General features: G+C 40.8%; 3 protein-coding genes across 9 annotated transcripts; 1 reads left to right on the top strand and 2 right to left on the bottom strand.

Moving 5' to 3' along the window:
- Positions 1–6,918: 6,918 nt before the first annotated feature.
- Positions 6,919–17,534, bottom strand: LOC104303534 (glutathione S-transferase 3). The gene is made up of 7 exons (XM_009904168.2): positions 17,452–17,534; positions 15,059–15,174; positions 13,203–13,254; positions 11,898–12,030; positions 9,718–9,859; positions 8,476–8,607; positions 6,919–7,809 (listed from the first exon to the last, which is right to left on the bottom strand). The coding sequence occupies exons 2-7, from the start codon at positions 15,143–15,145 to the stop codon at positions 7,666–7,668; spliced, it is 690 nt and encodes a 229-aa protein (XP_009902470.2). The 5' UTR covers positions 15,146–15,174; positions 17,452–17,534; the 3' UTR covers positions 6,919–7,665.
- A 3,665-nt stretch (positions 17,535–21,199) lies between these two features.
- CILK1 (ciliogenesis associated kinase 1) lies at positions 21,200–42,769 on the bottom strand. 6 transcript variants are annotated; one of them, XM_054179959.1, is made up of 15 exons: positions 42,536–42,769; positions 42,002–42,087; positions 39,825–40,077; positions 37,419–37,473; positions 35,241–35,362; positions 32,927–33,006; positions 32,277–32,409; positions 31,662–31,833; positions 30,962–31,129; positions 27,983–28,279; positions 26,608–26,792; positions 25,821–25,978; positions 24,314–24,442; positions 22,872–22,985; positions 21,200–22,454 (listed from the first exon to the last, which is right to left on the bottom strand). In XM_054179959.1, the coding sequence occupies exons 3-15, from the start codon at positions 39,923–39,925 to the stop codon at positions 22,300–22,302; spliced, it is 1,869 nt and encodes a 622-aa protein (XP_054035934.1). In that variant the 5' UTR covers positions 39,926–40,077; positions 42,002–42,087; positions 42,536–42,769; the 3' UTR covers positions 21,200–22,299. The 6 variants fall into 6 exon arrangements, with proteins under 6 accessions (XP_054035934.1, XP_054035936.1, XP_054035933.1 ...); XM_054179961.1 differs by having other exon boundaries at positions 39,825–40,004; XM_054179958.1 differs by lacking the exon at positions 42,002–42,087.
- A 2,641-nt stretch (positions 42,770–45,410) lies between these two features.
- FBXO9 (F-box protein 9) lies at positions 45,411–65,459 on the top strand. Of its 2 annotated transcripts, none has more exons than XM_054179953.1 (13): positions 45,411–45,639; positions 49,538–49,611; positions 50,931–51,089; positions 51,488–51,545; positions 54,391–54,490; positions 56,098–56,228; positions 58,922–59,036; positions 59,877–59,995; positions 60,290–60,380; positions 61,400–61,495; positions 62,219–62,312; positions 62,987–63,141; positions 64,806–65,459. In XM_054179953.1, the coding sequence occupies exons 3-13, from the start codon at positions 50,943–50,945 to the stop codon at positions 64,912–64,914; spliced, it is 1,215 nt and encodes a 404-aa protein (XP_054035928.1). In that variant the 5' UTR covers positions 45,411–45,639; positions 49,538–49,611; positions 50,931–50,942; the 3' UTR covers positions 64,915–65,459. The 2 variants fall into 2 exon arrangements, with proteins under 2 accessions (XP_054035928.1, XP_054035927.1); XM_054179952.1 differs by having other exon boundaries at positions 49,534–49,611.
- The last annotated feature ends 1,302 nt before the right edge of the window (positions 65,460–66,761 follow it).

The following is a 66,761-nucleotide window of genomic DNA, read 5'->3' as shown; positions in this document are numbered from 1 at the left end:
AGGCCTTGATGTGTCCTTCAAAGCCAGGTCTGGAACCTAGCTCAAATGGCTTCAGGCACCCCCAGAAATATTCCCCAGGATTCTGGGAACCTGCATGCCCATTGGACTGGCACATCAGAGGCTGCCTGTAGCTTGCTGCAGAAGCACCAATTTCTGCATCATTAGCAAAAGAGTCTGTGGCAGAGACTTAACATATATATTGAGCTATTTCATACATAGAGGTAACAAGCTGGATTATTTCTGCTGGCCCTTGAGTATAAGTATTTGTATACGGTGATACTGTGAAATCCAGGCCTTCATTTCTCTGTGATTTGTTACCCCGATTACAGAAAACCAACCAACCAAACTACCAACAAACTAAAAATAATGGGACTAGCATTCCCTCTTCACAATAATGTTATTGTCACACATTAATGACTGGGAGGGGGAAAAGCTTAAGAATTAGTACGCTATACATATCCAACTGAGAAACAAAAGTAAAATGCATCATTTTAAAATAAAATTACAAAAAGCTCAGGTTTTCTCAGTGCTACAAACCAAAGCTAACAAAAGCTAGCTTCTGTCACACCCATGTGACATTTCCCACTCAAATCAGGTTCAGAACACTCTAGTGATGTGTTTTCCTTCAAGTCACAGTGCTTGGTAAGTGTACTCAAAGTGCATATGGAGCGATTAGCCAAAACTCGACTTTCAGGGACAACCACATTGAGAGCTCTCCCTTGACTAATTCTAGTAAGAGCCAATTCATGTTACTGCAATAACTGGGGATATTTTGGGTAATTTATACAATGTACACCAAATCATAAAGGAAAAAATTATCACCTCCAGGTCTGAAGTGTGAATAGCTGTTACTAATGACAATGTTTTGCCTCTAAAATAGTGGGTTTACTGGATTCTGCATGTTGTGTGGCTAACTTTCACTACAGAGCAGTACAGCTTATCTGTGTGGCTCACAACAGCTTGCAGTGCCTCTCATTATCGGGTTTCTCCAATACATTGCACCCATTATCATTTCAACACACATTCATTCAAACTGCTATGTACAGAAACATACATTAAATAAGACTTTCCCTTGAATTAGTGAGCACACAAGCAGCCAAATTAATTGCATTAACAAAGGTCAATCAGCTAGCCATAGGAAAACTTGTAAATATTTATGCTGATTCTCAATATACATCTGGAGTGTGCCATGCTACTGAGCAGTTATGGAAGCTGTGTGGGTTTGTAACTTCTAGGGAAAGTAAGATATCAAAATGATCCACAAATTACTGACCTGTTAAAGTTATACAATTGCCAGAGAAAGCTGCTATCATTTAACAGCCATACCATACCAGCAGAAGGATAAAAGAAGAGTCAAGAAATAGCCTTAGCAGATAGTGCCACTAAAAACCACAGCACAGCAGTCCTATGAACCACCAGTCCAATGGTCTGACCTGGTGTTGCTCACCCGTGGAAAGATGTTTGACTGCTCCTGCTGAACAAATTGACTCTTGCATAAAGGTACAAGTGACCAAAGGTTCCCAGAGAATTTAGAGAGCAAATATAATTACATAAGCAATAGCCAATTCCTGTAGCAAAAATGTATCATCAACCAAGGCATTTTGGGACACTGCTGAAGGATTGGTTTACACCAGGAGCTTATACAACAGCCAAATAAGCAACTGCATCTTGCATGTGCTACCTTTAGCCTTAACTAGTATTTTGCAAAGGCTTCAATACAAAATTTGCCTATGTGCAAATGTTTTTACTACTTTTGTCTAAATCTTGTTTCCTAGTGAGCTTTATACATGTTTGTCTTGAATGTCTCAGAGGATGCTTCTCAGCAATGTAAGACTCATTCAGAATCAGCATTATCTGCATCCAGTGTGAAGTGCCCTTTAGCCCTGGAGCAGAGCCCAGTGTACAAAAGAGGCCAGCAGCATTCCTGCTCAAACACAGAAGAACTAACCACAGGCACCTTTACCCCCACACACTTTATCCCCTCCGTGATTTTATGGCTGCCTTGCTCAACTCTGAACTGCACAACAGGGTTAATTTCCTGGTTTTAAAACACCACCTTTCTCTTCCTTTCACTTCCAGCTGGTGGGTTAACTACTGCGCGCTGCTCAGCCTAGCTAGCACACAAAGTAAAGAGAGCAGAGAATTCACATTACCCCAGGAGATGCCCAAATAAATTTGGAAGCAGCTTCACTATAAATGGGCACTCAAACACTTCAATAAATAGGAATTTTAAAGTTAATACCTACCTTCTAAACTTAACTCAAACTCCACCCAGCAGAGGCAGGTTCCTCGAGGGTATTAAAACTTTAGACCGCTGGGGGAGTTTCCAGCCACACCCAATTAGAAGCAAAATCTCCCACTGCTGTTAAACTGGCACCACCCAGCTTAAAGACACATGTCTGTGAAAGTTGCCATCCAAGTCAGAAACTGTCTTTCTTTCACAGTTTGTTGATTTGGCTATAGAATGTGGGTAGCCTCATAGTTTGTCATCTAGCCATACTATTATCTTGGAATTAGTGATATGTTTTATGAAAATATAAAGGTGAGACACTTCAAAACACTGAGAGAATTATAGTTTATTCTGGGTCATATTTAGGGTAAAAGTAACCATTTAAGGACTAGCCACTGAAGTTTCTAGGCTTATTTCTCTGTTTATCAGCAACCCAATTTCAGTGTTGTACAACGCACAAAAGATAGCAATGGGATAACAATGTTCAATGACTTTGAAACACAACTCGACAGTATCAAAATTACTTAGTGATAACTTGGTATAAAAAAATAGATAAGCAGTTTATGTCACAACTCACCTGTGCCTTATGGCAATAGCATTAATTTGGTAAATTTGCGTGCTCATGGCTTATATTCAGTCAGAGGTGAAACAAACTATGGTTTTCCTACTCTTTCCTTGAAAAGTAACTGCTTCATCTTTGCTATCTACACTGCAGGGGAAAATGCCAAAACTGAAAGTGGGTATGAATAGACACAAGGATGGCATAGCAAACGGGAAATGGGATTTGGGTGCCAAAGACTGGGGGTTTCACCTCTAGCACAGACTCACTTTACACCCTTGCGACAGAGGTTAGTGCAGCTAATCTGAAGATCAGTTCACAGAACCCACACTATTACCAAGATTGTGTTTATCACTCTAAAGTCATGGCTGAGACACCTCAAGATAGGGAATCTTAAGACAAAAGTCTGTAGATTACTGTCTTGAGGAAATTCTCCCAAGCTGAAACTTTTTTTTTTTTTTTTTTTTTTTCTTTTTCCTTAGGAAAATAAAAGACCTCCAGGTCCTCCTGGAATTTGGTTATGGTTTCTCTGCCTGCCAGTTGCTAGAAGCTATTTCTAGAGGATGCAGTCCTGCTAGAGGCTTCTTGCAAATTTGAAATACATGTGCTGCAGAGGTGGATGGTGTCAGCAAAAAACAGCCATATGATGATTCTTTACACCTTGCCTAATTCCAACTCGCTCTCCCAGGTTCATCTTTTAATGAGTAAAACACAGCATTAAATAAACGGTTCTGTATTTTTTTCAACCTGGTTATCACCTCCCAGAAAATTCCCAGGTATGGGTTGGAAGTTCAGACCCAGAACTGTTCCCAGCAGGAAGCATGGGCACTGCACCAGATTTTTGTGTAAATAAATTCTGTATCACGCTATCTGGCACACAGGGCCAGACAGTGGTCCCCAGATGCCTAAACTACTAATGCAAGTGTGACTACAGCAGGAGCGTGGCACATGCAGGAAAGGATAGCTAAGAAAGGAGTATTTATTCATTCCTGTCCATGATGGTAGAACTGATTAACCTGCTCCTGGCTTTCAAGTCTTTGATAGCAGCAAGTACCTGAGTGCAAGAGTTGTTTCAGGAACAGTGCCCACAGAAGAATATACAGGTAACTATTGTGTCCTTGTCCTCTCTGCAGTCTCAAATGTTGCCAATGGTAGAAATAGGCATTATGGTAAAGAAGAAGGGCTCAGGGATGGGTGGTCAAGCAAAGTATTCTAATGCTTTTTGGATTTGCTAAACATGATGATGTCCAGCTTTGACTGTTGTTCCCCTCCCACACATTATTTGCCAGAAGGACTTTTCCCCTTGTTCTCTCTTTATTTTGCTTCCAGCACAGTCTCTCATAATGTAAGTAAAAAGCTCTTTTAACAACTAAAGAAAGTAAGTTTCTTTACATAATTTGTTAAGCCACACCTGTGATTATTCAGGTATCTGGCATGAAGCCCAGGTACAAATTAAGTAATCCTGGGTTAGGCATTGGCAGATTTTCAATAGTGTATATACCATGTCCTGGCATGTCAAGTTCCCAGGGTGCTCTTCTGGAGACACTTCATTGTGCTGTAGGTTAGATAAGACTAAAGTCTTTTCAAAACATATCTGCCTGCAATCCTTGGCTAGCTTGGGGGACCATGCCAGAGTCCAGCTTCCAGCAGCATTATCTCAGAAGCAGGGATGTGGTATATAATTAGGGAGTGAAACAGGGTGGGATTAGAACTATTCTCTCCATGCTGCTTATCAAGCTCCTGAACTGAAGCACACCACAACTGTGTTAAAAATTTACAGTCCACGTGAATAGGTTAGAAGTCATGCATCACTCAAACCTAGACTTGTTGCAAACCCTCAGCAAATGCTCTAGCTCTTGTCCTGAAGCTTTGCTGACCACCTGAAGACAAGGTTAAGTCAGTCTGTATTCCCCCTCACATATAGTTCTGTAAACTGTTGGGCAGTTTTCCAGACCACCAGCAGAGAAAAGTCTATAAACAGTAATCCTAATTCTGTTTTACACCCATTGTGCTGCTGGTGAGGAAAGATTAAATGAAAAGCTAGTTTACAGAATTTATTATCTGGATTGTTTAGTATTTATTGATCTAAGTATCATGGTAAAAAGTTGCCTTCCAAGATGAGAATTAGAAGGCTAACCTCTGCAAGAGCCTGCATGTCTATGGAGGATTCTCTTGCATCCCTCCAGGGAAGCCTGTATGCTTGATTACCCCTCCAAAATGCCTGCACACCAACACACGTGGTACAGGGAATGAATAGGAAGAACTAGAGATGTGTGTGCAGTTGCAAGGTCACCATCTCATTGCAGTTACAGAGCCATGGTGGCATGGCTCATGTCTGAAATGCTGTCATGGACTGCTTTGTACTTTTTAGGAAAGATAGAACAGGAAGCTGAGGTGGTGGAGTTGCTCTTTATGCGAGAGGGCAGCTGGAATATATTGAGCTCTGCCTAGAGCGGGGTGAAGACGTGAGAGCTGATGGGTAAAAATGGACAGGCTAATACAGGTGGCAGTGATGTGAGCATTTACTACAGGCCACCTGTCAGGGAGAGGAAGTTGAGGACGCCTTCTACAGACATCTAAAAGCAGCCTCACAAGCACAGGCCCTGGTTCTCCTGGGGGACTTTAAACACCCTGATATTTGTTGGAAAGACTACACAGCTGGGCACACACAGTCCAGGAGGTTTCTGCTGAGCACTGATGATAACTTTTTGACGCAGGCAGTGGAGGAGCCAACAAGGAGTGGTGTGCTGCTAGACCTTGTACTAACAAACATTCTGTAACAGTGCAAGAAACTGCCAAGCGTTTTAACTTATCTTCTTCAAATGAATATGGGTGGTTTACAATTGATTTAATTATCTGCAGAGAACCTTGGAAAGAACAGAGGGTATTTTCTCTTCTACCATCAGGATAGCTTTGATCAGTTGCTGGATTCTGCCCACAGACTTTTGACAGACATGAAAAATTGTAAATTTTTTTATTCAAGATGAAAAGGGTTTCCAGAAATGAAAGAACTAATGACTTTTCCCAGTTTTGTTCCACTACAGAGTTGATGCCCATGACCTAAACCTACGTTTCAGGCTTATTGCTGCATGCCTGGACAGTTTCAGAAATTGCACATATACAACACTTGCAACATTTCCATAAAAAGCACAAATAAAAATTTATCAGAAGAAAATGTAAGTATGGTATAAGATGTATTAGAAGTGGGGAGGGAGTATGTTAAGTGGTAGTCATATGTGCCCCACATTGGGTACAAAACTCCATTCCCTTGTTCTCGAGGAAAGATTGTCAATGTAAGTTTGATAATAGAATAGAATGTGGCTCATCTTGCCCAGCTAATTAGCAGTTCTATAGACCTCACTGCTCAGTTTACAAGAGCAACATGTCACACATACACAAACCTCTTTTCATCAGCCTGCACAATGGGAAGTTAAACTGAATGTATGTATACAACAGAACTGAACTACCCTTGGCCCAGCAGGAATATCAGTAGAGGGCTCTGATGTGCAGGCGAACTACACTGAAACTGTGCAGGATCTTCATGTACAAGGTAATAAAGTTTTAATAGGTAAAAAGTAGTCATAGATCAAAAGCAGGTATCTAGTGCTTAGAAATTTAGAGTTACTGCATCAGGCTCTGTCCTTCAGATCCTTCCCCTAGAAACTGTATTTTTTGGGCTGTATGTCTGAGGATAGCTCTGGTTTGTATGGTAGTACAAAAGGTAACAAAATCAAACACAAATAATCCAAGACTGCCAAATGTCTTACATTTCACTGCTACCCTATTTACTAAAAGGCATGACCATCAGCTATTAGGCTTATCACTGTGAATACTAGCAGACAGGCACCTTGTATCTTCAGCATCTTTGCATATGGAACATTTGTCTGAGCAGTTTTACACCATAGATTTCCTCATATTCTGGCAAAAAAAACCTAGCAAAGCATCAACAACTGGCAATGAGGGAAAAGTATTCACAGTGTTGAGAATTTCAGCTGTGCTGAAGCTGAGGAGATTGATGAGCTCCCAAGTGGAGAACTCATTCATCAAGTATCAGATGAGTGTAGTCACTGCATTTCAAGGTCAAGCAGCATCTTATTTCTCAACCCATAGCTAACACCAGAATTAAACAGGAAGAAAAATAACATTGAGTTTGGCAGATGTGAGACCTTAAATAGGAACTACACCAGGTTTGTGTGATGGGTTACTACCTCTAAATCTCATATATGTAGTTTTAAATGCAAACAAAATGCCTTTGCAGGAGGCAGATGAAGAGGATCCTTGATAACCCATATCAAGTATAAAGAATTTATCCTCCAAGAAAAGTAAACATGTTTGCAAGCTGCAACTTTCATTCATGATAAAGCGTGACACAACCACATAAAAATACAGTTTATTTGATTAAAACAGATTCTCCAGTTACACCAAAAATGTTATTCTTGAATTAGGAAACAAATTAAAGTGCAGTTTAAAGTCACAATGCTGACATTTCAGAAAAGTTACTGATGAACTGAAGAGAAATGCCTCTCTCCTTTTTATTAAAGCCCACTTGTTTCATTTGCCTGAAGCAATATTCAAAACAATGAAGGCCTGATTTCAAGGTAATCATACAAAAAACCCTAATCAGGAAGACATCATGCTTGTTGTCATTTCACTTGCTTCAAATTACCTGTAAGATCTCAAGAAGAATGAATTAAAAAAATAGATTAGTAATAAAGTGTTAGAAAAGACACCTGCCTACAGTATTTTGTACGAGAGGAGATGAGATACTGCCATGAAACTCCTTTTGAAGACCTTTTCACCACGTGTCTGCAGTATAATTGTAGAAGTGCCATCTGGTAGCTCTCCCAACAGCTGCTGTTGTAGCTGGCCAGGCATGTTAATTCGCCTTTATGTCATAGTACATGCGGAGAACTCTCCTCACAGTCTCCACATATTTATCATCAGGAACAGGTTTTCTCTGGCTCCCTGGCTCTAGAAACTTCTTGATTGTAGGGATGCTGCTTATCCTTTTTTTAAAAGCCTAAAAGGGAAACAGTAAGTACAAAGTGTTTAAAGAACAGAAAGTAGCACATGAAAAAACTATTTTAGTGATTTGTGAAACACCCTTTGAAAAGTTGTGTGTGGAGGCAATACAGGAAATATAATTTTAGCCATGGATGAATTTTACTCCCCCTCACTCTAAACCTTTATATTTTTAAACAGTAATAAACCAGCCCTCTGTTGGGTATTGATATGGGATGAAAGTCCCCATCCCTGGAGGTGTTCAGGAGGGGATTGGATGTGGCACTTGGTGCCATGGTTTAGTCATGAGGTCTGTGGTGCCAGGTTGGACTCAATGATCTTTGAGGTCTCTACCAACTTCGGTGGTACTGTGAGACTGTGAAATGGAAACAGCTATCTGTGGTTTCAAACCTGTGTTTTACTCAAATCACTTCTCATGATACAGAAAACATCTCCTGCTTTAAGAAGTAAAAAACAATAAGAGTGAATTTCTTCAGTTCTGTGCAGGGATTATGCCAGAAATTAATAGATTCTTCACATAAAATGTATGATAAGGTTCTTCTTAAAGCAAGAAAGGCAAAAAGAGTGACAAATGCTCTTTTGTGGAATTATCAATGCACCAACAGACTTTGAAATATTCTTTATCACATTCCAGCCACATAAGTGTCTTGTTAATGTAAGGTACCTGTAACTGAGGAAAGCCTGAGAGCACATCTGACTTCTTTTCTTCTACCATTAAAATGGCTTCAAGAAGATGAATGTCCGCCCAGCTAAAATTGTTGCCAACCAGAAAATTCTGCCCATGGTCTTTCAAAACCTAGAAGTGTCATAAATGAAAATATTTAGATGTGGGTAGTCAGCTGGAGTTGATGTTTCCAAAACACACAGACACACCTTCTTTGACAGTACTCCCTGCCTCTTGTTTTCTTTTTACCCTTCTTTCCCATGCAGCTAGGGATACTTCTAGTGAAGGGATGTCAGACCAGTGCCTGCAGTAACTCATCATTTTACAGGATACTCATGAGCAGTCCTCACAGTGGCAATTTAGAATCTCAGGGTTTGTCTTACCTATCCTTCCTTCCTATAGCCCTAGGTAACACTATGTACTGGGCTACAGGGTTAGATACCTCCTCAGTGTTCACTCCTTTCCAGCCTAATAAATCTTGAATTTTTTCAATGGCAAAATAGAGAATATAAAAGAGAGTTGATCAGCCTAAAGCACTGGAACTAAATGAAATGACAGCCATCTATCTACAGGACAGCTGATATTTAAGTGGGAAAATGTATTCCCTTTAGTCTTTAAAACAGAAAATTAGTTATTTCTGACAGAGTATTCTGTTTATGTATATTAATTTCCACTGAGACCATCTCTTGGGTCACATCTCTCCAAGGATCAGTTAGAGAAACACCAAGATTCCAGTATGGGTTAAGCAGAAGACCACTCACACTAGAAGACAGCAGTGACAGCTGTGTATTGCTGTGGTTAGAAAAACCATGTAGATGTATTTGAAATATTAAATAAGGGTGACTGTTAGCTATTCTAAGATTACATTGCTTTTGCAATGCAAGTTATGCATTTTCATGTTTCCTAAAATTAGGAAGCAGCTATTTTAACTGTACAATATAGCGATGTTTTCACATTCATTGGATTGTAACAGTTTTGAGCCAAAGGGAATAGTTGGACCCTTCAGTCTGAATGTTGATGCCCATTAGATCCTATTTAGGAGTTTCTGCATTTTACCCACCCCAGCTTGTCTCATACTGCTCTGACCTCTCTCTCATTTCTCCAACCTGCAGACCAAGTATGATGTCCTCATTTATAGCACTGCACCAAGGTCTTCCTGTTTCGTCTGCTTCTGGTAAAAATATTCAGTGTTCCCATTGTTATCCTTTGAGAACAATGTTAGGAAACAGTCCTCCTACATACCTTTTCATATACTGGGAAGTACCTGCTTGTTGCCCTTTGAACTATAACAGCAAGTTGTTTCTCTTTATCTTCAGCCGATAAAAATGGGAAGACCAAAATGAGCATCATAAGATCATCAGTTCCTCCAACATACATATCAATCCTTAAAACCAAAGCAAACAAAAACCTTAAATAAGAAAGCACCTTCATAAGCAGGGTTTTCTTAGGTTTATGCTGTGATAGTAAAAGTTTAATTCCCCCCTGCCCAAATGAAAATTATTTTTGCAGTTAAAAAAAAAGAGTCACAGGAGTTTCACTCATAGTTGTGGTGGTGTTGGTATTCACCTCCCTGTGCACGATCAAACAGGATTGTACAGAGTTAGCAAGAGTTTAACTTTAGTGTTACAAATTGCTGCAGATTCACTAAAGGAAAACACAGCACCACAAAAAGTAATGCCCAGCTGCCTTAGCCTTCTGGATATATCCCACCTTCAAGGTTTCATCCACAGTTCAAGTGGTGACAAACAGATTAATAATGGGGTTGGAAACCTGAACTATACCAGGTTCCACACCTAGCTGATGATCAGTACAGCAGTCCTTCAAGTAGTCCCTTTTTCCCCATTTTCCCAGAGCTCTGACAGCAGGTTTGGTACTGTAGACATAATCAAATTCAAATTTTCCTCATGAAGATGAGTAAAATACTCTAACAGTATTCTAACCAACCACCATATAAGAGACTTGAATTCCTGCTCTGTAATAAGACTAACTGCAGTTTTTGTTGTCAGTCAACAGTTTCCTTTGTAAGGATTAACCACATTATGTGCAATAAGAAGCTATCAGATATTCCTGCAAGGCTTACTGTATGTCAGCTTCTCTCCTGCAGCTATCCAGTCTAAAAATGTACCTCTACACTGTAAAGACCAGCTATCCATAGTACTTAAATCTGGACCTAATTGAAGCATGGATGCTTCCTTCCCCCTAGTACAAAAAAATCAAATCAACAAATAAATTTCCTTTATGTTTGCTCTAAGACAGCAGGAACAGACTCCAGCCTAGATCTAAAACTCAGAAGAGAATGCTGTTTGAAAGAAGAGATATGCAAGGAATGAAAACTACAGGCAGGAAATGAACATTTATTAACAAAGCAGCTATGACTGAGGCTCCTGTCCATTCTTTTTGTTACTTCCCTGAACCTGTCTCAGGTAATTCTTTAAACCATTTGCACTGCTTCATGACAGATTACTGTAAAGTATCAATTAAAGTCAGATGCTTTACTAGTTACTTGACCTTTACTTCTCCTTCTTTTGAAAACCAGTAGGAAATGGAAATTTGAAGACTATGTATTTGGATAGGCCAATCACATTTTTTTCCTCCACAGACATCATTGTTCAGCCTGGAGAAGAAAAAGCTCAGAGGAGGCCTTATGGCAGCTTTCCAAGGGTATTGGAAAGCTGGGAAGGGCTTGTTTACAAAGGCATGTAGCATTAGGACAAGGGGCAATGGTTTTAAATTGGAGAAGGGTAGATTTTGATTGGACATTAATAAGTTCCTTACTGTGAGGGTTGCCCAGGAAGGTGGTGGAAGCCCCACCTGCAGAGACGTTCAAGGTCAGTCTTTATGGGGCTCTGAGTTGGGGATGTCCCTGCAGGGGGACTGGACTAGATGACTTCTAGACGTCACTTCCAACCCAGTGCATTCTATGATCAAGACTTGGATTTAACTTCACACAAACCCACCAACTCCTAATACCAAACCTATGTACTTTTTACAGTGCTGTGGAACACCACACAATCAGAGAGGACATCAAGGATTGAGCTCATTTTGCAATTGAAAGTCAAAAACTAACCATTTCTTTCCAGGAAGTTTTCTGTTTACAGAAGTAGTTCAACACTCACATGTCAGTCACCTCTTTGAATACCTGCATCAAGCTGTAGTAAAGCACAATAAAACCCTGTTGTAGCTTAAGGATTAACCACAGAGATACAAGTCCTCTGGGACTTTCCAGCCCCTATTTTTATGTAAAAATAATTTAATTAGGACAAATCAATTGGCTTGCATTTAGCTGTGGCCAGTCAGACTCACTACAAGTTGGGTGTCACTGAGGCACACAGGTGATTCTCTGAGTGTGCAAGCATGCAATTAATTCTAGATGTATCTAAGCTACTATAACAAATTTAAGAAGAGTAATACTGTCACAGTACAGGGCTCTCTCCTTTAGGTCCTTTCCATAGAGGTTGTACTTTGCTGCTAGGTAGCTGAGAATGGCTTTGGTCTGCACCATCTTCATCCCATCAATTTCCACCATGGGCACTTGCTGAAACATCAGGGATCCACCTAAGGGGAAAGTCACACATTGTTCTACTGGATAGTAACACTGCACCCATTTTTAAGAAAGACAGAAAGGAGGACCCTGGGCACTACTGACCTGTCAGCCTCACCTCTATGCCTGAGATGATCATGGAACACATCCTCCTAGAAGCTATGCTAAGGCACATGGAACACAGGAAATTTATTCCAGATAGCCAGGATGGCTTTATCAGGGGCAAGTTCAGCCTGACCATCCCAGTGGCTTTCTACAGTGGAGTGACTACATCAGTGAACACAGGAAGAGCTATGGATGTTGTCTATGTGGACTTCTGTAAGGTCTTTGACCTGGTCCCCCACAACACCCTTCACTCTAAATTGGAGAGAGATGAATCTGATGGACGGAATGTTTGATATATAATTAACTGGTTGGATGGCTGCATCCAAAGGGCAGCAGTCAATGACTCAATGTCCAGATGAAGATGAGCGACAAGTGGTGTCCCTCAGGGGTCCACAGTGGGACAAGTACTGTTTCATATCTTCATCAATGACATAGTGAAATGAAGTGCCCCCTCAGAAAGTTTGCAGATGGCCCCAAGCTGAGTGGTGCAATTGCTGTGCTAGACAGTCAGGAAGTCAGACAAATTAAACTGCTGAGCACAATTATTGTGGATTAACATCCTTGCTGTAAAAAAATTCACTGAAGCTGCAGTCAGGATGGTGTACAGCACCTTTTATGCTAAAATTGAAATACAGTGGAAATAATCACACTAAACATATCAACTGAGTAAAAAGTGTCTAATTCTAAATACATGAAAAAAATTGTATTCAAATATTTAAACACCGTTGAAGCAAATGTCAGACTTTCACCTCTCTCTCTTATAACCAGTATCTTAAGGTAAATAAGGACATTCAATAAGTTTTAGTACATGTTTTTTCAAGTAGCTGAAGCCCAGGGTAAGTTTATGAGACTAGGTGGGACAGAGAAATTGAAAACACAACAACCCAGAGGCCTGGGAAACTCTCCAGATGGAAACACATTCAATTGCACCTGTCCACATAGGGGAAAACAAAAATATTCAATCTCTGCAACTGTTCTCAGTTCTGTTTTATTCCTCTTGTCAAAGTCTTTTCTTCACATGCCTTCTCTGAGACTAAGGAAAGTCTGGTCACACTTTCCTTGAGGTTTCATGTGGACTCACCCTGCAGAAGCTTCTCATATTGCTCTCGAGTTTCCAAGAAAACTTCTTCAAACTAACAAAAAAGAATGAGAAGAGAAAGTGAGTGTCTTTGCACATTTCTGGAACAGATAAGCTTTTAAAGCACCATAAAATGACAAGAACATACATCATGGGTCCTTCAGTTTCAGATATGCCTCTAAGGGAGAGCATACCAAGGGCAGAAGGACTGGCAAAATCTCTGTCATATTTGTCAAATGCTGCTAAAGGCAACCCTAGCAGAAAAACAGGCAATAAAAACTGGAGTGAGGACAGTTTATTTGATACTGAGCTGGCAATTTAATGTGGAACAGTCAACAGCACAGGCTAGGCCATCCTTAGAATGCTTTCTGGACTATGGAAAAAAAGCTGTGCTGTGGGGTATTTTCATTTGGGAGCTGGTCAAGAATGAATTCTTAGAAAGTTAAACCAAAACTTTTATAAAATAATGTAAAAATACTATGCCCAGCAGCAAGTTTGGTATAGAGACATGCTTAGGACACCTAGCGACAATTTATTCACTAGATGAGAAAAAAATACCAGATTGGCTGTGGTCAGAGTGCTGTAGATATATTCAGTATGGTTGAGGTTGACTGGTCCAATCACTGCTACTTACAGAGAAATTCAGTTCAAGATTAAAGACACCAAAGCAGGAGGTCTACAATTTTGCATGTGCCATACATGTCTATAGTCAGTGTAGACCATGGAGACTAGGAAACAATTGAGCTTACAAGTCCCTAGATGCCTAGCAATGGGCTCTCAAGTCAATCAGTTCCTCAATCTCTCTCAGAACATCTGTGTAACTTATGCTAATAATTAAGACTTGGTGTATTAGGGAAATCCCAGAAGATTCAGCATACTAATACAGTGTCAGTGTTGAACCACTGTAACTGTGATCACAGAGCCTGATATTCAGAACCCAGGTTTCTGCTGATGAAAAGCTGGGAAAAGAATATCCCAAAGAAAAATGTAATAATTAGTACCTGTCAGCAGGGGGTGTGGGGGGTTGTTAATTAAAAAGAAAGAAAGAGAGGGAAAGAATTAAAACACAGGAACAAATGATACAAGAAGCAGCCACTTGGGTCTTCTATAAGGTTTTCAGATGAAGACTGGTGGTCTTTTTGAAAAATGGGTAACCACATGAAGTGTAACAGCCTACCATAAAAAGAGGACACTCAGAGAAGCTACTAGTCCTTTCTGTCCTCAAACTGACTCACCAAGGTATCAGGGTAAATAGCAAATGAATAAGTAAATTATAATCCATTTTAAAAATTAAATATTTAAAGTGGTGTTTTTCTCCTTGGTTTATCCAAGTATTTTTCTTCCTGCTCTGAGATTTCTAATTTCCATACACATAGGGGTAGGTTTGTTCACTTCACCCTGTTAAGCCTCCACTAAATGATGCAAATAAGACCAAACATATTTTGAGCTATAGCTTATTGTGGAGGATACAGCCAGTGGAGTGAAAAATAAAACTGGTGGGTGAGCATCCAACTGAAAACAAAAAGGCTAGAGAAGGTAAATTCAGCACTGTTTTGTTTGGCACAGATAGTAGTTGTTATGCCATGAACACATCTATCGTTCAGTTCAACAGCTCCTGGGTCAGTAACTGAATGCTTAATTAAGCATTATGAAGTCTGGCATTAAGCAAGAAACTGGTTTACAGTGTCACTGCTCAGAATACATGCAACTGAAGCCAAACTTTTGTGTGCCTGAAGAGTTTTCAATTATGCTGAATAGCCAAAGCTCTTTTCTTACTTCATCTTGGGATGCCTTTTTCTGTTGTTAATAACTTGTGGTCTACCTCAAAGCAGCTTAAAGTTAAAAACATTAAAACAAACCTCAACCCCAGCTGCAGCTAACAACCAGCGAATTGACTCCATCCTGCCTCTTCCATTAAAGTAGTAAAGTTTGGGTTTTCCAGCCATGACTTCAGACTTCCTGTTACCTAAAACAGCTGTAAAAGATACTAAGTTAATAATGACACAACCCAATGGCAGCTGGCTGACAGGTCACTCACATGAAAATGTAAGTTCATTTTTGACAAAACATTTCAATAAAGTTTCAGTCTAAACTGATTTGGTTTTATGCTGTACAGGTGAGTCAGTGTTTCATAGTCTTGTTTCCCTGAAATTCATGAAAAGCAAGCATCAAGTTGCTAAGTTGGAGATAACTGAAAAAAAGTAAGTCACGACTAAGGAAATCCTTAAAACATTTCAGAAGATGTAAGTTTTAGCACCAGAGTTACTCAATCACCACTGAAAGCCAAGTTTCAGTCAAAGGGGAGAAGAGGCACTAGGCCTTTTTTTTTTTTCCAAATCTGTCAGTCCTTATATTAAAGAATGCCCAAAGTATCTAAACATCAATTCTATGCATACTTAAGCGCAGTATGGGAATATATTTTCAAGGCCTCTCATTTTTCTTTTTAGCTGTGGTGATCCAGGGTAAGCAAGTGATCTGGAATTGGTGGAAACATCAAAAGAATAACCATTTTCTTCTGTAAAACCCAAATTAAAATACAAAGATTCAGACTTCTACACTACTTCTGCTTCTACGAGTCATATTTCTCTCTATTAATAAGCCCTGTTGCAAAGGAAAGCGTTCTGAACCATCATGGTGATAAAATACACCATGCTTTGCAACCAGCAATTTAGTTCTTGACTAGCTTAACAAACCAACCTATTGTTATTTTTTTAATAGACTTGTGCTTAGGTCTCAGCAGGAACTACATTCTACTGAACAGCTATAAGCCAAAGGAGCATCAAATTTCATCATACTGGCATTTTATGCACAGTACTCTGCAACAGCAGCTCCTTGCTGCAGCTAAGAGCTGTTTTCCCTCTGTAGGAAGATTTCTTGTCACTCCAGTCCACGATCCAAAGAATTCTGGAAAAGAGGCTGTTGGCACACAAACAATAACCTCTAGTTCCCAATGTTTCAAGAGCTGTTTCGTAAGAGGAGGGCAGAAAATGAACCTTTGAAAGCCCTTAACCACATAAAAGGCAAGCTATCTGCTTGTTAGCCAATAGGCATGAAAACAGAACACAAATTACAAGACTGCATCTACCACGAGAATTCAAATCAAGCCAGGCTATTCAGCCCTTCATGCCTCTCCTTAGGGGCCTCCATCTCTTCATAGGAACTAAACTATCGCTGAGTTGTATCTGTAGTGCTAACAGAAGAAAAAGAAGCCAAAACCAATTTTTAACTTGAAGGTCAGAAAATTAAAGCAGCATAAAGGACACTTTTTCTTCAGTGCATCTTCCTAAGATATGCTTCCAGCAGGCTAAGTGATGTCACAGGAGATAAGCAAGCCACTGTTGCTAAGCACACATCAGTGAAGCAAAGGCAAATGGAAGGTAAAGACAGGATGGATGCTTGTCTTGTAAAACAAGCTTTAGACTGAGCCTGACATACAATATTTGAAGAGAAAGCCCAACTTGTGAACTGAGAAAAGAGCACCCTAGAGATTGGCAAAGATCTTCTCCCCTCCCCACTGTTATCAGCAGAAGGAAAAACAGCAATTTGCAATAAGGAGCTGCAGTTGCAGGAAGGTTGTTGGCCATTCCCCTCAGCCTCGTATCTTAAGCACAAAAGGGACTTTAGGAAAAAGAGATCTGAATTTACTCTCTTATTGTGATTTATGAAGGCCACCTGGACTAACAGGGAGAAAAAGGGAACATCAGTATCTGTGCAAAAAGTCATCATTCCCATGCTGGCCACATACACCAGAACGCTGGTGGAGAAGGACTACCAGACCACCTGTGCTCAGCATGTCTTGCAGATCCAGGACTTCAGGACCCAATGCTCGCTGCTTGCATTCTGCAACTTTCAGCTCAACAGCAACTGCTCTTTCCTACTCTGCATCATGTAACAACCAACCTGGAAGGGAAGCCCCCTGCTCAGTGTCTGACAGCAAGTAGCCTCCTGGGCAACAAGTTCTTCACAAACTGACCATGAGGAGTGGTTTACGTTATCAAATAGGAACAGCTGGCCGTGGGGATAAGTCTTGAAGGCAGAGCGGCACAGAGCAAGCCCTTACCTAAGAAATGAGAAATGCTGGAGTGCACGCTTCTTGTAGAAGCGTTCCTTAAGCCCAGGGTGACCAGCCTGCGCCCAGGGAAGTCATCTGATCAGACGCCCGAATGCTGGCACTGTCCCCCATACCGCGAGAGCCAAGCAAGCCAAAAGACAGCGGAATGATGATGGGAAGAGAAAAATCACAGAAACTCACGCTAGCCACACGAATTAGGTGGGGAAGTGGAGCAGAAATCACAACAAACAGAACCCAGCCGTAAGCCCACTTAGCCCACTCCGGCTGCAGCCGCCGCGGCCCGTCCCAGCCACAGCGCTATGCAGGCGGCAGCCACCAATGGGAAGCCGCCAGTCTGCTAGGAGGCGGTGATAAGCGGGGAAGTCGCCAATACTAAGCCACTACTCTGCATATTTCGCAAAGGCTTCAGGGAGTTTTTAAAAAATATCAGGAAAATAAACAACTAAACTGCCGAGCTATTGTATTCTAAACAGCATCCTTTACTGAGAGATAATTTCTTAGCGTGTGGCACCGAATTTTACTATTGATAGCATCGCTATAACGTTGAGAGAATTGAGTTCTTGTTCCTTATATACCGCAGCGAATGCTTCTAAGTTCTGGATGTGAGGGCGATCTGGCTGCGACATCTGTCACCCCATTGATCGCCAGGGTTGATTCGGCTGATCTGGCTGGCTAGGCGGGTGTCCCCTTCCTCCCTCACCGCTCCATGTGCGTCCCTCCCGAAGCTGCGCGCTCGGTCGAAGAGGACGACCTTCCCCGATAGAGACGGTACCGTTCATCGGTCAAGGGTATACGGTAGCTGCGCTCCCCTGAAAGCTCAAGGTCCATTGTGGGAGAGAGAACGTAGGGTAGTCAAGCTTCCAAGACTCCAGACACATCCAAGTGAGGCACTGCATGGGGCAGTCTGCCATTGTTTTGTGCTTTATGTGCAGCACTGATTTAAATAACCAATGTTACAGATTCACTTTATTTCTATCTCTGTAGATGGCAATGCTCAGTTTATAATTTCTCCCACTTCCACCCCCCCAGTCACCTGCACTCTTCTCTAGCCTGAATAACCCCAGCTCCCTCAGCCATTCCTTGTAGGTTGTGTGTTCCACGACCTTCACAAGCCTTGCTGCCCTCCTCTGGACATGCTCCAGCACCTCAATATCCTCCCTACAGTGAGGGGCCCAGAACTGAACACAGTATTTGAGATATGGCCTCACCAGCGCTGAGTACAGGGGGATGATCACCTCCCTGTTCCTGCTGGCCACAGCATTTCCAATACAAGCCCGGATGCCATTGGCTTCCTTGGCCACCTGGCCACACTGACAAACACTGAGGCAAAGTAGCTGTTCAGCAGCTCAGCCTTTTCCTTGTCTTTGGTCACCAGGTTTCCTTCTGCATCCAGTAGTGGGTGGACATCCTCCCCAGCTCTTTTACTACTACTATACTTATAAAAGCACTTTTTATTGTCTTCAGCGACACTGGCAACACACATGCCAGTTACAATCAGGCATCCCTGCATGTGTAAATGCATTGTTCGTCTAGGCCATCACCTCCACAATTAATTTTAAGCCACCTGAACAGTTAGCAAAAGAGGTGGGATGGGTAAGGAAGAGGGGAGGGGCTTTTATTAAAGCCAAAAAAATATATCAAAAGACTCTAGTCAGTCAATAGTTCTTCAGGAGTACTTTTATTCTGGGCAGGAGACACAGAAGGCATGAAAGAAACATTTATGGTATTTTGGAACAAAACTACTGAATAAACAAGAACTGTTATTTCTTTACTGACAATTCTACTCCCTCCTTCCATCTCAGTTCAAAAATCTCCTTTCAATATGAAATATCCTGCTCATATCAGCAGCCTTATTAGACAGAGAAATACCATGGAAGTGGGTTTTCTGGCTTGGGAATATTCTTTTGCTAACATCATGGCACTTACACAATACTTTTAGGAAAATCTGGATGACAGAAGTGAATGAGTCCACGGTCAGGCTCCTTTCTTTCCAGCAGTCATTACTACATGTTATGCATAAGCCTGAGAAAATGTAAACAGTAGAATGCTAAAAACCATTTTGCATAAAGATGCTGCTAAATATTAAACCACATAATAGTAGGTTACATAGGATAAATTCTCAGATATGCTACTCATCCAGACTGCAGTACAATAAAGGCCTACATCTCTTCCACATCTGTACTGCACACTGTGACAGCACAGTAAAATGCACAGCTCAGTCAACTCAGTCCATACTCAGAAAGAACTTTCCCCAACTTCAGTAGGAATTTATTTTAGCAAAGGCTGCAAGTGCTGCCATTACACTTTGCTGATTTTCCATAGCACTGAATTAAAACTAGCAAAAGTGATTCTGCTTATCAAGATTATTAACTTCTTTCCAAAACAGAGGCTTTAACCTGGGAAAGGGGGAGATATGCAAAACCAAATATTACATATTTTCCTTTTTGCTGGACTGACTAAAACCTGAATGCTAGTGAAAAAGTACACTGCAGGGCTGGTAAATTCACAGAGGTTACAGGCCAAGTTCAGATTCATCCTGTATTACTTTAAATATCTGGAGCAGTCTCTACCTTTAGTGGAGAGACACAGGCATCTCCAGAAGGCTATGAAGTTCACAGGTGAGCCAAATTTCTCTGGAGATGATTCTCACTCACCAGTGGTTTAACAAGTCAGGTCAAAACAAAGCAGCTCACACTTAGGTGCCTGTGGTTAAGTAGAATGAATCCAAGTCTCAGCAGCCTGGTCTTGTGACTTGTTAATCTCGTTTCCACTAGTAGGAATTAAACATATGGAACAGGTTGGTTAATTATCTATTTAGGTCCAGGCATACATGGGATAGGTTCAGAGTGTTCCCTCTTGAGCCCAATTATCCAGTGACAAATTAAATTATATCCAGATGTAAATACAGTTCTTTTTTTCCCTCATGAGATACAACTGTCATTCCATTTCTAATACAAATATACATATTTCCCTTTCCCCTCACCCAAAGACATCACCAGTGTGTGCTTCAGAAATCCAATGGCTGCTTTATTTTACTGCTCTGAACTAGCACCACTGCTTTGGAAGCATTTAGGTATGGTTTGGAGTTAGTATCTGCCATGAACAGAGTAGCTGGACACATAATGTGTCCTTGGCATGTGTAAGTCTTACATGTATGTTTTTTTTCAATGCATAGACACTTTTGCTCCTTTTTTGTCTCACTGTGAACTGAACCCATAAAAGCAAACAGTGGCCAGTGCTCCTCACAGCACTGAGCCAGCAGCCAGCTCTAGGGTACAGTTTCCTTGAAGTCCCATGTTCTTCATGGGAAGTGCTGCAAAGACCAGTGTGTGTTATCAGCCTCCAGTCCACAGTGCCAGCAAATCCCACAGAAGGAGTCACCCTGACACACTACCCATTCAATTCCTTCAAAATACCTGCTCTGATCTGTTTAGAGTGGATTTAAGTCTCACAAATACACAATCTGCCTGATCAGTTCATGAATGAGCTCAGAAAGGTGAGCATTTCTGTACACTTCTGCAGGAAAATGCATTTTCACAGCACACTTCAGCTTTGGTGGTGCTGCTATAAAAGGTGTTCTCCAGAGTACTGTTTTCTCTTGCTTTTGTAGAAGGAGGTGCAGCCAAATGCTGACTGTGATCTGAATGAATCTTTTGCTAATGGCTAGACTGGCATTCCTTTCCAGCACAGATTTAAACTGGATTATAGGGCTATTTTCTCTAAAACTTGGTACTTCATTTTATCTTATAAACAGAGTTTAACTGGTCTTCAAAAAGCTACATCAGCTCCTTTGAAATCAACCCAATTTTAGAACGTTTTTGTCAAGAGGATCAGGCAAGGTCCCATTTTTTTCCCAGTAGTACATGGGGGCCAAATCTACAGAAGCTGACATATTCTTTACATTGTAAGTGAAGATCTATTGAAGTGAAGATCTATTGAAGTGAAGAAGAATAAAGGCAGTCTTAAACTGACTCATTTCCTCTGCATTGTTTTTTTTCCAGAAGTGATTTAAAACAGTTGTGAAAAGTAAGTCAACTTCATAGATACTGTCTCCTTCCAACTCTGCTGTTGGTGTATCAGTATTTTGTTACTGTGAAACCAGCTTTATAATTGTTAATACCATCTTAAGTATTTCTTCAGATCTATATTCACAACAACAAAATAAGAAATAGAATCTGATTCTCTTTAGAACATTTAAAAGAATTTAACAGAGGTAGGTCCTCACTCTTTGTCATAACAAACAACGCCAAGAAACAACTTTGAAGCAGGACAAAAAAGCAATGTCAGAGAACAGATGTATGGAAGGGTATTTACCCTGCACTAAACAAGAAGATTCCCCAAATTTGGTGAAAGCAAAAGAACGAAGCTGAAAAGCTGGATAATGGTCCAACAAAAACCTTTTAAAGGCAAAAATAAATAATGAAAAAAAGCCTGTCACTGACTTCCAGCAGGCTCTCAATGACTGCAAAGTAGAGTTTAGGCTGTTAGTCACTCATTCCTTTGATGTCAGTACAAAGCAAATGAGTACAGGACAACCAAAGCACGGCATGAAGATGCGGCATCGCCGATATTACACAGCCTCATTTAGCACATAACCATCAGAAAATCTCTAATGAATGCCCCTTCCTTAGCACTTCCATTGCAATATTGCACCATTTTGCCTTTTTTTTATTATTCACTTTTATAAAAAAGTTGAATCTGATAAACAAAAAGTTAGATTTTTAAAAAGGCTCATTATAAAAATTTCTGATATAAAAATGCCGAACTCCCTAAGCCATATATACAAAAGGTATCAGATCTATGAAAATAACTGGACCAAATTATATAACAAAACCACTTTATACAAAAAGGTACAAGACTGCATTCAAATTAATACAAATAAAAGTACAACCCCCCCTCAAAATCTCTCATTCATAGAAGATCTCCCTCTTTTAAATGTACAGGTATATAAAATAGTATCAAATTGTCTCCTTAGTTAGCCACCACTTCCTGGGGAAACCACACTGGTTCGGAGAGTGCTTCCACGTGTCACCGGTGAGCACCGTACTTTGCGGACCAGTCAACACGCCCATGGACTGGCTGAGCTGGTGGTGGGAAAGACATTAACCTTGGTGTGCTTTTTGTAGGTGAACTGAAAGATGGCTGTCCAAGATGAGGTCTTACTGACTTCAGAGAAGCATAATCTAAATGACAAAAGAAAAGTGTCATGACATAAAGGTTCTGTGAGTAGCTGACCACACTGAACAGCAAGTGGATGCAGTCCAGATCCTCAATTCTTCAGGAAATAAGGCTCCTTTTTTAACAGATTTGCTGATGTGAAACAGTGGGTCAGACAAGGGAGTATTTATGTCATTGATCTGATAAGTGTGATTTCTGTGCCAGCTCTTGTGCCATTCTCCAGTCCCAGTGAATTATGTTGTTGATAAAAACATGTATTCATAAACTTCTCCCTAGGAAGTTCTGCAAGGTTGCAAACTGTGCTTCCAGTAAGCCAAATATTTCCAAGTAAGTAACGCAAAGGCAAGTACTCAGTGCTGCATATACACAGCATTACCAGAGTAATGAGCGAGGGACCAAGACAATTTTAGTACTATACTTACTAGAAGATGGATCCACAACTGGTGCTAACTGAACCCTCTGCCCAGCAGAGCCTACTTCCTTCTTCAGAAATGAAGGGATATAACCACCAGTTAGATTGCTTGATCCTATGGGCCCTGAAAGAAACAGCAAGGAACACTTGAGCTCAACACAATGGGTCTCCCTTACTATGAAGAGATGACTAAGATTTGCACTGATGGGTCATATTCAAGGTCGAGCTGTGTCCCTAAGATGAGCAGGAACAGAAGTGAATGACCTGTAGGATAAGCTGTGGAAACAGGAACTAGAAATAACACAGTCTAGTGTAGATGGACACTAAAGTTAGCATGTGCAGATCAGAACCATCACACATAAGTCTCTAATATTCTAGAGTAGCAGAAAAAGCACACTGTGGGAAAATGGGTAGTAAGTAGAAAGACAAAAATCTAATGATACCCTCTGCTGCTGCAAAAGAAGGAAAAACACTATAGTAAAGCCAGGAAAGAGACATGTCCTACATATATAAAGGTTCTCGTGTAGCTTAGCCATTTACAACATCCTGCATCTGGACTCTTTAAAGAAGAGTGTTCTGATTAAATTACATCCAAAATGCTAAGGGTTTTTATTTTTTAAACCAGAGTTTATAATGGCCCAAAACATTTCTTTAGGCTGTAACTCAACACAAGTTTTCTCAATCAAACATTTTCGTAACAACAAATGCAAAACAAGTACTGCACTGCGGAAGTGTAGCATGAAAACCTGAAGCCAAGGCAGACTTAGAGAGGAAATACATAGATATGATCTAGAAACACCAACCTGTTTATGTGTATCTGGTAAAACTTCATGTAAAAATCTACAAATAAATTACTTCAAATAATAGGGATTAGATACTTGAAACACCAAACACCCTCAAAACCTGAAGCAGAAAAACTGCAGAGTTGTGCTTTTTGTCTGGATTCTTTAAAGCTACAATTATTTCACTATTTAAACATCATCAGTTAATAGGCATGATGACAACTGATAGTTTTTATTTGCTTTACTCACATAACAAGTGTGGTGTGTACAGCTAGTTCAACTCAGAGCTGCTGCCTCCTCTAGGACAGGCACTCTTTGCACCAGGCTGGGCTAATGGGAAACCTGAAAGCACGACTTACAGAAAACTGGTGTGGGAAACTGAAGGCAAGATGAAGTACCTCAGGTTGAACAGACTTAAATTGTTCAACCTTCTATGCATGTGGTACTTCAAAACAGACTTTCAGGGATTCATTAGAAGAAAGTACTGTGCTTCAGTTTAAGGCAGTCTCCAAATCCAAGGAACCCAACTGATTTGGACAGAAAGAACACTGGAACCACTCTTTTTGGAGCTGGCAATGTATTAGAAATGGGTAAGCCCAAAATACAGCTGCCAGAAACTGTGGAGACATCACCTGTTATCTTTTCTTGAGTGTAAAACACAGCTTCTTACCTGAATTCATCCTGTTAATATCTCCTTCCAAACCGGAAGCTTTCCCAGGCAAACCAGAACTGGGCCAGGAGTTAGAGGGAACAGACTCTTTGTTTGAAGCAGGGACCGTGCTGTTCCTTGTGCTTAGTCCTATTACAAAAATGCAAAAATTGCCACGCTTCAAATCTCTGTTGGTCCACAGGCCTGCATTTGTTCCACCTGAAGCACAGTCTCAGAGCAGGTGTCTGGTTCAGGGAATGTCACTGAAACCTTTTCACTCTTGACATGCTTCTGGGTTACCTCCCATCCTCTCATACAGGAATGCTACAATAAATCATAGTCCCTAATCCTGCAAGATGTGAGTGGTTCCTCTAGTATCAATGGCTCCTTATGGACAGGAGTCTTACCTCAAGGCTGCAAATATTCTCAACTCATAGAAGGGTACAGAACTGTGCTAAGTAAATTAAGGCCATGCTTCATATGAAACAACATTTTACAACTTGTAGCCAAGCAGTGACAAGATAATCTGAGAGTACATAATGGGAGATTACGTTTCTCATAGCATTGTACTCTTCTTTGGTCTCTCTACTGAAACCACAGTTTGCAAACAGTTTGCAGTAGAGTCCATGTGTCACACATTACTTGTATTTCATATACATCCTATATTTAAGCAGAGTATGTAGCACGAAGGTTGTGTTCACAATCAGCAAAAGCAGGCTTGGGAGCAATGTGTCTCACAACCTGCTCCAGTAACACAACTCCTATCTACCAAAACTCTACTTCAGTGATCCAATTTGAAAGTCATTTAAATTAATGGTTTCAGGAAAAAAAGACTTGAGTCACAATACCTTCCAGTTTACATACATAATTTTTAAGTATTAGTACTACAAGTGAACAGCTAACACTGCTTTTGTGAACAGAAATTATGGAAGAGGATACATTAATATTCAGCTCATTTTAAACAAAGGCAGACATGCTGTTCACCTTCTGTATTTCACTCTGCTCCAGTGCTGGTCTCTGTATAGCAGAGGTTAACATGAAGACAGGCATGCTTCCTCCATAGAGACATGGATTTGCATTCTATTTAACTCCAATCTACAGCAAAAGATATTACCACTAATACTTAGTTTCTGTTGTTCATGATACTACATAGTCACAAGATAAACCTAGGGCACTTTCTTTTCCAGTCTGGAGAACCAGTCTTACCTTTAGGGAAACAGGGAACAGCTTGGCATATTAACAGACATCTTCTAACACACTTCTAAGTATAAAAGAGTATCCCTCAGGATGAAGAGGTACTGACAATCTTGTCCTTTCTTATAAGCAGTGTTTATCTCAATGGCTAGATTCCAAGAACATAGTTTGTATCATGGCCATCTACACTAGCAGAGCTCTTGCTCTTCTCATGTTCTTTAAGCAGTAGGCTTCTCCTCCACAAGCTCAAAGGATAAAGCCTTATGCACCAATTACTATTTCATACTGCCATTGGAATTACAGGAAGAAAAAGAAAGAAGTACTTTTTACTCACCAGGTAGGTATCTGGAATGCCTCAAGTAGTGCTGCTTTGCTGCAGAAACTCGCAGTGTGGGAGTGTCCTGCCGTGGAAAGGGTGCGTGGGAAGGTGCACTGTTGCCAGAGCCTATGGCATCCAAAGGCCTCAGGTCCAAAATGCTTTCAAATCTACAACCCCAAAATTGCTACATTTAGTCCAATTCTTATAGCATGTGTTTATCCACAGTTAGCCTTCTCATGTCCATCCCATCTCCAGGAATCATTTCCTCATACTGTGTTTGCTACAGTGTAAACATACAGACAACAGGGAATGTTTTCAGCCTGAGGCCATGCAAGCGCCCCTGAAAATCAGATCTGCACTTCTGGTTCCCTTAACTACTACTTTTAAAGTATTTGTAAATTGTTCAGTTAACTTCTTCTCTGCTGTGTATGATCCATGGAAACTTCAGCTTAGAATCACCCAAAAGAGTTTATTTTATGTATAGAATATGTCAAAATGATTTGTATGTCAAAGCACATTTTCCAAAAGTAGCTTGGAAAGACTTCAGCAAAGCATCATTTTCAGTGGACAAAAATGAACGAGGAATTGTATTGAAGAGTGCACTATCTATCACAATATGTGTTGCAATTCAAAGGTCAACATTCAACATGCAGCCAAGGCAAAGAGGAGAGAAACAAGCTGCATGTCCTTTCATCAGCCTGCATATACCTTTATGTTTCTAGATCCACAGAAAGCATAAAGAGCAACATTATGAAAAAGGAGGTGAAGCACATGGACATAAAAGAAAACAACTTTCCTACAAAGAGTTTCATCACTCTGCCTCTTCTTGTTTTTCAAGTCCACCCTTGTGACAGAAGAGTTAAAATCAAGGTCATCCACATCATTCCAGTCTTCAGAATTCTTTGCTGTTCTAGCAAGATGTCCCCATCTTCGCCTAGTCTTTGGTTTAAGTTCACCATTTATATTCTCAGTCCCAGCAGACGTTTTCTGTTATAAAGATTGGTAAGAAAACTTGGTGACGGTAACAAAGAGGACGTTTTTTTGCTGTTTCAGAGAGTAGTAGTTGTAAGTAGAGCTTTAACAGCAGAATCCTGAATCTTTCATCAAACATGGTAAGAACACATTCTTAAGCCTATGTAGATGTTATTATGTATCTTTTACATTTCATAGACTCATATAATCATAGAAGGCACTGGATTGAAAGGGACCTCTAGTCATCTAGTCCAAACCCCATGCAGTAAACATCTCCAACTTGATCAAGTCGTTCAGAGCTCCATCAAGCATGACCCTGAATGTCTCCAGGGATGAAGCCTCATCATGTAAGAAATTTCATTTTGTAATAAGGTCACTTGAACTGAGAGCAAATTTCTTAGCTCTCAAAACCATTTCATTATAAACCTTTTAAGCAATTATCTTACACTCCATTTTTATTTCTTGGCCAATCTTGAGGGTACAGAACTGCATGCACATTGATGTTTCCAGAAGCCTGTGCCTAGACATTTTTTAAAATGCCCTTTTTTTTTTTTGCAGGACTGCAGAGGTACAAATTTGTCTTTTCAGCCATTTAGGCTCATCAGTACATTTCAACCTTGTGTGACTGTGCATGGCCAGTATGGACCCTATTTGAGATTGATCTCATGGCAGCAGCATTCACACAGTCTCACTGTCTGTCCTCTTGTATCATCAATAGAAATGGTAAGTTCTTAATGCTGCAAGAATTTGTTGTTTCCCATGGCTAGTACAGAACCTCAAAGGGACTCTCAGTCATATCAACCTCCTTAAATGGATGAAAGCAATAGCCCTCCTCCCCCTCATTTCTATACTATTTAGCTTAATACTTTTCTCTCTGGCATCAATCCCATTAATATTCTGACCACTGTACATTCTTTTTACTCCTATGAAATCACAATGTCATTCTTTAAGTGTTGCTTTACAACAACAGAAACCCTAAAATGTCTCTGAAATGAGTAAATGACCTGCTTGTTTTACAGCGGTTTGATTTAGATTTCAACAGAGTAACATCCAGTTTCTACCAGAAAGTTCTAACTACTCCCATTTCTTGTCCTTTCAGTAAATTACAAGAACCTTGAATGAGAACAAGAAAAAGAAGCAAAATTAGTGGAAAAAAAATAAGGCAATCTATCAGGAAGCATATCCTATGCTAGATGGACTTTTACCTGCTGAGGAATCTTATTGTGAATTGCTGGCAAAAGAACCTGTTTAGACTTGTCCTCCTGTAGGTAGTTACTGTGCTCGACCCCCGAGTTGTCTGTCTTGTGCAGGTACACCAAGTGCTGAGAGGGCTGGCTTTGTTGAAAAGGCCTTGATGAAATGCGAGCGTGAGGTTTTGGAGGAGGTTGGGCTGGAGGGACAGGCTTAATATGCGAAGACGATTTATTATGCAGTTCCTTTTGTTTCCCCAGTTCCTGAATGCCCAGGGCATGCCCGACCTGGAAGTATGGATACCGAAGTGCCTAGAACATAATGAAGATGTTAGGACCCAACTTAGGAAACCAAAGTTTTTAACTTATCTGAGCCCTAAGAGACAGTACAAATTTGATTTCCTTTTTTCTGGGGCAAGAAACAGCAGAAGACCCATCTCTCAACACTAGATTCGAATGAGCACAATTCACTTCAGAACAATGCCGCAACAGCAGCAAAGTTTCAACAGATAGCAAGTTATCAAATCCCCTGTGGACTTGTACAAAAGGAAAAGGTTCTGCAGAAGCAAGGTACTTAATCATGTATATGACATCTAGAGGCATGTTTCATTATTGTAGGAGAAGGGCTGTTTTCAGATAGCTTTGGAAGACTATAGGGAAGATTTGCCTTTGCTCGAATTAGAGAGGGCTATGTTTTGTCTTTGACTCTGAGGGTAATGTAAACAACTTGTAACTGAAGGAGAGAAGCTGGGCAGAATCTGGTTGGATGTGTTAAAATATTGTTTTGTTATTTTGACCTATTGTATGCCTTAATTACACACATGCCAGTAGAAAATGACCAATTGAGATGTGACATGTGCCTTCTGATAGACTATATAACCTTGCTGTATAACATAATAAATGCCTTCACCTGCTTACATCTTGTCCTGAAAGCACGCTCGAGGTAATAGAAACATCTGTACTATTACACATTATGTGCCATCTCTGTGTCTGTGTGCACATCTGTCCTCAAAGATTCAGCCAACAAGACTTGAATGACCCCACAAACATCCTGTCTCTTCTATGCTCCAATTCCAAGACTGAATCAAGTGAAAGTACATCCCTTACAAAAATTAACCTCTTTTTTTGGAAGACATTGTGGTAAAAATACCTTTGTCTTATCTTACATGTAATTAAGGAGTTGTCAGTAAAGAAAATAATTAATCTTGCTGTTTCAAGAGTACTCAACTTCCCTTCCCAAAAATCTTTCACTGAAAAAAGCTTCCAAAAGCTCAGATTCATCATCATATTTGTACCTTACTGTAAAACATTTGTTAATAGCTCCTGACACCAAGTTGTAGCCAGTATTTTTTGCTTTTCATTAACTTTGAGAATTCTTTTATCTATTTTAAACTGCTTTAGAGCTTCAACAGCTTTTAAGCTTTTTGCTGCAACTTGTACTGGAGGTCTGATATAATCACAAAGACTCAGCTATGGCCATATTGAAGATGAGTCAGATTTGAACCCACAATCACACATTTTTCAAAAAGTGTCCTGTTCATTTCATTAGCTGGGTACTGCCACTACAGCATAGGTACCTGAAATAAGTGGCTACCAACAACAACTGGACCATGAGATGTCCAATACTGGTGGCTTGTGCTATGCTTCTGTACAGGATGTTTGGACATATCTACAGTGCAGCTGAGCTGAGACTGCTCCTGCAAACTGCTCTGTATAAATGAGTTTATCCAGGCAACACTGGGCTGGATGAGCAGACAGTGAAGTGGACTGAAAGCTGGCTGAATAGCCAGACCCAAAGGGTGGCTGCCAGTGGAACGAAGTCTGGTTGTAGGCCAGTAGGTATTGGTGTATGCCAGAGGTCAATACTGGTGCAAATACTGCTCAACATGACAGTGGTGCACAGTGCATCCTCGATAAGATTGCTGATGACACAAAACTGGTAGGAGTGGCTAATAAACCCAAGGATCATGTTGCCATCCAGAGGGACCTCATCCAGCTGGAGAAATGGGCTGATGGGAACCCCATCAAGTTCAACAAGGGGAAATATCAAGTCCTGCATCTGAGAAGGAACAACTCCATGCTGGAGTCAATCACATGGAAAGAAACTTTAAAGAAAAGAACTTGGTAGGCACCAAGTTGAACATGAGCTGCCAATATGCCCTTGCTGAAAGTAAGGCTAATGGTATCCTGAGCTTCATGAGCACAAGGGCCGCCAGTAGGTTGAGGGCACTCTACTCAGCACTGGTGAGACTACCTCTGGAGTGCTGTGTTCAGCTCTGGCTTCCCCAGAAGGAGACAGACATAATGGAGAGTCCAACAAAGGCCACAAAGATGATTAAGGGACTGGGGCATCTGACACATGAGAAAAGACTAAGTGAGCTGGGAGTGTTCAGCCTGCATAACAGAATGGCCAGGGGAATCCTACTGAAGTATGCAAATACTTGAAGAGAAGGCGTAAAGAAAATGGAGCCAGGCTCTTCAGTGGTGCCCAGTGACAGGACTCGAGGCAATAGGCACAAACTGAAACACAGGAGGTTCCCTCTGAACATATGGAAACACTTTTTTATTATGAGTGACTAAGCACTGGCAGAGTGGCTGGACCAGATAGCCTCCAGAAACTCTAATCTCAGCCATGCTGTGATTCAGTGATATCAATAGCAGGGAACAAACAGCAACACAGCCTTCAGCTGCACATCCTACCTGCGCTCTGCTGCTATTCACAGTGACTGGATTGTACTTCATTCAGATTTACTTATACACACTACAGTCACACATTTGATCGCTGAGCACACATTCCATGTAGCTGATGCCTGCAAAAGACTGACTACTCTCTTTGAATTAATCTCCTTTGTCTTGCAAGTTGGTCTTGGCTTTTGCTCTTCTCCCTTCTAAGGACTGCACACTGAGCAACTGCAAACAACTGTCTACAAAAGGTGGCTTGCAGTGACAGGAAGCATCACATGCAGACGTGAGAAAAAGAAAACAAAACCAAACCTGACTAGCTGTCGGCCGCTTTTTGGGGTCCCACTGCAGCATGTCCCTCATGAGCTGCACCGCTTCACTGCTAGCATTAGGTATGAGGGTTTTTAGGTTGTTAGGTACACATTGAGGCCAGTGAAAATTCATGGAGGCTGAAAGTTGGTAGCCTTCAGGCCAGTCGTTCTGGAAGAATGAGATTTCCAATCACAAAGAAAGTTCAGCTGTAAAATATAGTGACCAAAGCATACTGACATATACTCTCCTATCAGAAACAGAGGGTGTCCACTCAACTCTATATTAAAGATATTATCTATATTAAAGATTTCAATTGAAATTTTCAGGTCAGACCTCTGGTGAGAGGCAAGTCTTGCTTTATGTCACATTAAGTCAAAATCACAAATGACATCAAGAGATAGGAGTCTTTCCACGATTCCAGTTTCTAGCCACTTAAACCACACATTCACATGCAATATGCAAGAGGAATTTCTGCCCAGTGAAATCACAGACTAATGACTTTGTTTGAAGTTCAGGGGTCTATTTTTCCTCCTCTAAATGCAAGAGTTTATAGCATAATTACATACTGCTTATTTCAGAGAAAGGAAGTTTTAATTTAGTTTACTCTGAGATCAATTCCATACTTATGCTTACTGCTACTGTGCCATTCTGTACTGTAGAGCAGCTCTAGTGTTGCAATGTGGATTGTCACTTTAGCTACCTTCTTTGGTGTCCCCAAAACTTGGCAAATTTTGAATATAGTATCAATTTCACTGGCGCCTGGGAAGAGAGGCCTTAGTGTGTAAACTTCTGCCATAATACAGCCAACAGCCCAAATATCTATTGGGGAACTATAGCTGGTGGATCTCAGAAGAACTTCAGGAGCCCTGTACCTGCATGGGGAAAAAAAAAAGAAACAAATCCCAATAATCAACACATTCAAGTAGACATATACAAAACTGTTTAGCTACTCCCTCATTGCTGTTAGGAGCAAGCATCCCTTAAAAAACTCCTATCCCATACATCAGACTTCATTTGTTTCCCCTAGAATGAAGAATTAAAATCTACTTTATCTTTTGTAAGCTCTCTTATGCCTTCCTGACATGCAGCAATTCCAGCATGTCCCACCTGCCTTATCAGGTTCCCTCTTTGGTCCTGTGTTGAGGCTGTCTGTAAACTGTCCTTCACTAACTGAAGTGTTACAAGTTATGCCAAGCTTAAATAAAAGTTTCATAAAGAGGAGGCATCAAAAGTAGTATTAGATTCAGCACAAATTTACTACTTCTTTAAAGGCATGATGGTAATTTTCCCACAATGCAGCGATGTTAGCACTTACCATCTTGTGGATACATAATCAGTGTAAGGTGGTCTAGATCGGATTTCTCGGGCTAAGCCAAAGTCTGCTATTTTCACAAGTTCTGGTCCCATGCAAAGGAGATTTTCAGGTTTCAAGTCTCTGTGAAAGAACCCTAAAATTCAAATGAAATACTGATTTATATTGCAATGCCATCACCAGCTGTAGCCTTTATTTTCTACCTGGATTGTTTTGCTTTAGTTCTTACTGTTGAAGCTTGACTAGCAGAATACAGAGTTCAAAGACTTATGTGACTGACAGAGCTGGTCAGTGCAACTGTTTTCAGTCAGGCTGCGAACAGCAGTATGTGAGCTGACCATCATGTGACAACTCAGAGCATTTGGTTAGCTCCCTTTCAAGTGACACTTCTTTATCAAAAATGTGCACCACTTAAATGTTCATTTCATTCTACTTGTGTTGAAAGTCTACAGAAAAGCAAACCTCCACACTAAAGTATCAAATGTAAAAGCTAAATGCTGTCAGTAATTGGAATCTCTCATACAGTGCTGGCTTTTTGCTCATTCTGTTTACTAAAGTTTGTAATGTCATTGTTATTATAGTCATTAAAAAACTTACAGAGAGTCTATCTTGCTCCAATTCAAAATGTTTGAATTAGCTAAAACATAACCTACCATGCTTATGGATAAACGCAAGCCCTTGCAGGATCTGATACATAATATTCCTAACTGTAGACTCAGGAAACAGTTTGTTTCTGTGGGATAAAAGGAAAAGGAAGAAATAAATATTAATGATTAAGTTCACACATCAGATTCTGCTATGTAAGGAACTGAAGATAAGAGGTAACAAGGACAACAAAAATGCTAGATATATTTTAAGCATTCTCATGTAGTTTATTTTTCCAATAAAATTTGCACAGTATTTGCAGAACTACTGGCATCACATTAAGGCTATACAGGACAACAAAATTAAAAAAGGGAAAAAAAAGCACACCAAAACCTGAACAAACCTTAACAAACCTGTAGGTCATGAGGCACACTCCTCAAGACAGCATTAATTTAGTGCTTTTCATGAACTGTTTCCTGTGGTGTGTCTTCTAGTGAATATACAAGCCATGCTTTTACTTTCCCTTATTATCTGAAAGCTGATTTGTTCCTTCTTTCTCTTCTGTTGTCTGAAACAGTCTCATTTGCTACCACTGGAAACAAGAAACTCTTCTCATAGTATTCAGGTGAGTAGATTAGCCACCCTGCAAGGCAGTTTAATGACAGCTTCTCTCACCAAGAGAGGATTCTGATCAAACAGCTCTGTAGCAGCTGCCTCCTATGCATGCCAAACACAGCGTAGATGGGTTGGGGTGGAATGAGTGACAATTTTATTCAGAAAGAGATGAACAATGAATGAAGAGGATGGTGTGGGCCTTATTTAATTTCCTGAGCTCAATTTCCCTAAAAAAAACCCAACCAAAACTCAAAACCAGCTGACCATCACATATTTGTGGCGACAGGTGTCCTGTATACTAACCCGTTGTCAAAGAAGCCAAAATTGTTATGGTGGCTCCAGCTATGGAGTCATGTATTAACAGACTGAATTCATCTGTTTATTCCCCTGTCACTGCCTGCAACTGGGAGAAGAGACAAAAAGATAACCTGCGCCCCTGAATTCCTCACCACCCGGCCCAAGGCACAAAAGTCTCTTTTGATTGTTTTTAGACTACCAGTCATAGCCTGCTCCCCACCCAGGTGGAAGATAAGTAAGGGATAGTAATCTGAAAGCCATCAGCTCTTCATATCTGCTTGCTTATTTTTTTAATTACAGCAGAAATAGAATCATGTTTCCTCTACAGTACTTTTGAGTAAGGCTTAGCTTAGACTTTTAACTATTAGACTTTTTAACTAGACTTTTAACTAAGACTTAAGGAAATAAATCACATTCTTAAAGGCCCGATTTATACAATGTCTAACTAGTCCAGGACCTAGCTAAACTGTAGAGAGTATGATTAGTAGCACACTAATTATCACAAAAAGGCATCTGCCCATTTTGTTTTCCTAAGGAGGTAGGATATATCAAGCATTTTTAAGAAATTCCTGAAGATAACTGGTTGGTATGTTATGCACTTGAACTGTTTTCTCAAGGTTCATCATTCCATATATTTAACAACCAGCAGCCATACATATGTAACAAACTCAGATGAAGTTGTCCTATACCTGTGCATGCTTAAGTAGTGTTTTCATTCTTAAAAAGGTATTTTATGTAGTATTCAGAGAGAAATGCTGTAACAAAAACCTTATTTTATTAAATCAAGTAAGATTACCATCATCTCCCAGGCTGCATCTATGGTCCATGGAGAGAAAATGGCCTCCTCAGACAGCAATTCAAAGATGTGAGCTATTTCGCACCAAATTATTCTCTGGAGGACACCATCATGGCCCAAAGGCTAAAATGAGCAGTTTAATAATACTCCAGCAAATATGAAAAACCTAGATTTTTTGAGAATGCTGACAAAATAGGTAGTCCTTGGAAATGTCAGTTCAAATTAAAAGGAAAACCACAACCTCTAGAAGCGATCCAGAAACTGAGCTTTCACAATTAGTATTTAAATCATTCTCTTAATTTTTTCATACATTTAAGGAAGCTGTAAGAGAAGAGGTGGTAATAACACTAATTATTAGAGAAAGCACTGCTGGATGGAGTGCTTCTCTAGAAAGGAACAACACCTCAGTGTAAGAGCTGTGAAGTCTACAGTTCCTAACTCTCAAAACAGAGTTTTGCTTATCTGCCAGGCTAATCTGGGAAGGAACACTGGAAATTCTCACTAAACTTTCTGAAATACGCTCAGTAAGAGCCACAGCTCCTACTGCAGCACACAGCTGTAAGCCATAGTGATCTATCCCTAAACAAATGATCAAAAGTCAATTAACAAGGGTGCTAAAAGCACATTACACAAGACATTAATATATATCAGGAATGGGTAATGCCATTACATACCTTTCTTTCATTAGCTGATAAAGATTTTCCTTCATGTACTCAAACACAAAATACAGATGATCATTTTCCCTGATAACTTCTTTCAACTTTACTACATTGGCATGGTTTAATTTCTTCAAAGACTAGAAACAGAAAATGCAAATAGGATTTTACAAGGGTCTTACTCTAGTGAAAAAGATGAAAGTATCACTGATGCAAAAGACTTGGCTTTAAGAACTCTTCAATATTTTATATAATCAGACAGCTCTGAGAATGAAGACCAGATCTCCAAATACTACAACCCACGTATATAGTACACACATCAATTAAATGTGCTAGACATTCAGAAGCCAGCTATCTGGCACCACAGCAGGCACCAAAACAATCCCTTTTTCTCCATAGGTCACCTGGCAGAATTCATACTCTTCTTATATTTGTACTGGCAATAGCCAGGTTAGATTCAGGACTATACATATATAACCATGGAAATTCTTCCCTGGTATTGTGGATGAACCCTGGTGAGAAGCTGAGCTCATTCATGCTCCTCAGTGGGATGGGGAGAGAACTGGAAGGGTAGAAAGTGAGTTAAAGACAGTTTAATAGGTGAAACAAAAGCTACACACACAGGCAAAGCAAAACAAGGAATTCATTCACTGCTTCCCATTGGCAGTTCAGCCATCTCCAGGACAAGAGCTCCATCATGAATAACAGTTACTCAGGAAGACAAACATCATCACTCCAAACTTCCTCCCCTTCCTCATTCTTCTCCCAGCTGTTATTGCTGAGCCAAGTATCCTATGGGATTTCCCATGGATTTCCTGGGGTTAGCTGCTCTACCTGTGTCTCCACCCAGTCTCTTGCCCAGTCTCAGCCTACTGGCTGACAGGGTAGTGTGAGCGCAGAAAAGGCTTGAGGTTGTGCAAGCACTGCTCAGCAGTAACTACCACATCCCTGTGTTATCAACACTGGTTTTGTCAGAAAAACAGAACATAGACCCATACAAGCTGCTATGAAGAAATGAACTAATTTCATACTTGTGTCTTCACCCTTCCTTTAGATTTTCAGTGCATTCCACATTTCTGTTGTAGCAACACAGCACTAACACATGCTACTATAAGAAAAGTGACCTACGTTTACTGTATGTTTGCAACAGTGATAGTAAGGACTCGTGCAATGGGCATGAGTTCTCAAGCTCTGAAAAACAAACACAAATCAGCTCCAGTTTTGTGCTTGTTCACTCACACACCACTCACTGCAAAGAGGAAGCAGCTCTGTACAACCGAATGATTTTTTGTAGAGCTACAGAATCTTAGGAAGAATTAACATGACTACAGACACCTTGTTTGAATGCAGCACCAGGAAAGAGAACTGTTAATGTCGTATGTCACCACACATATTGGGGGAAGCTTTTGATAAAAAAAAGTGGAAAAAATTTGATGTTAGTAAGGTCCTGCACCTAGGCTGGGGCAATCCTAGGTATCAATACAGACTACGGGATGATGAAATTGAAAGCACTCCTGCAGAAGAGGACTTGGGGGTACTGGTGGATGAGAAGCTGGACATAAGACAATGGTGTGCTCTTGCAGCCCAGAAGGCTAGTCACATCCTGGGCTGCATCAAAAGAAGCCTGGACAGCAGATCAAGTGAGGTGATTCTGCCACTTTGGTCTGGTAAGACCTCACTTGCGTACTGTGTCCAGCTCTAGAGTTCTCAACACAGGAAGGACATGAACCCGATGGAGGGGGTCCAGAGGAGAGCCATGAAAATGAGTAGGGGGCTGGAACACCCCTCCTATGAGGTCAAGCTGGGAGAGGTGTAGCTGTTCAGCCTGGAGAAGCCGGCTCCAGAGATACCTAACAGTGGCCTTCCAGTACCTGAATGGGGCCTACAAGAAGGCTGGAGAGGGACTATTTACAAAGGCTTGCAGTGATGGTTTTAAATTAGAGAAGAGCAGTTTTAGACTGGATGTTAGCTTCAAGTTCTTTACCATGCGGCTGGTGGAACACTGGCACAGGTTGCCCAGGAAGATAGTTGAGGCCCCATCCCTCAGAGATCAACAGGGCTCTGAACAACCTGACCTAGTGGAGGATGTCTCTGCTTACTTAAGGGAGGATGGACTAGATGACCTTTGAAGGTCTCTTCCAACCCAAACCATTCTATGACTCCATGATAAAGTCAGATATAGAATGAAACAAGTACCTTAACCTCTCGAAGATTCATGCATTCTTCCCAGGAATAAAACTTTCTCTTCATTCTACAGTATTAGAAGGTAAAAAAAATGATTAATGCATGTTCACTATCAGCTGGTCTTAGACCTGTAATTATCACTACACCTTAACAATTCAGTTCTTCCATCAAAATATAAAGTGTTATCTCCTTTGTGAAAAAAATAATAAATCTCTAGACAAAGTACACTCTAATACAACTCAGAAGTTTATGCTATTACACAAAATTGTATGTTTTGCTGCAAAAATTTCAGCGCATTCGACGAGTAGTGGCACGCTTTTTCTTTCCAGTACACAATGTGATGGAGCCTTACTTGTAAAAAGGACAAGGGTTATGACACTTATGAACAGCTTAGACTGTTCTGAAGCAAAGCCAGTGAAGACCCAATTCAATCACTTCACTAGGTCCCAAATCTTATAATTCTTCTTGCTCCTCTTCTCTGTTTTGATTTCTCTGTAGTTTTAATATCTTTTCCCTCCAAGTTGTAGTTCTTCATTCTTCATCATCCAATGCTCCCCTGTGGCAATGCCAGCAACAAGCGGTGTGAGCAATCTGGCAGTGCAGGCCTAGAGCCTGACATGGTGGTAGGCCATGCTCAGCATAAGTACAGAGCCAGTTATCAGCGTACCAAAACAGCGCTGTCTTGCAGCATGTAACTAAAGCAAGGCACTGGTAGCTATAAACACAGCAAGTTATCTTGGGACAACAGGACATGCACCTGCATCAACAAACCTTGTGTGTCATCAGTAGTTGGACCAATAATCTATAATAGTGTGATGTGTGGTCACTCATAGGGAACCAATGAGTCCATGCCAACAAGGCACTCCGAGTTTATATAAGGTGTAGAAGTTCCCTTGCTACGCACTTCTGCCTTTCCTATCCCTTCTTCTTCCATGCTTTACTGTGCTGTACTCTCACCATAGGCCTGCGCCATAGGCCTGCAATACTGGAACAATAAAGGAACGATACTAGATCATACTGATCAGCTGTATTGATTCCAATCTCCGCTGCCAATACTCCCCATGTTTCTCTCTCCCTTATGAGTCACACCTACCATGCCAACTGCTTTTTGAATTCTGCCCTTCCTTTCAAGGCTGTAAGCGACTCTGCTCTAACAGAAACAAACTGTATGGTAGATCTGTTCTCTCCTAAACCAGCACATAATCCTGAACATAGGATTTGTTTGTAATATATGGTCCTATTTGTTCATACGCATTTTGATGATGACTCAGTTCTTTCACACACAACTCCATGCTTTAGGTCCAACAGGACAAAGGCTCACATGCACACACAGACACACGGAAGAGCATGGATTAAACTTAGAAAAATACCCAACTGCTTCAAGCCTGGATTTCAGAGGGAGTTGGGAACCTTTGGAAGAGTTAAGTCTTTGTCAGACTTTAATAATAAGTCAGTATTACTTGTCATTATAGCAGGTTTACAGTTTGAAATCAGCTGTCATCATTAGAATACTTTAAGAACTACAAGCACTTCATTTTGTGAAGGGGTGTCAATTTTATTTTATTTTGTTTTGTAACGCTTTTGCAGTTACTGTCTTGTGCTAATTTCTGGTGTTAGTAACAGACAGGCATTAATGTGTAAGCTAAGACAGCACCATCTTCTGGTTTTGTTCCAAAATTTCTGGTTTCTACCGTGTTGCAAAAGGAAAATCAAAGACACCTCTGATAAGATTTGATACAAGAGAAATACTCTCAGCACAGAGAATTTAGAAAGCTGCTAAATCTAGCTATCGACTATTCACACAAAACAGCATTGTATTGAAAGCTCTTTTGACAAATATGTCCCTGGGTCACAGCTGGAATTTCAGGAAGGAGCCTGCAATACTTCATCACTGTCTCTCGCTACAACTAGGACAAACAAGTCATTTACAAACTGAGGTCACTGCTGAAGCAGCAAAGAAAATGAACTGGATTTCTCAAGGAATTTTAAGAAAACACTAAGCTGAACAGACTAATATGTAACAGCATATAAAGATATGGAAAATGGACAAATGAGATCCATTGTATTAATTATCACTTCAATATTAATATTAAATGTCAAACCATGAAATGGATGTTCCATGTAAGCAACAGGGCAGGGGCTGCAGACTCCAAAGCAAATTTGCAGAATATTCTAAATGATATACATAATACATGTTTGACTCTGCATAGTAGCAGATCGGTTACAGCAACCCTTGAACCTTCTTTATCTTCTGGTGGAGTTTTGCAGCATAGAAGGCTTTGCATGCTGCCCCAAGCAACTTTAAATACCAATGTTGTGTGGAATGTGTGTATTCAAACAAGCACAACCAAGTGAGATGGACCATGTAAAGGAAAAGCGTGTGCCATCCACTGTTAAGTAACAAATGATAGTACTTACTTTTTAATGGCTATTAACTCTCCAGATTCAATGCTTCTCCCTAGGAGGACAGAGCCATAGGTCCCATCACCAAGCTGTCTGATAGTTGTGTACCTATTCATGATGAGGATACTTTAGCTGCAAGTGCATTTCAGTCCTTAGTGTTTCCTGTGTTTCTTCTCCGAGTGTAACCAGTTCTTTCTGTGGCAGCATAAATATAGAGCACTCAGGACAGTGTCAACAGTTGCAGGAATCATGTTTTCAAGACTTTGGTCTGAAAAGCACAGAACATAATCCATTTGATTTCTACACCCTTCCAAGATGACTTGTTTTACAGACTCCGTTCTCCTCCAAGAGATACTCCATGCAAGCTTTGGACAAACCCTTGTCTTGGTCGCTCACCAGATTCCAGACTGCAGGTGACAGGGTATGTTCCCCAAATCCACTCTTAACACTAAAACCTAGAGGTACTTTACAGCAAGCTTGCAGGTAGCCTTAATGGGAGAAGCCACTGCTAAAAGCAGAAGACACAGTCTCATAGCTTGGAGAAAACAGGTTGCTACCAGAAAAGTGAAGCATTACAGTAAGACAGAAGGAAAACTGCTCTAGCCAAATTATCAGATATGCAAGTGACCATTTCACAAAACAATTTCCTGACTTTCCATAAGGTCTTATGTTAGACATATAGCCATATGTATTCCTTTAAACAATCTTTGGAGAAAGAATATTATATTCATGTCAGGTAAGACCAAATTAATTTCACTACAGTAGCCCAAAACATGGATCAGTCTCTAGAAGTACTGGCTATATCAAACACACCGGGTGATGTCTCAGACAGGCAGGAGGAATTGCCCTCTACCACTACCCATTTCTCATACTACCCATTTCAAATACTTACTACAGGGAACCAAAACTGAGTACCTTAAATTAGAGGCCTAATTCCATATTTTGTACCGCTTGTCAAGGAACACAGAGCCTGTCCAGAAGAACAGCACTCTGGAGTATCAGTTTCTTTTTGGCTGGTTTTTCAGGTTGTGCACCTGCCTAGTGTCAAGCTATGTTTAGATAATGTTCTGCATCAGTGTTACCTGGTAAATAACTGGATGGCAACTCAGAAGCTTTGGCTCCCAGGCCTTCATTCAGATATGTGCTGAAAATTTCAAACAACGACAAAACCATGCATGGTCTTGTAGTCTGAGAATGTATTATTTATTAGTATACAAACAAATCATCTTATACAATAACTTCAGATAGAAACAGATGGGACTTTTCAGCACATACTCTGCTAATGAGAGAGTTCTCAAATTGTAATCAGAACAGATGCGATGGCTCACAATTCGTGGACCATTATGCTGCAGCTGGTGTACCATTCACATGTCCCCTTCCAAGAGATTGTGGAGAGGCTGAAGGCAGATCTTATCACTCTCTACAACTACCTGAAAGAAGGTTGAGGAGGTGGGTGTTGGTCTCTTCTGCCAAGTAACAAGTGACAGAAGAAGAAACAGCCTTAGGTTGTGCCAGTGGAGGTTTATGTTGGATATTATGAAACATTTCTTTACTGAAAGAGTAGTCAGGCATTGGAAGATTGCTCAGGGAGGCAGTGAAGTCACCACCCCTAGAGGTGTCATAAAAATGTGTAGACATGGCATTTCAGGACATGGTTAAATGGCCGTGGTGGTGTTAGGTGGATGGCTGAACTAACTGTGACTTTGTATGGAAATTCACTGATTCACAGTGAAATTGATTTTAAAAATCTATTTTACTCTGCCAGATTTATTTCCTGTCCTTTTCACCTTCTGGTAACTGTCACCTTCAGCTCTAGCAATGAACTAAAGCATGACCCGCATTCTGCTTCACTTAAACACAGTCCCACCGGTATCACTGAAAAAAGCACAAGTCTCTGACAAACAGTTTGCAGAGTGACAGCATATATAATCCAGACTTGATTCTAATCTAGAACTAGAATCTAGGCAAAATCATTTCGTTAGAGGATGTAAATATAAGCTACAAAACTATGTTGAAGGTACTATAGAGAAAAAAGTAAAAGCCTTATGTTTCACTGTATTTTGCGTTAAGACTCTACCTCACCTATAAACATTTCCCCCCCCCAGAAATCGACCAGCAAATCCCTTTTAAAGGAGAGCTTAATTTAACACATCAAGAATACTTTCTGACTCTTAAATATAACTCGAACTTACTGTTTTGCGATGCATGCTTTAAATAAGTATATGCTCCCGTTTAAAGGGCTGCAGTGTCGAGAACTTGAAAGCGAAAACGGCCAACGCTGAAACACGCAAACAATAAACAATCTGCAAGAGCCTTTTAAAATTTGTGTATTTTGGCAACAACCTGGAACTGTTGCATGCTTGCAACAGGATGCAGAGAGAAAGGCGCGGTTTAAAGCCATGGGTTTCAATCGAGGTTGCCCCAGCAGCCGCTGTTTGTAAGCGAAGGCTTTGGGAGTTCCCCATGAGCTTCAAACCAAGGCAGCAGGAGCGGTGGCAGGCGTTAGCCCCGTAGCAACCGGAAGACCAGGGCAATTCGTGAGATGGCGAGGAGGCGAGCTACAGGCCCCTGTGCCTGTCCGCCGCCACAGGCCAGACTGTAGCTCCCGATAGGCCTTCACACCGAGGCGGTGACCGATTTCCCGCCTGGGCCCCGACATACGCGAGCAACCTCAAGAGGAGAAGCGGATGCCCCCGCGGTCATCGCCGTGCCACGGCGGTACTCACCGCGTACAGGTTTTCCCTCCTCCGGCCAAGGCCCGGGCTGCGAAAGAGGTGCGAGAGGCCCCTAATGGCGACACTGGGGCTCCGCAGCCCCCGGCGGCTGCCACCGCGGCCCCCTCGCTCAGCCCGCACTGCCTTGGACGAGCTGCGGCCCAAGGCGGCCGCGGGCCTCGCTCAGGGCGCCGCCGGTCACCGAGCCCATGGCGCGACCCGCCGCGCCCCCTCCCCGGCCGCTCCCCGCCCGACTAACGGCGGGGCTCCGCGCGGGGGGATCACGCCCCACGACAGCGGCCGGGCGAACCGTAAACAAACGCCGCGGCCCCGCCGCGCCGCCTGGCCGGTTACAGCGAAGGTCCGCGGGCTTGGCAGGCGCGGTCTCAGCCCCGGGGAGGGGTTTAGGGGTCTCACATACACAAACTGCCAGTTGTCGCGGGGCGAGACAGGAGGCTGGGAGCATCTCGGCAGTACCACTACCAGAGAAGGGATTATGGCTGAGCTGGGTTTTAAAACGTCATTAAAAAAATATTAACAGTCCCCCGATGACTGGCCTCTCTCACATCCTCGAGGGCGGTTACACAACAAAACTGGAACGCGAAAATGCCAAAATGTGAACACACTGCAAGAATACGGATACTTCAGCCGCTGCCTCTGGAGTTTTTAGTTTTCATCATCTTCATCAGAAGCTGTCTATATGGTCAAGCCAAGGTGGGGCGGGGAGGAGGCAGAGAAAGGTATACAGGAGCTAAAACTTTGGCCCTGAGCAATCGATCATCATACCCAATTGCGTAAGTCTTAGTTTCTTTTTCACCGTGTCCATTACAGTTTTAAAAGTAAAGCACAGAGTTACTTCACAGCATTTGCATGGCAGGGTGAGGTGGTGGCACAATCCAGGAACTGCCACGCTCAGCTCCTCCCCTGGGGGAGGATTTTACATCAGTGAACCCTGCAGTGCAATACTGTTATTTCACAAGATTTAACATATTATTGTGAGAAACGAGCTCACTGCTAAATTTTACAACCAGTTTATTATAAAATAAAGGCAAAACCAGTGCTGGGCACATAGCAGGTTTGCTAGAGGTGCACCATAACAACATGAGCTTATATAGACATCAAGCATACATTTTCATACATATCTCCACAAATCCCTTTACATTTCCCAAGCACCCCTCTCCATCAGGGCTGGGACAAAACTTGCACTTTTGACCTGGCCAGTCTTCAGACATCTCAGCCTCACCTTTCTCTCGCAATACACATCCCACACAACAGACTACGACCAACCAATCAGCCCGAAGATCGAACCCCACAGTCCCCAGCAATTCCCCTTGCGAAAGCCAAATATTACAATTTCTCACATTGTTTAACGTATTTAACATGCGTTCATTAAAGACAGTGCGAAGGAAATCCCCAAAAGCTCCAGATGCCCCGACTCCCCACATCTGAATTGAGGCTAATCTTTGAAAATTTTAAATTTCTTGAATAAATAAATAAAACAGAAAAATGAAAGAGTCAATGAAAGAGTCAAATTTCCCCCTAGGGACTTGCATGACTTAGTGAAGCCAGAAGGAGCACTCCAAGCTTACTGATGCACTGAAAAGAGACTGTTACTCTTAAGCCATCCTTATTAGATCTCATGCACAAAGGCCTATCAGTACCTAGTCAAGGGACAGCTGTGGTACTCTGTTTATCTGTTGCTAGAGGTAGGGCTTCTTCATGCCCAAAAGAAGAGACACACAACCAAGTAGGAGAAAAGCCTGGCAGCTTTGACTCCAACTCCAGTCCAGAAGCAGTATTGAAGAGAACCAGTTGTTTCACCCCATCTCAAAACCTCAGCTACACTGCTTGTGAAATCAGCTATTCACACAGGGTCTGCCAGAAGCCAAAGGCTTCCTGAGCGCCATCTCACCTCCAACCACCCAGTCAGGGATCGGCACCTAGGCTGTCAGAAGCCCTGCTGCCCCTCACACTCTCTTCAGCACAGAACACCTCTACAGCCACTTAGATTTGAACCCCACTGCTAGTACCAACTGCTGCACCCCTCTAATTCCCCTGTCCACAATCACTTTACCCATAGCCTGCTTCTCCTGCAGGAGCTGTTATCTGCCCATCTCCAGAACAGGCACATGCTCCATTTGCTCCTAAAAGTATTCAGGGCTTCAGGTATGCATAAGCCTGCACTGGTTCTAAGTACAGGCTGATACACATGATTTTCTCCTAGAACAAGAAAGAACGTAATACAGATTTTAAATTGTGAACCTCGTAAGGTATATTGACAGCACATAATGACTGTTCTCGGAACTGGATGGGAAAAGGACAGGGGATCAGGATATTGAGTCAGTAACATTGCTATCTGTATAGCCACAGTAACAACCACTTCTTTGTTAAACGGGTTTTAATTTGCGTGTAAAAACGACCAGGGCTGTAACAACGCTGCAGTCAGAGCGGAAATGGCAGCTCCTACAGAGCCCGGCTCCAGCTGAGGGGCCGCACCGAGAGGGCAGGAGGCCGGGACATTGCCGCGTTCCCTCCGTTCCGGGGTTGGAGCGGCACCAGCGGAGTGTTCGGCCGGGCCTCAGGCGCAGCGGCAGAGAACGGGCACCCTACCCACTCCACCAATCATCAACACGGCCTGCCCAGCGGAACTGCACTTCCCTACAGCCTCTACTCCGCGGCCGGGCGGGATCGGCCTGGGAAAGCGCCGCTCCCCAGCCGCCACAGCCTCAGCCCGACTGGGTGTCGCCTGGGAACTACATTTCCCAGCAGCCAGAGCACCGTTCTCTGCAGGCGAGACAGGCGCTCGGGGCCGCGATGCGCGCTGGGACGCGTAGTCGGTGTGGCTGGCGCCCGTGCCTCGGAGCGGCCCGTGCGTCAGGCGGCGCTCCGACCTTGCGGGTTTGTCTGGTCGCGTCTCCGCTGCTCCCGGTCCGCCTGCCCCTCACTCGCCGGGAAGATGGCTGCCGTACGCCGGGCCCGCAGTTACTCCCGCTGCGTGGTGCGCTTCTCCGACCGAGAACTCTGCTAATTTCCTCCCGCGGGGAGGACACAGGGACCGAGCAGGGGGGGCAGAGACCCCCGGGACGGGACAGCGCCGCCCGAGCGTTGGCAGCATGGTGAGCGAGCCCGAGCCAGCCGTGCCCCGCCGTGGCGCGGCCTGGAGCCGGGGGGCGGTGCAGCGGGGTGCGCGGCACCAGGCGCCCCGCAGTGAGGCAACGAAGGCGGGGGGTCGACCGCTGTGGCAAGTGCGGTCGGAAGGTGGACGGCCCCGCCCTATCGCCGGGGGCTCTTCTGGGGCTGGTGGCTGCAGTAAGGGGGGTGTGCCCCGGGGCGAGAGGAGCAGCGCCCCGAGCAGTGCTGCTGCCACCACCCTCCTCGGCTGCCGGGTACTAGGTGATTCTATGTGGAGTGTGCTGTGGTCCTGGCTGTGATCCCACCGCGAGTAACCGCGCCGCAAGGAGACGCGGCAGCCTTCCGCAGGGGATTTTGGGGTGATGAGTGGGACAGCTTGACTCGGGACCGATCTAGCTGTGTTCAGAAACACCTGAACGAGTCGCCGTGTTATTACACATGAGCATGCCCTCCCTACCTTTCTCTTCCCTCAGAAAACGCGTGGCATAAAGTCACTTGGTATTTTAAACGGCTATATGGGCTAGGCATTCGACTTACTTGAGTTTATGATTTAACATATCAGAATTATTGTTCAATTCAGTATTGCTTTTCTGTCTGTACCTCAATGTGGATCCAAGTATCCACGATGAGAACTTGATCATTCGAAGTTAAACTATTTACATCATTCAGGAACTCTTGAATCACCCTACCACCGTGATTAAAAGCCTCATTTTTGAACACAGTGTTGATTCCATCACAGTAGGTATGACTTGCTAATTTTTTTCTAAACCCAAGAAGAACGTCAGCTGTTGGTCACTGTTTTGCTATGTCATGCTTGCTTCTCCTATAGTTGTGGACTGTTCATGAATAGCCATGTTCAACTGGTGACAGACAGCTTTGAACTGTTTCCGGTCTTAGCTTTATTTTGCTGAAACAAAAATCTAAAGTATTGAAGGACTTGATATATTACAGGCAGTTTAGTAAGTGATTGTTGTGCTCTGAGCAAATCAGCCTGCAATTATTGATTGCAAAACAGTCGAAACTAGGCTGTCCAAACAAACTAGTTTTGCATTTGACAAATTATTTGTAAAGCTTACAAACAAATCAGAATCAAATCTACTGAGCTGACTTCATTTTGCAGGTCACAGTCCAATTCAGATGTTTCCTTTTGACATGTTGACCTTTTGGTGGCTGGAGTGGCTACCACTTTCATGGAAAATTACTTGAGCTGATCAGAGACTAAGGAGGTCTCACTTTCAAGCAGGATAAAGTCACTGTTCCGTATGATAACTGACCCGTATCAGGAAGGCCAACAGCATAAAGGTGATCAGGCTAGATTTATCCATCAAGTAGCAATTACAATGCTATGTTCTGTGAACTTATGAATACAGTTTAAGTATTGGTAGATGGGGAGCAAGGAGACATTTTTCACAAGTTACAGCCTACTTTAGGTATGGTCTCTTGAGCTGTCTCCTAGTGTAGCTCCTTGCTCCAGCAATTACCTGTGTTTACTCATTTGTTCTAGCAAAACCATAGGATTTCAGTGTATCAGATAAATAGTGGAAAGCTTCTTCATAGAGATCAGTTTTCTAGCCAAGTTAAGCATGCAGTAGCAATGTGAATGAATTGCTTTACTGGTCAGTTTAGGGGGATGGTCACTTATGGTGCATAAACTTTGTTATGAGGGACTGCAGATCACACATGAACTCAGTATAGAGGAGGTAATGACAGAAATTATAACTTGGATTGTAATCAATATCATGATTTTTTGGGAAACTTCTGGGCTATGGACTAGCTCTTCATAGTAGAGTATATAGAATAGAATAGAATATATTTTATTTGAATTGAGAACACTTTCAAGTTCTAAAGAGCATTAAAAGACATTTTGGAAGCACTTCATCCAGAACCATGACTGACTGACTCAGAAATGTAGGAGGAGTAGGGCAGTGGGAAAGAGGTGAGGGGAGGAGCATGAAGATTCTTGAGCAGATTACTGAAGTAAGGTTTTGAATATTTAGGTAAACTTCAGGCAGCTTCAAAACTAAATAATTTTAAATTAGTTTGTTTACATGAGCTAAGTGTTCTAATGGGTGTGCCTTTATGCATAAGAAGATAATGTGTTTTAGTTTAGAAATTACTAGTTTCTGCGTTTTGCAAATAAACCCAGGTTTATTCTGCCCAGACTGAGACCCAACTGGTCATAAGTCATCTGCAAAGCAGAAGCCTTGCACTCTGCACAGGCAGCAGTAAGCATTATTTGTGTCAGCTGAGTGCCACAATAATGCACTTACAGACGTCTTTTTCAGTGCTAGCTCATTCCTAGGCCAAAATAATATGACAGGATTGCTGTAACTCACAGGACATTAATTGCCTGTAATCAAGATCAGGAAGGAAAACTCATGACATTGCTAAGTTATTTGCTCCATCCTCACATTTAACAGAGCTGGTGCTTTGGAGTATTCTGGCTCACCTGTCTACTCCACCAAGAAATTAAAAATGTACAACCTTAAACTCAGATGCAATGTCTGTTTACTGTAACCAGCCAACACTGTCTGCATTATCAGTTGTAAAAGATAAATGGAGACATTGTTGAAAACGCATTCACAGATGACAAACCAGTAAGCTTGTGGCGTTTGGGGAACCTGAGACAAGTGCTAAAGGTGAATCCCAAGGAGCTGCTTTGTCACCAAGACAAAGAGATTAAACGTTGCCTTCCTGTCAGGTTTGCCAGTATTCTGTAGTTTGTTCATGAAATTCCACATACTGTAAAAATTTTATACATTTTGTGAATACCACAATGCTTTGATTTTTGCACCCTGTGCAGGAGCTTGTAATTTTTAATGAGAATTCATAAGAATTTTCACTGACAGAATGTCACCTGGAGTTTTTGAACACTATCTACAATAGGAAGGAATGGGAAACAAAACTTTCACAAGTAGTTCTGGTAATCTTAATAGCAAGTTTACCTTCTTATAATCTCGCTTTGCATTACATACTTGGCAGAGCTACAGATACGAATTGCAGCACAGCATGGTAGAAAAACTGGGATGCTTCAGCTGCAGGAAGAGTTTCAGACAAATGTTTTAGTTTTGGTCGAGGGATTTTCTTTACTAGCATCTTATTACTGCTGTTTTAGTGGCCTTTCACTGATGCTCAGAATTAGTTTTTGTTTATTATAGATTTCATGCATCTCAGTATATTTCACAATGAGAATTTCTGTCTCCTTAAGTTTTGCTCTTAAAGTAGCTAACTCCTATGTAGAGCTTTGAAAAGTTTAGTTAAAGGTCTTATGTGAGGTCTTGTTTAACCTGTCTCACATCAGTACTGTAAATAAAGCCAGCTGTCAAGCTCTCATGCTAGGTTTTTTTCTTTTGCAATACATTTCTTGTTTAGTTGCACATCTGGTTTTTGAGATTGCCCCAGTTGTCCCATGATTTTCATAAAGGGTGGCTACTCAAAGCACTAGTGCTTTACAAAACAAATCAAGACTACTATTTAGTGATTAAATGTTAATTTCTTGTGTGAAGCATACTCCTGTTTAATACTGAAGCGTTGGTTCTATGTTTTGACTTAGACACTGAGTAGATTCATTCATGTATTATGGCAGTACACCGATGTATATAACTCTTCAAGTGATACATAACTAATCTGGATTGATGTGACTGAAATGCAGATCTCAACTTCATGGGATTAATAGGGAAGTGCAAATAATACCAGCAATTTTAGGATAAATTTTTATCATCAGTTAAGATGGACCTATGTTGTAGGTGGGTAGCATAGGGGGAAAAGGGAGTATTCTTGAATTATTTTTTATGTATGTCTGTGACAGTTGTGTTTCATGAGTATGTTGTAGGCCCCTTATGCAGACTCTATAATCACATCTGACTGATCTTTACTAGGCAGAAGCTGAAGAAGATTGTCACTCCGATTTGGTACGAACTGATGACAATGAAAGATCCAGTGAAGCAAATCTTCAGGTACGTCACTCCTGCTAGTGGTTTTTTTACAAACATAGTACTGCTGTGATTTAAGCTGCAGTACTTAGGCTCATTTCCTTATACACAGTTGATCTGACAAATGCTTCATCTGTCTGTCCCACCAAGAGTGGAATAGATAAATTCTGCATTGTATTCCAAGTGTCACATTCAGTCTTCAGTTACCTGTGGTGATGAAAGGAAATTTTGTGGCAGATATGGGATTTCTTTGAAGAAGTGTAGAAATTAGGCAGCAGTTTCTGTATGCATCAAATTACAGTTGTCACTGTCTTCTGGAGCAGGAAGTGGATAAAAGCAGTCTAATGAAAAGTGTCTTCTCTTACAATACTAGAGTTCTGTGTAGTTGCTCCCCAGAAGTAGTGATGGTTGTAAGAGATCTGTAAAGTGTAATTTCAAAGATGCTGAAGAAATGCATGGCAAGAATTACAACTTGTTTCACAGAGTATAGTCCTTTCTTTTTAAAAGAGAAGGGGGTGTAAGGTCTTGTTTATATGATACATAACTGACAGCCTTGATTGTAATACAGCTTAGTATGCTTGTGTAAAGAAAAATGATGTTTTCTAAATTTTAATTTCAGGAGCTAATTGACTTCTTGATTAAGATAACTCTGCATGAATAAGAATAAAAATCATGTCCAGAAAGAATACTTTTCTATAGAGTCTTAGGTCATAACCATATTACTAACAACCACTTTGTGAAACCTTAGTTTTTCATCTAAGGTGAAAAGTCCAAACAAAAGCACTTATGTTGTGAAGTGAGACAATCAAATACTTGTGCCTTTATATAAAAACAGTGGCCTTCCAGTATCTGAAGGGGGCCTACAAGAAGGCTGGGGAGGGACTTCTCAGGATATCAGGTAGTGATAGGACTAGGGGGAATGGAATGAAGCTGGAGGTGGGGAAATTCAGACTGGATGTGAGGAAGAAGTTCTTCATCATGGGAGTGGTGAAGCCCTGAATGGGTTGTCCAGGGAGGTGGTTGAGGCCCTGACCCTGGAGGTGTTTAAGCCCAGGGTGGATGAGGCTCTGGCCAGCCTGATCTAGTGTGGGGTGTCCCTGCCCATGTCAGGGGGGTTGGAACTACATGATCCTTGCGGTCCCTTCCAACCCTGACTGATACTATGATACTATCAAACGATTATTAACTCTCTGTGTCTAAACTCACTGAAACCACTTAAGACTTGGAAGTGTAAAGCATAATTTTGAAATTCTTTTTTGCAATTGTACTTTGTAATTCTCTTCAGAAGATGTACTGTCTAAATGCATGGTACTGAATCACAATTAATTGATTTTTTTTTTTAGGCAGAGCTCCAGATGTTCAGAGCTCAGTGGATGTTTGAACTTGCCCCAGGTGTGAGTTCTAGTGGGTTGGAACCTCTGCCATGCAGAGCATCTTCAAGAGGACCTGGAGTAAAGTCTACAGACTCCAGAGGGAAACAGGAGATAGCAACAGAGGAAAAGGTACCAAAATAGATTTATAGTTGTGAGATTTTTTTTAGTATGCAATAACACTGCAGCAAAACTATCCTAAAACCTAATGCTGAATTAAATCTAGAGAAACAACAGAGGTGATTAACCTATTGTCTCCTTACTTATGTCTTTCCATAATGCTACACTGATCTTTCAGAAAGAGGGTAAGAAAGAGGTAAGGGGTAAGCAGCAAGAGTATGGATAGTTTGTTTATTGGGAATTTCAGTTATGGCTTGTACAACATGAATATGTTTTCTCACATATTGGTGAGAATTATTTATCTTCTTCACATGGTACAGTAGGTAAGATGAAAAAACATCCTAAGTCAAGTGACAACACCCTTGTATTTTGAGGAATTTAAGAAGTGTTCTATGTAATTTATTGTGCAGGCAAAGGAACTTTTCCTGAAGGCAGTGGAAGAAGAACAAAATGGGGCCCTTTATGAAGGTAATGTGCAAGTATGCCAAGAACACCCTTATTGCAGAGGAATCTGACACTTTGATTTATGTGCAAGACTGCATGATGCCAGTGAACTTCAACTTCAGGCTAATAGTAATTTGAGAGCTTAATTATTTGGACAAGGAAACAAACTTGCTGTAAAAGAAACCATTATGTCACTGTTTTGAGGTGAAGCTAAAGTGAGATCAAGGAAAGAATATCTAGCTTTCAGACATTATTTTGAAATCTAGCAGTTGAATGCATTGCTTTTTCATACATCATGCTTCTTTATGTAAGTTTGTAATATGAAATAAGCATTGCTTTTTCATACAGCATGCTTCTTTTTGTAAGTTTGTCATATGAAATAAGCATAGCAATTCACCAAGGCAGTATACTATATTTTACAGTTATCTTCATTCTGTTTTGAACAGAACTGAACCCGTGGAATGTGGTGGTGTTTGGGTTTTGCTTTTGTTTGTTTGTTTTGTTTTATTTTAATTTACACAGCATGCTAGGATAGCTTCTTTGCATCCTGGCCTGCATCAGGAACAGTGTGGCCAGCAGGAGCAAGGAGGTCATTCTGTCCCTGTACACTGCACTGGTTAGGCTGCACCTCGAGTACTGTGTCCAGTTCTGTGCTCCTCAGTTTAGGAAGGATGTTGACTTGCTGGAGCGTGTCCAGAAAAGGGCAACAAAGTTGGTGAGGGGCTTGGAACACAAGCCCTATGAGGAGAGACTGACGGAGCTGGGGTTGCTTAGCCTGGAGAAGGGGAGACTCAGGGGTGACCTTATTGCTGTCTACAACTACCTGAAGCGGGGTTGTAGTCAGGCAGAAGTTGGTCGCTTCTCCCAGGCAACCAGTACCAGAACAAGAGGACACAGTCTCAGGCTGCACCAGGGGAGGTTTAGGCTGGAGGTTAGGAGGAAGTTTTACACAGAGAGTGATTGCCCATTGGAATGGGCTGCCCGAGGAGGTGGTGGGGTCACCGTCTCTGGGGGTGTTCAGGATGAGGCTTGACAGGATGCTTTGGTTGCATGGTTTAGTTGATTAGGTGGTGTTGGATGATGGGTTGGACACGATCTTGAAGGTCTCTTCCAACCTGGTCTGTTCTGGTCTATTCTGTATTCTATTCTATATTCTATTCTATTCTATTCGAATTCCTGAAGCAAATGTTTAGATGTGGTAGTCTTATTTTGTGAGGTTTGCCATAAATACTGAGGCAGTCCATTTAATCATAGTGTGTATCAAATGAAAGCTAGAGTTCATTTGCTTGAGTGCACTCTCTGTATGTTAAACATAGCAGAGAAGCAGTAACACCTAACAAAGTTACATTCACTGAAGTGTTTTCAGGTGTTTGCATTGCATGATTATGAATCCATTCTTTCTTAGTTGAATTTGATTTGAGATTTAAAGAGACAAAACAAGACTTTCTATACACACGTCTATATAAGTCCTTAGAGACAAGGTCCTAGATTAGGCACAGATATATTAACTGGGGACATGTTGGGACATCTGTTTCCACACCACTTCTATTTGCTGACCTGGCCCAGGTCACCGGAATCCAAATGGCATTTCAGCCTGCTTCTGAAATCTGCTGATATCTGACATTTGTGAGACAGTTATGCGCATCAGCTTCTTCTTGTTAAATGCTAAAGTTGAGACTGATCTCTGTTTAGCTGGCTGCTGGTATTCCTCATCCTCAACAACATAGGGCCCTAGTTGACAGTCACTGGCCCTGACACGAAATCAAGAAAACAGGAACATTTACATTCCCCCAAACTGAGGCTTCTCAGACTCATTAGCATGGCATATTCTGTGCTTCATGTTTCCACACTGCTGTTTTATTTTAGGTTTTGTTTGTAAGGGTTCAAGCTGGGAGAGAGCTGATGTGTCACCATGTAGGAACATGAAAAGATGTGTAAATACAGACATGATCTTAATGCCAGTATTAAAACAGACCAAATGTACAAGCAGCGAATCAGCTTAAGGATCCACAGAGTTAACTCAGGAGAAAGATGTTCTGCAGCTTAAATAACTTCATTGCCACAGGGTGATTTTCCTGCGCCTATTTCTCTACTGAATATTTGCAGCATCTTTGGAGTGTTACAGGCAAAAAAATACTTTCCCTGTGTGCTGGAAGAAACTCATCTGTTAGTTTTCTGCTCATGCCCCATAGCCTTGTGCTTGCTGTGTAGGTTTTTGAGAAGGCTGTTTTCTTCTAGTCAGGTTTCTCACCTTCAGTGTTCTGCATGGCTTGCTTCTCTTCTTACTGTGGCAAAACCCTGGAGACTACAGAAAGATGTACTTTTATCTGTGGTTGAAGTTTTACAATTACAACAATATTTTGTTGATCCTCCTCATGTTTATAATGCTGTGTATGTCTAAGTGACTGTACTATTCTGGGGATGTAAGGTACCCATCTCATCTTTCCAATTCTCTTTCATGTTCTGATTATTTACAAATGTAATGCCTAAAATATTTATGGCTTGCTGAGAAAGCTTTGCAATTGTTTGCCAACAAACAAAATCCAGATTTTGTCCCATACTAATGTAAATTTAAACTCTCTAATGATCTGCAGTAGTTAACGTTAAGCTGTTGAAGTTGGAAACTTATCTGCGAGGGCTCTTCATTATGAAAGAGTATATGAAGGTTTTAGTTTTGAAAATAGGTGCTTAATGTGCACTATTGCACAGAATTTGAACCTAATCAGTTTGGATTAAATAAGATTTACTAGGCAGAGGTATTTTTCCACCATTTAGTGTTTTTAGCTGAAGCCATCTCTGAAAAAAAACTTTGCTTTGATAAGCTACTGCAGACATAAGACATACTTAAACATCAAACTTTTACTTTCAGCCATCAAATTTTATCGTCTGGCCATGCAGCTTGTACCTGACATAGAGTTTAAGATCACCTATACACGATCCCCAGATGGTGATGGAGTTGCAAAGAGGTGGTAAGGATGAAGATCTTCTATTTATGTGCATAGGAGTACTGAAATGTGAATGATGTACTGTGATATGCAGTTGTAAGTCTCTTAATATTTAGAAAACTTGTCTACTTCCATTTGGATAGACTACTGCATAGAAAGTTTACAGATGCATCAGTCCAAGGAGGACTTCTCTATACTGTAGTTCAAAGGAGACAGCTATGTTCAAGTGGAAGGATTACAAATAGTGATATTGTTATTAAAAAAAACCCAAAAAGGCATCAGTCACTGTATTACTTTTGTTTGATTTTCAGATTTGAATTAAACATTTAGGATCATCTACAAAATTGTAGGTGGCAAAAAGATCAAATATTTTAAAAAAGCTTTGTACCATGGAATAAGCATCATAATTAAGCAAGGGAATATACTACTGTTCTTACACTAACACAACCAAATGGGAGCATTTCCGAGAAGTAGAGCAATAGATTTAGAAGCTCGTAGATTGTAAGGGGAGTGGTCTGGTCTTGCAACATTATGCACATTAGAATCCCCCTAGTCTCAACATGCTGGGTGTGTAGCAGCTTAAGGGTGGCCTCACATAAACTCGAGACTTGTGTTTGAGGACAGGATTCAGGTTAGGACTAAGACATCTGATATAGCTCAGATAGCACAGTGAAGACAAGCTTATGAAAGAGCTTGGCAATTCACTGCTTACTGGTAACATCCTTAGATACTGGTAGTAGCTACAAGAAATCAAGAGTTTTGAAACAGTGAATAAAAGAGGAAAGCACAGCCATGTCTGTGTGGTGTTACTAGCTCATTGTTGTTGCCCCAGGACAGTACAGCTTCCATGCAATAGATGACTCAATATAAAAGAGACTGAGATGAGTTAGGCGCTTTATTTATATCCATTACTTCAGTGTCTGATGCATTGCTGGCAAGAAATGTTTGCCATGCATTTGTGCACTAGGAAAAATACTGAATGACTTCAAAATACAGGTTTTTCTTTAGAATAACTTTCTCTACTTCATTAAGACTCTGAAGCTAAGTCATGTGGGAATGTGGATCTGCTTGAAGGGAAGGTTCTGCAGAGGGATCTGGGCAGGTTGGATCAATGGGCCAAGGCCAAGTGTGTGAGGTTCAACAAGGCCAAGTACCGAGTCCTGCACTTGGGTCACAACAACCTCATGCAATGCTACAGGCTTGGGGGCAGAGTGGCTGGAAAGCTGCCCAATGGGGCTGTTGGTTGATACAACCTTTTCACAATAATTTATTTCCTGCATATGACTTACCTTAGAGAGTGTAAAAGATGAGATTTGTCTTTTTGTGGAGTCCAGCGATTCTTCAGTGACTACACTAAAACCAGTGAACAGTGAGCTCTCAAATCCATAAAGAAAGTGGAGTTGCAATTAAATGGGGAAAATACATTGTTGCTGTAAAGGATCCAGCAAACTCTAGATGAACTTGGGAAGATTGCAATAGTTGTTTTATCACACGATGAAATGAGATTGCTTTACAGACAGGCAGAGAATAACTATACTGGGTGAGAGTAAGACAGTGGACTGATGCCAAGACAAGGACATCTGTTGATATGTTTTGTCCATATAACAGTGTTGGCATTCCCTCTTCTCTAGTGTTGAGGATAACAAAGAGGATGGCAAAATGGCTGATCTCCTATCGGATTTCCAGCAGCAGCTAACTCTTCAGGAATCTTCAGTGAAACTTTGTCAGCCTGAGGTTGATGTCAGCCAGACCCATATCTCAGGTATGAGTTAAGGTACACTTTAAGAGTTCAGAGGCAGAATTTATAGAGATGTTTCTCTATTAAAACATTTGTCTTGTTCATTCTAAAGCCATCTTTAAAGAAATGTATGCAATTGGTATGAAGTGTCATACTTAAAAGTAGCAACTTCTAGGACCAGACTTGTTGAAGTCAAGTGTATTCCAGTTTTCCATTCAGGTAATGTTTGACAAAGTGAAAGGTAGGGATTTCTGTTGTGGTTTGTAAACGTGTTACAATATTTATGTGTGAATAAGAGACAGTTGTTCTGTGAGGAATATGCATTTCTCGTTTAACTGATTCTGTATCATATTTTTACAACAAATACGTTACCAGGTTCATCAAGGCTATATAATGCAGCTAGAATGGCTTTTAAAGGTTAATGGGTTTTAGTGCTTCAGTTCTAGCACACTCATCCTGAGACCTCCTTACGAGATATAAATTGTAGGGAGTGTGTGTAAGCTGTGAAAATCATATATCTCTAAAGCATGTGTGTCTTGCACCCCAAATTATCAGTTGCTCTTGGAAATACTGGCCCGATCTTCCCTGTTCTGCTCAAGGAATGAAAATACAGCAAATGTAGCAAGCTGTTCAAACAAAGAAAACTAGATTTTTTTAAAAACTAACAACAGTGGTATTATGCATGTGGGAAACAATATTTACCTCTTTGGCCAGTGGAGTCACTATGTTGTAGACCTTACTATAACATGGTTTCAGCAGATGTCTCTTCAGAGCAGCAATCTTAGTACCTTTCTAGTTTTACTTTCTGCCTTCCTGTGAGGCCTGTGTTACAATACCTTGTTTACCAACTCTTACAGCAGAATGAAAACTTTTAAAATCATGATGTCTGCTTCGGAAGTTGGTAAGCTGGATCCCTTCTGGTCACCACAGTAGTACAAGTCACAGACCTCAGCAGCCCAAGGAAAACTAAAACAATGCAAAGCAGTGTATTTGGCTGAACTGATTTCCTGTTTTCCATTTTGCAGTTCAGTGACATTCATAATATTGGAATACTGGTTAACCTTTAGTACAGGATTAGACCTCTGCTATGTAACTGACATACTGAATATATTTACTGCCCTCCCTAGTATATGAGCATAGTAATACATATATTTACTGCTCTCCCTAGTATATGAGCATAGTAGTTACTATTTTACACAAGTAAAGCTTAGGGCCATGATAACATTCTTCAGCAGAAATACTACATTATTTTTACAGATGTGCCTAGTATATGAAGCAAAGTGTCTTAATCCCTAGTTTGCTAGAAACTTAGAAACATGGATGGTATTAGAGAGAATCAGAGGCTTAGGGTGTGTGGTGTCAATGTGAATGGAAGACGTATACCTGTTAGCACTAGTAAGAGATTTTTAAGCCTTTGTATCTCCTATTGTCCGGGGCACTTAAGAGTTCACATACTGAAGAGCTTCTAAGTTGGCAGAGACTGTTTTGTACCTTGTAGCAATCGTCTGCCCAGCTTTTGGTTATGTTGGAACATTAATTTAAGGGTTGCAAATACAAGGCAATATAGCAAATTTATGGCTTCTGAATAATAAAACATAGAATTATGTCAGATTCATGAAACAAGATCTATGTTTAATAAATACACAAACTGGTTCCCAGTGAGCTTTGTGCGTTTTTTATCATACTGATATTCTGAAATGTAAAGTTTCAGTTTCATCAGATTTTATAGCAAAAGCAGTCTTGGTGGATTTGCAGAAATGTAGCAGTGCAGTTGTTTGAAGAAGCATGTTTTTTCACTAAAAATGAGAATTCTATTAAATTGTGGTCTCTACCATGGTTTTTACAGCTAGTTATTATTTAATGTACCTTTGTGCCACTCAGCTGATTTCTCCATTCAGTCTCAAAGCAGTTACACTGAGTAAAATCATCACTTTTTTTGCAGTTGTGGTGACACAGTTGAAACCGTAAGCTCTGCAGTAGTTGAAAATGAGTCAAGTGTAATTCCTGATGGTGTAAGATTAGGAAACAAGATTATATCCACCTGAAACAATAAAGGAAACATTAGGGAGGCAGAAAGTTATTAGAAAGATTTTTGGATTAATTTCTCAGGGCTTTCTCACTGAACTTTTAATGCTGGGAAAAATTACCATATGATCCTGTGGTGCCTTCATGAGGATTCTGTCATTATTTCTTACTGCATTAGGAGAAGTCTTTCAATGGTATCAAATGATAGTATTTTCAGTCTTTGAAGCTGTGCTGCAGGATATAGAGTGATATCATATCAATTTCATAGTGAATAGGTAGCTCTTAGGACCTTCTATCCAATATTAAACCTGCCCTGAGCTTGTTTAGTTTGTCATTCAAAAGCAGTATGCTTCGAGGTGATGCTACACACTAGGTGAGTTTGAAGAAAATAGTGCTTGGCAGGCACTGTGGATGTGCAATGTATATATGGAATGTTAGGTGTACCACCTGAACAGTTGTGCTTTTTGTAGTCTAAAACTATGTTTTCTCCTATCATCTTTCATTTTGAGCTCTTTATTTGTTATGTGACTTTTTTCTAATGTGTAGTGACTTTTTTAATTAAAGATTTTTCGTTTGTTCCCTGGCATCTGGCTACAAAGTGGAAAAGCAGAATATTTTGTCAAACTTGGAATTACAAATGACCTGTTGTCTTACAGGTTATCATCTAACAAGGATTTCTTTTTCCTTTGCAGCATTGCCTATGGAAGTACTAATGTACATTTTCCGATGGGTGGTTTCAAGCGACCTGGACCTGAGATCATTAGAGCAATTATCTCTTGTCTGTAGAGGATTTTACATTTGTGCCAGGTATTGTAGATAAATTATTTATAGTGAAGCTTCTCTCTGCTCTGAGGAAGAGAAAAAGAGAATACATACATACATACATAGAATAAACCAGGTTGGAAGAGACCTTCAAGATCATTGCGTCCAACCCATCAACCAATCCAACACCACCTAAACAACTAACCCATGGCACCAAGAACTAACCCATGGCACCAAGCTTTTTTTACGCTCAAGTACTTGTAAACACTAGGTAGATATGGATAATAAATCCATAGAGGAAATCCATAGAGGAAAACTCCCTGTGTTAGAAGGGTGGGGATTATGGTTTGGTGGTTGTTTTTTTTTTTTTTTTTGTTTTGGTTTGTTTGTTTGTTTTTTGTTTTGCTTTTAGGCTGATAAATCACAGATGCCTTTTCTTCCCATGGCAATTTTCATGTTATGTTCCTCACAGTGCTAATCAGCTTTTGAATGCACCACTGAATGTGATGTATTAGATCATTTCATTGTAATAAAAATGTTGCTGAAAGTTTTAATTGCTCTACCTTGTTTGAAAGTCAGAATTGCAAAATGTTCTGTTGCCATCCTTGTATGGCCACACAGGGAATTGCCAGGCTGCTGCAAAGTTGGTGTTCTGTACTTGGCTGAAAATGGCATTGTGTTCTTGAATTTCACTGGGGGGAGAAAGCAGCTTTCAAACTAATTAAGTAAATTAGTCAGTGATTTTAAAGTATAAGCTATTGTTGTTCAAGAAAGTTTCTTTCAGTTACACCCAAAATAACTAATGGAGTGTGTAACTTTGATGTATAAAAGCTAAACAAGGTTCACTGGCAAGTTATGGGGCTTGTTTTTTCTCATTTTCACTAGAGATCCCGAAATTTGGCGTCAAGTTTGTTTGAAAATATGGGGCAGGAGCTGCAATAAACTTGTTCCCTATGCCTCTTGGAGGGAAATGTTTCTGGAGAGGCCTCGTGTTCGATTTGATGGTAAGATGTGCTTTTCGGAATAGTTTTGGGGTTTTTACTGCATGTTACCATCATGGAAGCAGTTAGGTGGGGTTGATGTTTATGACACTGTTATTAGACCTAATCTGAGTTTATCTGGGCTTTTAAATCTGTAGAATATATGTAAAGAGAGGGGAAGGGTGGAAGGGGTAAACCCAAAAACTTCTATGTATTGAAGAACAGTAAAACCAAAAGTTTTAGATTATTGGGGGTTTTAGTGTAAATATTATAGGTAGCTCATGTTTGCTCATATGCTTGTATCTACCTTTCCTGTAGGCGTGTATGTCAGCAAGACAAAATACATACGTCAAGGAGAACAATCTCTTGATGGTTTCTATAGAGCGTGGCACCAAGTGGAATATTACAGGTAGAACTGTAGTGCAATGAGTGAGTGAAATGTTTATCTCTCTTAAGTTCTTCAAATCCAGCACTTGATACCACAAACATTAATTATTCTGTAAAACTCAGTGGAACTCCTACAGTATGTAAAGCAGTTTTTGAGATTAGGTTTTAAGAAATAAGATGTATTACGATAATAAGAGAAGGGCTTAGAAACACATTTCATCCTCAGTTGCACCGTTTAATGGGGATAAAACTTACACAGTAGCAACAGTAATACTTACCTGCAGAGTCCTTTCCCCAGATCACTTCTGCTTTACATTTGTGATGTCATAGTTGTTTTCAGTAAAGGGAAAACAAGTGCTAATATAAGAATTGTCTTTTAACTTACTTGTAACCAATCTTTAACAATCAAGAGGCTGGGCTTTCTCAGCTTGCTATAAATACCTTGCCATTGTTTCCTCAGCCTGTTTTTCTGCTGTTCTTCATCTTGCCCTTCTCAGCATTTATTGTTCTGTTCTGCAGTCCTTTCTGAGGTTGGGAAGTGTTAATAGAATCTCGTAGCTGTTTCTGTAGCCTCACAAACATCTGCATGGTATCCAAGTGCTGAAAAGTTGATCAGATCCCAGAATCTGAAAAAGCCCATATGGCATTGTTCTGTACAGATGCTGTAATTAAGATTTGGTTGCATTTGTCTCAGTTGATGCCAGGAATGGGGAAACTTACTTGAGGGCAGTTTTGATTCCAGGATAGCCCTTCTTGCTTTGATTAGAGGTGACAAAATTCTTGAACTTCTACCTTCTTTCCTAACTCTTCCTAACTTGATCTTTAAATCTTCAAAGCTCTCATTTCTGTTACGTTGTGTGTGAAGAAATGTGTTTTCAAATCCCATTGCCTGTTAAGTTCTGTATCCTTCTGGAGAACATCCTGTGATTAAGAGGAGGAAAAAAAACCCAACAAAAACAACAAGAAAAAACCCCAAAACACTACCACAGCAGAAGCAGTATATGCTTTCTAGTTTTATCCTGTATAATTCTATTTTTGCAGGTATTTGCGATTCTTTCCAGATGGTCAAGTTATGATGCTAACAACTCCTGAAGACCCTCAGTCTATAGTTCCTCGCTTACGGACTAAAAATACAAGGTTAGCAAAATAAAACATTCTGCAGCTTTTCTTCTTGCTTTTACCTGGCAATTTCTATTTATTTTTGTCTCAAGTTGTATATCCTGGCTTAGCAGAACAAGAGTCAAAACACAATGGTATTTGTATTGTATTATTGCTGTTTATAGTTCTGAGAGTATGAAAAATTCAGTCTTGACATTGTAATTAGATTTCCTTTGCAGGCTATGGGCTTTTAAACTCCTGAAGGAAGTAGATGGAAGAATACATGCTGTTAGCTTGGTGGGTTTAGAATCCTTCTAAAGATGCTATTTTGTTACTGACTGCCATCTCACACACTTCCTTCCCTGAAGGAAAGTGAAGATTTTGGTGAGATATGACTAAATTGTTACTCCATTAATTTAATATTTTTAAATGTTTGCACAGAATTGTTTACAATGTAGAAAATAGTTTGTGACTTCGGAACAGGTTTGAGCTGTTCACCAGATGTCTGAAAGCGTTTAGCAATAGGCTACGTAGAACTGACCATTGTATGTTTACTGTCCTGTCTGGGAAAACTAAAAGCAACCTTCCAAAAATGGTTTATTTTGTAGCATCAATGAGGCTGGTACTTCACTAAATGAAAATTGATTACGATAGGCAGTCAGTTGTCTTTTTACTGCTGATATTTACATTGCAAATAAATCACTCTTCAGAGACAAAGAATATTTCTATGCCCTTGACACTATCCTCCCCTTAACCTTCCAGAACAGATGCAATCTTGCTTGGCCATTATCGCCTTTCCCAAGAAACAGACAATCAAACCAAAGTATTTGCTGTAATAATGAAGAAAAAGGATGAGGTAGGTGGCAAAATAGAATAGAAGAAAAATAGTTTAAGGAGTGGTCTTTTGTATAAGTTTGTTCTCTCAGAATGAATGTGTTAAGGCAACTTTAATGGCTTTAAAGTGAACTATAAATAGGCATAGTGATTAATCTTATTTCCCAATTCTGTGATAATTTTTTTTTTTATCAAGACACAAATAACCTGCTTCACATTTGAGCAACAGTTCTCCCCCTTAGGCTTCGTGTGGTCCTTTTAGCTAGTTTGTTAACACCGTGGGAGGGTGAAGAGGTAATTTTCTGGGGTCAGTTCTGACTGTGTGCTGTTATGTCCCACAGCATTAACTGTAAGTAAGCAGTACTTGTTAGTTGAACTCTGAATAATTTGGTCAACTTATATACATCACAACATTTTTTAATTAACAAACTGTCTGTCAAGAAAAACTTGGGAAGAGTTGGAAGTGCTACTTGCTGTACAGTGAGTTTGCATAGTTTGGGTGGATGACCTCCATCCTTGCCTTTCTGTGAAAACTTCATGATTACTGTCTAAATGGATGTGTTTTCAAGGAAGACCAGTACTTTCTTTTGATTATGAGAGCTTTACAATCTATCTTCACAGTCACATAGGCCTTACGATAAATAGTTGCATAATGAGTTGTTTGTGGGTCATGAAACTTCTTTTCTCTTTGTGCAGAAACCAATTGACTACCACAAGTACAGGTATTTCCGCCGTGTTCCTGCACAAGAAACAGATCACAGTTTTCATGTAGGACTGCAGCTGTGCTCCAGTGGGCGCCAGAGGTTCAACAAACTTGTCTGGATACATCATTCTTGTCACGTAACTTACAGGTAAGTAAATGGAGAATAAGATCAAAGGCTACTTAACTGTAGGAACACAGATTACATTAATTTCTCCACTACCAAGTACAGAAGACATAAAGACTTAGAAGGCTGTAATAAAATGTCTTGAGAACAGTAAATGGTCCTGATTTGATATATGGTAATAAACTTCTAAGACATCCCAAGCTTTAGTAACTTTTTATAATGGTATGGGAAGCTTCCTAAACAGCAGCACTGACATATTTTAGCTGCTTAAAGTATTTATGCACAGTGTGTTTGAATGATTCCAGAGCTGAATCAAGGTTGAACGACAGTGTGTTGCTAGTAAGCAGGTGTGGAAAATGTGTTAATTAAGGTATATTTCTTTTCCTCTCTGGCTGTGCAAGCTAGAAATGTCTGCACACGTTATGTGGGAACTGTAACGCTTAGAAACTATATAATCCAGCAGTCTAAAACAGGGGAATGTGGTCAGCTGTTCTGATCACTAGCCAAGCAAGAGCCATGACGACTATTCTTGCACCTGACACTTGAAATTACTGCCAAATAATTGCTGACTATCCAGATATTTGATATTTGTATTTTGGGTGGATTTAGACTTTGTCTTCCATCTTCTTTTATTCAGTGTTTTTATAGGGACATCGCTCAGCTAATGAGCTGTAAATACATGAAGTCGAGGAAGAAAACTCCCAGTGCTTGGGAGTATAGGTAACTTCCACAAAGAGAAAAACCGGGTTTATAAAAACCAGTATTTTTGTACCTCACAGAATGCTAGGGGTTGGAAGGGACCTCCAGAGATCATCAAGTCCAACCTCCCTGCAAAGCAGGACCACTTAGGGCAAGTCATACAGGAATGTGTCCAAGCAGGTTTTGAAGATCTCTAGAGGAAGAGACTCCACAACCTCTCTGGGCAGCCTGTTCCAGTGCTCTGTCAAGCTCACAGTAAAGAATTCTTTTCTCATGTTGAGGTGGAATTTCCTGTGATTGAGTTTACATCCATTGTGGCTCCTTCTATCATTGAGTATCAAGTGACAGTATCCCAGACATTGACTGGGTGTCAAGTGACAGCATCACAGACATTATTTATTAGCCCAAAGTTTTCATACAGCTCAGGCTCTGCTGTACCTCTCAGTGTGGGGGTGTCCTTTTGAAACTAGAATGAAAATGAGTATCAAAAACAGCAAGGAGGACTTACTCTTTTTGCCAGTATTCTTCTTAAAGTTTTGTAAACATACCAAATTTTGCTGTCACTCTCTGTATTCTGAATTCAGGGTTCTGAGTGAAATGAGTTACAGGGGATTATTGCTTCAGTATTAATATGGTGAAGAGTGATGTCCTGCGCTGTTTCAAGTCATGGAGCGAATAAGAGTGGAAGGGGAAAGTGGTTTATCACAGGATCACCAAGGTTGTAAGAGACCTCAAAGATCATCGAGTCCAACCTGTCACCACAGACCTCATGACTAGACCATGGCACCAAGTGCCACGTTTCTTTGATATTAAAATAGAAGTGTATTCTAGATAAGGGGATTTGGCCAACATTCAAATGCTTTCAGAATAGCAGTATGAAAGCCACTTAGATTTGGTGCATACCCTCTATGTCAGAACATGATTGCATTATTGAGGAGCTTAAACAGCAGCTTGTGCCTAATTTAAGTTTTACAATACTCTTTTTTCAGGTCAACTGGTGAGACAGCTGTTACTGCTTTCGACATTGACAAGATGTACACCCCTCTGTTCTTTGCACGAGTGAAGAGTTTTACTGCATTTTCAGAAAAGCCGCTCTAAGAAACACCTTTTCCTCTCACAAGTCTTGCATGAATGAAAGGTTGTAGTTGATGAGCACTTAAGTTATAAATGTGTATATACTTGGAACATTTTAAAATTCTGGAGAATTTTTTTGAAGGTAGTATGTTTTATTTGATTGTGAATGGCTGGGGTTTTGTTTTGAGATCAAGCTTATGAGTATTAAAACACCTTTACTTGGTGACAAGAATTTGATAACAAATGGTTTGATTTGTTTAATTGTGGGGTTTTGTTTTATTTTGTTTTTTAACAGATTTTATAAATCAGTCTGCTTAAAATGTCAGCCTTCATCTGCCAGGACAGTAGTTTGTTACAGGAAAATCTCACTGTTCATGGAACACTGTGGGGTCTCTGTTGAAGGCTTGAATTGTGAAGGGAAGAAAGTTGTCTTACATCTGTTAAACTATGTGACTTAAAAGAACTTCAAATAAATGTTTTCTTTAAATTAAACTTCCTCTGTTTGCCTTTAAGATCTGGCATTTTGTCAATATCTAACCTTAAGAAAAAGCAATCAAGGGCAAGCTAGCATGAAGATGAGCATCTCCACCAATGCAGTGATGTCAGCTGGTCATAAATGTAATTTGTGTCTTGGTTAGAAGCTCATTGGAGCCTGCCTTCTTGACAGGATGGGCAGGGAGAGCAAAGAGATGGGGCAGTGAGTTGTTCTCTTGTACTGAGATGAGTTTGCAGGGTATGTGGCTCTGCTTGGGAAGTGTCGGCGCAGTCGTGAAATGCCAGTGTGTACGGCCTGTGCATTGGCTGGGCCTGAATGCACAGGTAAGCAGGGCTCACTTGGACTTGACTGTAATGTGTAATAACCCTTCATCTAACCTTGCTGCAGATGCTGTAAACCCTTTGAGCATTTGTTGTACTAAGATAAATTTTGAGGCTGCTGTAGATGTTGAGGTGCTGTGTACTGCTAATCATGAAGTGTACCTTGAGGTTTGGTGCAGGTACTGCACGCTGCTTCTCCTGCATATATCGCTTGAGGGGGGTGTAGTGCAGACACTGTAATGCTGCTTATTATATATGTATCTTGGATTCTCAAAGAACTGAAGCTTTTTAGCATAGTAGTATAGTTTTTTTCCAAGCCATTTTGCATAATTTACATTTGAACATCTCATTTCAAATACTGACCTGGAGTTGAGGACTAAAATGTGAAAGCTGTGGAAAGAAGTATACTTGTTCCGTAATTTATGAAGTGTATCTTTGCAAGGAGCTACATGATTAAAAGTGCATCAATAAATCATTATTTTAAACATGCAATCTCTTGGAATTCCTTATTTTGACAAGAAATCATTATTTCCATAGAGTTAAAGTTGATTAGTTAGGGTTTATTCTATGATTCTGAGTTACCATGCATAAGCTACATGCTTACAGAGTTCACCTCTTAAGAATTTTTATTGTACTACTTACAGATTATCTGAGAAAAGTGGAGAAGCTCTTCTGAATAAGGATGTGTTTATCTGAAACTTTGTGCTTTTTCTTGGTAGTCTAATTAAAGACTCTGCCTGCAGCCCTTCTTTGGCCTGTATCCTTAGACTGCTGTTGCACTATTACTTCACACAACAGAATGTTTAATAAGGAGTGTGTTGTGCTTTCATTGCTGAAGAGAAAAACAATTGCTCAGAGCATAACTTCCATCTTTTCAAATGTTGCCAAGTTTGTTCCTTTCCTGCACTTCTGTTAAAGGTGAAAGATCCAATTCTGCCTGCTGAGAAATGTAAAATGTTTGTCACAAGAATCAGGATGATACTGATTGTTTAATTTTGTTCAGTAGCCAAGTTGGGTATAGTAGAAGAACTTTTCAATTCAAAATTCTTTTTGTA

This window comes from Dryobates pubescens, chromosome 3 (assembly GCF_014839835.1).
Source record: "Dryobates pubescens isolate bDryPub1 chromosome 3, bDryPub1.pri, whole genome shotgun sequence".
NCBI classification, from domain to species: domain Eukaryota; kingdom Metazoa; phylum Chordata; class Aves; order Piciformes; family Picidae; genus Dryobates; species Dryobates pubescens.
The sequence above is the reverse complement of the archived record's forward strand: the minus strand, read 5'-3'. Positions and strand labels throughout refer to the sequence as shown.

Bases quoted from the DNA above. Each gene is read 5' to 3' on its own strand.
- LOC104303534 (XM_009904168.2), bottom strand. From the start codon at position 15,145: ATGGCTGGAAAACCCAAACTTTACTACTTTAATGGAAGAGGCAGGATG. The intron at 12,031-13,202 runs GTGAGTCCACAT...CTTTCCCCTTAG, and splicing joins ATATGAGAAGCTTCTGCAGG to GTGGATCCCTGATGTTTCAG. The intron at 9,860-11,897 runs GTACTGTGACAG...TTTGGTTTTAAG, and splicing joins GACCTAAAGGAGAGAGCCCT to GATTGATATGTATGTTGGAG.
- CILK1 (XM_054179959.1), bottom strand. From the start codon at position 39,925: ATGAATAGGTACACAACTATCAGACAGCTTGGTGATGGGACCTATGGC. The intron at 31,834-32,276 runs GTAAGTGCTAAC...TTCCCCATGCAG, and splicing joins GATTATGTATCCACAAGATG to GTACAGGGCTCCTGAAGTTC. The intron at 22,455-22,871 runs GTAAGTATAGTA...TTTGTCATTTAG, and splicing joins AGTTGTGGATCCATCTTCTA to ATTATGCTTCTCTGAAGTCA.
- FBXO9 (XM_054179952.1), top strand. The intron at 56,229-58,921 runs GTATGAGTTAAG...TTTCCTTTGCAG, and splicing joins CAGCCAGACCCATATCTCAG to CATTGCCTATGGAAGTACTA. The intron at 59,996-60,289 runs GTAAGATGTGCT...CCTTTCCTGTAG, and splicing joins GCCTCGTGTTCGATTTGATG to GCGTGTATGTCAGCAAGACA.